This window comes from Coregonus clupeaformis, chromosome 15 (genome assembly GCF_020615455.1).
Source record: "Coregonus clupeaformis isolate EN_2021a chromosome 15, ASM2061545v1, whole genome shotgun sequence".
NCBI lineage: Eukaryota > Metazoa > Chordata > Actinopteri > Salmoniformes > Salmonidae > Coregonus > Coregonus clupeaformis.
This window is the reverse complement of record NC_059206.1, coordinates 2,613,530-2,685,618: the sequence shown is the minus strand read 5'-3', so window position 1 is coordinate 2,685,618 and position 72,089 is coordinate 2,613,530. Positions and strand designations below refer to the sequence as shown.

The 72,089-nt window shown below is 42.8% G+C and overlaps 2 protein-coding genes across 7 annotated transcripts in view; one reads left to right on the top strand and one right to left on the bottom strand.

The window, feature by feature from the left end:
• The window catches only part of LOC121582142 (urea transporter 2), a 12,711-nt gene extending 11,402 nt beyond the window's left edge, over positions 1–1,309 (bottom strand). The window contains exons 1-2 of one of the 3 annotated variants that reach the window (XM_045224949.1): positions 706–1,309; positions 500–624 (exon numbers count right to left, since the gene is read on the bottom strand). Coding sequence is in view for 1 of the 3 variants with exons in the window: in XM_045224948.1 (XP_045080883.1) it covers positions 405–417 (13 nt within the window). In the remaining 2 variants the exon portion in view is untranslated. Of the gene's footprint in view, positions 1–404; positions 418–499; positions 625–705 lie in introns of all 3 variants that reach the window. The other 2 variants (XM_045224950.1, XM_045224948.1) reach the window with 2 other exon arrangements.
• A 37,313-nt stretch (positions 1,310–38,622) lies between these two features.
• Positions 38,623–62,478, top strand: LOC121582143 (KN motif and ankyrin repeat domain-containing protein 1). 4 transcript variants are annotated; one of them, XM_045224947.1, is made up of 14 exons: positions 38,623–38,893; positions 39,026–39,101; positions 52,635–52,761; positions 53,882–54,723; positions 55,022–56,960; positions 57,131–57,292; positions 57,879–57,987; positions 58,208–58,357; positions 58,551–58,638; positions 60,339–60,558; positions 60,762–60,904; positions 61,211–61,411; positions 61,545–61,643; positions 61,760–62,478. In XM_045224947.1, the coding sequence occupies exons 3-14, from the start codon at positions 52,725–52,727 to the stop codon at positions 61,820–61,822; spliced, it is 4,053 nt and encodes a 1,350-aa protein (XP_045080882.1). In that variant the 5' UTR covers positions 38,623–38,893; positions 39,026–39,101; positions 52,635–52,724; the 3' UTR covers positions 61,823–62,478. The 4 variants fall into 4 exon arrangements, with proteins under 4 accessions (XP_045080882.1, XP_041753684.2, XP_041753687.2 ...); XM_041897750.2 differs by having other exon boundaries at positions 58,187–58,357; XM_041897753.2 differs by lacking the exon at positions 39,026–39,101 and having other exon boundaries at positions 38,623–38,777; positions 58,187–58,357.
• The last annotated feature ends 9,611 nt before the right edge of the window (positions 62,479–72,089 follow it).

The following is a 72,089-nucleotide window of genomic DNA, read 5'->3' as shown; positions in this document are numbered from 1 at the left end:
TATTTTTAGGTCCTCACTCAAAGGTTAGATCAGAGGTTTGACCCCGTTCCCACTCCGTCTGGTGCCATTGCAGGTCATGCCCATAACTGATAGTGCCCAATTTACTATAAATTGCATTCTCAAATGCTTAGCACATAAAATAAATATGTACAGTGAAAAACACTTCACCAGCAATATCTCCTTGTGTGGCAAAGCTTTAAAAGGGGGGCATGACTTAGCAAGTATTACTGAACCAAACCCAAATTGAGCGAATCATTATATTAAACCCTGCTCAAGGAAACCAACCCCTCCAGTTACAGTATTTAAGGTACAGTAAGGTTATTCAGCACATAAACAGGCAGTTTAACAAAGTTATTAATTCATTGCACAACAATAGGACATGGAAATAGTTCTCCCCAACTCACCCTGTAAGATCATCTAAAGGTAAAACACATAAAAACAGCCCAATTATTATGTCATTATGTAAACGGTTCATACAGTAACATGCATTCTCACCTACCTGTCTGAGTTAGTTAAGGATCCGACAAAAACGAGTCAAGATCATCTTTAAAGCCAATCCCTCAGTGAAAACAGAAAACCTAGAAATCCAGCAATTTGGTTGGATTTGTTTTTATTTGCGAAACCCTGCACATAGGAAAATAACATGTAATGTAATTATTCTCACAATCCACAATGAGACTCTTTGAACAAAATAAATCCAGTTACCCTAAGTATTCAACGCCTCAAGAAAGATCCATCAACTCAGTATCCCGCTACTCTTCTGAGTGTCCTGTTTAAATCAGCAGCTCAGGGACTAGTAGCCTATGCTCCCGTTCAGATCCTCTTGGAATTTTCTCTCTCTCTCTCTCCCTCTCTCTCTCTCTCTCTCTCTCTCTCAGCCTCTCAGCATTTGGGTGACTTTCCTTCCAAGCAGCTAATCAGAATCCAGAGTTGTTCTAAATCACCTCCGGTTTATTACTACCCCAGTGTGGTGGGCTTTCCTTCTTAACACTTTCAATAGCCGATTCCCAAACATTTTAACGTAATTACAGTATAGAGATTAAGTATATACCACCATCTTTGGTTAAGGCCAGTGAGACAGGTTATTTTTTTTCCTGACCATGTGACCTGACCAAGGACAACTCTGGACTAAATAGAGTGGTGAATTGAATTCTTTAGGTAGTGATCATTTATTATTTACTTATTAAACAATACAAATTTGACTGACTCATTGACATGACTTACTACGAAATTCCTAATACTATGATGTTTTTACTCATTAAAGGCCAAGTGCAGTCAAAAGTGATTTTCCTGTGTTTTATATATATTTCCACACTGAGGTTGGAATAATACTGTGAAATTGTGAAAATGATGATAATGCCCTTTTAGTGTAGGAGCTGTTTGAAAAGACCACCTGGAATTTCAGCCTGTTTTGGTGGGATGGAGTTTTGGCCTGCCTTGTGACGTCTATCAAATCAAATCACATTTTATTTGTCACACGCGCCGAATACAACAGGTGTAGGTAGGCCTTACCGTGAAATGCTTACTTACACGCCCTTAACCAATAATGCAGTTCAAGAAATAGAGTTAAGAAAATATTTACTAAATAAACAAAATAAAAAATGTATACAAAAGTAACACAATACATTTACATAACAATAACGAGGCTATATACAGGGGGTACCGGTACTGAGTCAATGTGCAGGGGTACAGGTTAGTTAATAGACCAATACGAAATAGAGTTCCAAACCTCTCTGCCAATAACATCCTAGTTTTTCCCCTCCCCACTCACACAACTCCCAGACAGTCCTAGCAAAATTCTTGCTGGAGAAATCGCTCTTTGCTAAGAAGCGACTTTTGTTTCTTTTTGACCATTTTAATGTATAAACACCTACTGTATGTCTAAGACTGAAACTAGGCAGAGGAGTAGAGTTTATTTGGGAATAATTTCAGAAGTCACGCATCTCCATTGGCTTCCAGAGGGTTGTGTAATATCTAGGAGTCCAGCCTAGGCCTCAGGTGAGGCTTGAGTTCCTGGGCCAAGAATGGTAGACTGGCAGATGCGACTCACGTGGTACACAGTGAGGGAGAGTTGTGAGACACTGGTCTGGCCAGGAGTCAGTTTGTTGGTGCAATATTCCCGCAACAATTGGCTTGAGCTTTGATTGGTTCGCTCAGAAATCAGTGCACTATTACAGTGTACACAATGTACTTTTTCGCTTCAGTTTTCATGTACCGAATAAAAATATGAAGTCCAATGTTATTCCATCGCATTTAAAACCCTATGGATAGTTTTGTTACAAAAACTATTGCGTTAAATAGCAAATGTGCCTACTCTGGTCTCGTCACGTGCGCTCTAGCCAACAGCTGGCAGATACAGTGCGGGTAGGCTAACCTACATGATGAGATTATTATGGAGAAGAGCGAGACTATTTTTATTTGTCAAACGGCAGTCAAGCATCATGTCACCATGACCCTCAATATTTATTGGAAAGCAGCATCAAGCTCATCACTGTGCACTTTCAACACCCTGTGAAGTTCATCATAATTTATTTCATCTGTAGCCTAATAAACTGCATGGTTTCCCGAGTCGTAGTGGGAGGACCACACACCAACACCATATCATCGCAAGACTCCAAGTTTACTTCGATATGATGGTTATTATATCAATATAATTTGCACATAAATGCGTTTCCACAGTCTTTTCTCGCATAATACATTTTACAGACACAAAAAGATCCCAACATGTCGAACGAACAAATGATCTGTCTGCATTTATAAAATTGTACGAAAACGTCCTGTTTCAATCACCACTGTCATGTTTTTTTTGTTTTTTTTCTCCGGTAGGACTTTACTCGCATAAAAACTGGAAGGAAACGTGTTTACTGTTACATGCATTCATCTCAAACTGTATGGTAGCACCTGGCCAGTGTTGCCAACTCCTCAGTAAGGAAAGTAGCTATTCCCATGGGCTAAGAAACTCAAAAGGGGTGATGATATTAATTATCAGTAATTTCGATCCGAATGTGCAATTGTCCAAAAAGATATGCAAGGTAGATGGATTATTTTAAATATGTTATTGGACCATAAACAAATATGGCTCATTAACCTTTACGGACCAAATAATGATGATCCACACTTCTTTGAAAATATATATAATAAATTATCGACCTTGCAAGCAATTCAAGACTCTATTATTATGGTGGGGGATTATAATACTGTTTTAAATAGCTCAATGGACCGTAAAGGAAATCACACTACAAACTACCACCCTCATGCTCTTAAGGAAATCGTGAATGTCATGGATACATTAGAACTAGTAGATATATAAAGGCTTAAATATCCTGATCTAGTGAGATATACAGTGGGGAGAACAAGTACTTGATACACTGCCGATTTTGCAGGTTTTCCTACTTACAAAGCATGTAGAGGTCTGTAATTTTTATCATAGGTACACTTCAACTGTGCGAGACGGAATCTAAAACAAAAATCCAGAAAATCACATTGTATGATTTTTAAGTAATGTTAGAAATTGCGTCAATTCAAATCTGGTATTAGGAACAAAAGAGGCCAACACGACTTCTAAGATATACTAGTTATTTTAATTAATGCAAAAACCTTCAATGGTAAATATGATGTTTCGTATATACGGGCTCTCTGAGATGTCTCGCAGAACACCCCAGACAACTAACACATTGTTTCAGAAACAATACCCAAATACTCTGACAGAGGAAGTTTCCCACTTCTCTGCTGGCCAATTAGAGTAAAGACTTGAGCATGGTTTAAACTTTCTCAGCCAATCCGTTGGTTCAGGGGTTGGTCTCATCTCTTCGGCGCCATTTGTTACACACTTCAGCCAGGCACAAGATTATCATAACAACCTATCATAGTGAGAAGAGCCAGCTCCCTTAGACATCATTCCTATGTCCAAGGAAGACTCATAGATCACAAAGAACCATTATAGTCTAGCATTTGAAGACAGAATCCTTATCTTATTTTATCCCCTAAAACAGCTCTTCACATCAATCACAGCCTTGCCAGGTGTCACAACCTACATTAGCCCAGTCAAGAATGCATTCTTTCTAAGTTAGTCATCCCATCAATTTAGGAGAATAATAAATCCCCAATAGTAATTAATTTGCATTTTATTGCATGACATAAGTATTTGATCACCTACCAACCAGTAAGAATTCCAGCTCTCACAGACCTGTTAGTTTTTCTTTAAGAAGCCCTCCTGTTCTCCACTCATTACCTGTATTAACTGCACCTGTTTGAACTTGTTACCTGTATAAAAAACACCTGTCCACAAACTCAATCAAACAGACTCCAACCTCTCCACAATGGCCAAGACCAGAGAGCTGTGTAAGGACATCAGGGATAAAATTGTAGACCTGCACAAGGCTGGGATGGGCTACAGGACAATAGGCAAGCAGCTTGGTGAGAAGGCAACAACTGTTGGCACAATTATTAGAAAATGGAAGAAGTTCAAGATGACGGTCAATCACCCTCGGTCTGTGGCTCCATGCAAGATCTCACCTCGTGGGGCATCAATGATCATGAGGAAGGTGAGGGATCAGCCCAGAACTACACGGCAGGACCTGGTCAATGACCTGAAGAGAGCTGGGACCACAGTTTCAAAGAAAACCATTAGTAACACACTATGCCGTCATGGATTAAAATCCTGCAGCGCACGCAAGGTCCCCCTGCTCAAGCCAGCGCATGTCCAGGCCCGTCTGAAGTTTGCCAATGACCATCTGGATGATCCAGAGGAGGAATGGGAGAAGGTCATGTGGTCTGATGAGACAAAAATAGAGCTTTTTGGTCTAAACTCCACTTGCCGTGTTTGGAGGAAGAAGAAGGATGAGTACAACCCCAAGAACACCATCCCAACCGTGAAGCATGGAGGTGGAAAAATCATTCTTTGGGGATGCTTTTCTGCAAAGGGGACAGGACGACTGCACCGTATTGAGGAGAGGATGGAATGGGCCATGTATCGCGAGATCTTGGCCAACAACCTCCTTCCCTCAGTAAGAGCATTGAAGATGGGTCGTGGCTGGGTCTTCCAGCATGACAACGACCCGAAACACACAGCCAGGGCAACTAAGGAGTGGCTCCGTAAGAAGCATCTCAAGGTCCTGGAGTGGCCTAGCCAGTCTCAGACCTGAACCCAATAGAAAATCTTTGGAGGGGAGCGGAAAGTCTGTATTGCCCAGCGACAGCCCCGAAACCTGGAAGGATCTGGAGAAGGTCTGTATGGAGGAGTGGGCCAAAATACCTGCTGCAGTGTGTGCAAACCTGGTCAAGACCTACAGGAAACGTATGATCTCTGTAATTGCAAACAAATATTTCTGTACCAAATATTAAGTTGTGCTTTTCTGATGTATCAAATACTTATGTCATGCAATAAAATGCAAATATATTACTTAAAAATCATACAATGTGATTTTCTGGATTTTTGTTTTAGATTCCGTCTCTCGCAGTTGAAGTGTACCTATGATAAAAATGACAGACCTCTACATGCTTTGTAAGTAGGAAAACCTGCAAAATCGGCAGTGTATCAAATACTTGTTCTCCCCACTGTACATAGCGGAGACTCAATATAATAATAATAAATTATAAATCAATCAAGCTAGTCCTCTTGACTTCTTTCTTATGTCATTCTCGTTGGCACCAAAAGTTTTAAAAGTGTTGATAGGGGACAGAATGCGGTCGGACTATCATATAATTGGCATTTACATTACTATTACTGAATTTCCACGTGGGCGAGGATATTGGAAATTTAATCAAAGCCTATTGGATGATAACTTGTTTTTAACTAGGACAGAGGAATTTATAACAGATTTTTTCCGACATAACATAGGTACAGCAAATCCCCTTATTGTATGGGACACCTTTAAATGTGCCTTTAGAGGCCATGCAATTCAGTACTCATCTCGAAAACAAAAGCAATTTAGGTCAAAAGAGTCCACACTAACAAAGGAAATAGAAGGTCTAACAGAACAGATATATAGCAATAAAAACTGTAACAGAGGCTCAGAATAAATTAGAGGAAAAACAAAAAGAAATGGAGAAACTTATTCAAGAAAGATCAAGTGTAATATATTATACAAATAAAGCAAACTGGATGGAATATGGGGGAAAATGCACCAAATTATTTTTTAATCTTCAACATAGGAATGTTACCAAAAATAATTTATTGAAACTGGTTACAAATGACGGAGTCACGCATGATTCACCAAATGATATTTTGAAGGAGGAAACAAAGTACTTTAAGCATTTGTTTTCATTTCAGTCGCCTCCATCTCCTCTAACTGAAGCAAATTGTAGAGATTTTTTTCTATTGATAATGTAAAATTAACAGCCATACAGAAAGACTCATGTGAAGGTGAAATTACAGAGGAGGAACTTCTGGATGCAATTAAAGACTTTAAGTCCGGGAAAACTCCAGGGTTGGATGGCATACCAGTCGAGGTATACCAAACCTTTTTTTATATACTCAGAGGACCGTTATTAGCATGTTTTAACCACTCCTATGTAAATGGTAGATTATCAGATACTCAAGAAGAAGGTCTGATTTCATTATTACTGAAACAGGATACAAGTGGAAAATATAAAGATCCAGTCCATTTAAATAATTGGAGGCCCCTTACACTTCAGTGTTGTGATGCAAAAATTCTAGCAAAATGTATAGCGCATAGAATTAAAAAGGTATTGTCGGATATTATTCATTCTAATCAGACAGGTTTTTTACATGGAAGATACATTGGAGATAATAATAATAATATGCCATTTAGCAGACGCTTTTATCCAAAGCGACTTACAGACAGGCCCCTTACACTTCAGTGTTGTGATGCAAAATGTATAGCGCATAGAATAAAAAAGGTATTGTCTGACATTATTCATTCTAATCAGACAGGTTTTTTACATGGGCGATACATTGGAGAGGCATTTGATAAAGTTCAACTGGGGTTTATTTTTAAATGCCTGGAGCATTTCCATTTTGGACAATCTCTTTATAAATTGGGTTAAAATCATGTATAGTAACCCTAGGTGTAAAATAGTAAATAATGGCTATTTCTCAGAAGGTTTTAAACTGTCAAGAGGAGTGAAACAAGGTTGTCCACTATCGGCATATCTATTTATTATTGCCATCGAGATGTTAGCTATTAAAATCAGATCCAACAATAATAAAGGGATAAGAAATCCAAGGCTTAAAAACTTGAATCCCTCCACATCCTCAGAGGATCTAGATACATTTTCTAACCTCTCTGGATTACAACCAAATTATGATAAATGTACAATATTACGTATTAGATCACTCAAAAAAACAATTTTTACATTACCATGTAGTTTACCAATTAAATGGTCTGATGGTGATGTGGATATACTCGGAATACATATCCCAAATGAAATAAATGATCTCACTCCGAAAAATGTAATAGAAAGTTAGCAAAAATAGATAAGATCTTGCTACCATGGAAAGGTAAATACCTGTCAATTTGTGGAAAAATCACCCTGATTAACTCTTTAGTATTATCCCAGTTTACAGTGAGGGGAAAAAAGTATTTGATCCCCTGCTGATTTTGTACGTTTGCCCACTGACAAAGACATGATCAGTCTATAATTTTAATGGTAGGTTTATTTGAACAGTGAGAGACAGAACAACAACAAAAAAATACAGAAAAATGCATGTCAAAAATGTTATAAATTCATTTGCATTTTAATGAGGGAAATAAGTATTTGACCCCTCTGCAAAACATGACTTAGTACTTGGTGGCAAAACCCTTGTTGGCAATCACAGAGGTCAGACGTTTCTTGTAGTTTGCCACCAGGTTTGCACACATCTCAGGAGGGATTTTGTCCCACTCCCCTTTGCAGATCTTCTCCAAGTCATTAAGATTTCGAGGCTGACGTTTGGCAACTCGAACCTTCAGCTCCCTCCACAGATTTTCTATGGGATTAAGGTCTGGAGACTGGCTAGGCCACTCCAGGACCTTAATGTGCTTCTTCTTGAGCCACTCCTTTGTTGCCTTGGCCATGTGTTTTGGGTCAGTGTCATGATGGAATACCCATCCACGACCCATTTTCAATGCCCTGGCTGAGGGAAGGAGGTTCTCACCCAAGATTTGGACGGTACATGGCCCCGTCCCATCGTCCCTTGATGCGGTGAAGTTGTCCTGTCCCCTTAGCAGAAAAACACCCCCAAAGCATAATGTTTCCACCTCCATGTTTGACGGTGGGGATGGTGTTCTTGGGGTCATAGGCAGCATTCCTCCTCCTCCAAACACGGCGAGTTGAGTTGATGCCAAAGAGCTCAATTTTGGTCTCATCTGACCACAACACTTTCACCCAGTTCTCCTCTGAATCATTCAGATGTTCATTGGCAAACTTCAGACGGGCCTGTATATGTGCTTTCTTGAGCAGGGGGGACCTGCGGCGCTGCAGGATTTCAGTCCTTCACAGCGTAGTGTGTTACCAATTGTTCTTGGTGACTATGGTCCCAGCTGCCTTGAGATCATTGACAAGATCCTCCCGTGTAGTTCTGGGCTGATTCCTCACCGTTCTCATGATCATTGCAACTCCACGAGGTGGGATCTTGCATGGAGCCCCAGGCCGAGGGAGATTGACTGTTATTTTGTGTTTCTTCCATTTGCGAATAATCGCACCAACTGTTGTCACCTTCTCACCAAGCTGCTTGGCGATGGTCTTCTAGCCCATTCCAGCCTTGTGTAGGTCTACAATCTTGTCCCTGACATCCTTGGAGAGCTCTTTGGTCTTGGCCATGGTGGAGAGTTTGGAATCTGATTGATTGATTGATTGCTTCTGTGGACAGGTGTCTTTTATAGGTAAGCTGAGATTAGGAGCACTCCCTTTAAGAGTGTGCTCTAATCTCAGCTCGTTACCTGTATAAAAGACACCTGGGAGCCAGAAATCTTTCTGATTGAGAGGGGGTCAAATACTTATTTCCCTCATTAAAATGCAAATCAATTTATAACATTTTTGACATGCGTTTTTCTGGATTTTGTTGTTGTTATTCTGTCTCTCACTGTTCAAATAAACCGACCATTAAAATTATAGACTGATAATTTCTTTGTCAGTGGGCAAACGTACAAAATCAGCAGGGGATCAAATACTTTTTTCCCTCACTGTACCTATTTGCTTATGGTCTTGCCTACGCCTAGTGAACAGTTTTTTTTAAATTATATGAGAAAAAAATATTCAATTTTATTTGGAACGGCAAGCCAGACAAAATTAAACGGGCCTATTTATATAATGAATATGAATTAGGAGGACAGAAATTATTAAATATTAAAGCATTAGACCTATCACTAAAAGCTTCAGCCATACAAAAGTTATACTTAAATCCAAACTGGTTCTCTAGCAAACTAGTAAGATTGTCTCACCCAATGTTCAAGAAGGGACTTTTCCCCTTTATTCAGATTACAACCCCTCACTTTCAGGTATTTGAAAAGGAAATAGTCTCCCAAATATCACTATTTCTAAAACAAGCCATAGAAAGTTGGTTGCAATTTCAATTTAATCCTCCAGAAATGATAGAACAAATATTGCAACAAATATTGTGGTTAAACTCAAATGTACTAATTGATAAAAAAAACTGTTCTTTTTTGAGAAAATGTTTAAAAAAGGTATAATCTTCATAAAATATATTATCGGTAGGAATGGTGGAGTTATGTCGCACATGCAGCTAACAAAAACATATGGAAATGTCTGCTCTAAAGAACATAATTGGTTAAAGAAAATTGTGATAAATAAAGAAGTTTACCAGTTTCATTTAAGGACCAAAAGATTGACAGCCGTCCCATATAGATTGCAAAATAGTTGGGAAGAGATTTTTGACATACCGATTCCATGGCATAGTGTTTATGAACTGATACGCAAAACAACGCCGGATTCAAAACTTAGAATTTTTCAATTTAAATTATTATATAAAATAATTTTGCTTGCTACCAATAGAATGATATTTGTATGGGGGATACAATCTTCCCAGCTCTGCAGATTTGCCTGTGAAGAGACAGAATCATTAGATCATTTGTTTTGGTACTGTCCACTTGTAGCTTGTTTCTGGACACAGATCCAGGAATGGCTGAAGGATTGCAATATTTGCATGGAGCTGACCCTGCAGATAGCACTACTGGGTGATCTGAAAAGTCATAGTCAATCGATCAATAATATTATAGTACTTTTAGCAAAGATGTTTATTTTCAATTCACAAACTGTAGAAACTATGAGAATAGAAAGGTTCAGAACTTTTGTAAAACATCACAGTACAGTTGAAAAATATATGGCAAATAGAAATCCAATATGGATGGTGTTAAGTGATAGATGGGAGGTGTTGAATGGAGCTGAAGGATGGGAGTAATAACAACAACATAACTAGTGTAAGACATCCTATGTCCATAATAAGTATATAGGTTATATATTGTGAGCTTTTGTGAAAGAGCACAGTTAGAAAGATAAGGCATATAGAAGCATACGAGATGGACATCATGAAAATGATCGGAGGAAGTTCAGGAGTAAAAACAAACAAAATATAATTATTGACTGTGTCCATAAAATGTATATAGTATGTTTAAGTAGGGGTCTAAGCATTGTTGTTCACTAGGTGGGGTTGGAAAGTAATAAAGGGAAATATATTTTTTAAGGATATGTACAGTGAGGGAAAAAAGTATTTGATCCCCTGCTGATTTTGTACGTTTGCCCACTGACAAAGAAATTATCAGTCTATAATTTTAATGGTAGGTTTATTTGAACAGTGAGAGACAGAATAACAACAAAAAAATCCAGAAAAACGCATGTCAAAAAATTTTATAAATTGATTTGCATTTTAATGAGGGAAATAAGTATTTGACCCCCTCTCAATCAGAAAGATTTCTGGCTCCCAGGTGACTTTATACAGGTAACGAGCTGAGATTAGGAGCACACTCTTAAAGGAGTGCTCCTAATCTCAGCTTGTTACCTGTATAAAAGACACCTGTCCACAGAAGCAATCAATCAATCAGATTCCAAACTCTCCACCATGGCCAAGACCAAAGAGCTCTCCAAGGATGTCAGGGACAAGATTGTAGACCTACACAAGGCTGGAATGGGCTAGAAGACCATCGCCAAAAAGCTTGGTGAGAAGGTGACAACAGTTGGTGCGATTATTTGCAAATGGAAGAAAGACAAAATAACAGTCAATCTCCCTCGGCCTGGGGCTCCATGCAAGATCCCACCTCGTGGAGTTGCAATGATCATGAGAACGGTGAGGAATCAGTCCAGAACTACACGGGAGGATCTTGTCAATGATCTCAAGGCAGCTGGGACCATAGTCACAAAGAAAACAATTGGTAACACACTACGCCGTGAAGGACTGAAATTATGCAGCGCCCGCAAGGTCCCCCTGCTCAAGAAAGCACATATACAGGGCCGTCTGAAGTTTGCCAATTAATATCTGAATGATTCAGAGGAGAACTGGGTGAAAGTGTTGTGGTCAGATGAGACCAAAATTGAGCTCTTTGGTATCAACTCAACTCGCTGTGTTTGGAGGAGGAGGAATGCTGCCTATGACCCCAAGAACACCATCCCCACCGTCAGACATGGAGGTGGAAACATTATGCTTTGGGGGTGTTTTTCTGCTAAGGGGACAGGACAACTTCACCGCATCAAAGGGACGATGGACGGGGCCATGTACCGTCAAATCTTGGGTGAGAACCTCCTTCCCTCAGCCAGGGCATTGAAAATGGGTCGTGGATGGGCATTCCAGCATCACAATGACCCAAAACACACGGCCAAGGCAACAAAGGAGTGGCTCAAGAAGAAGCACATTAAGGTCCTGGAGTGGCCTAGCCAGTCTCCAGACCTTAATCCCATAGAACATCTGTGGAGGGAGCTGAAGGTTCGAGTTTCCAAACGTCAGCCTCAACCTTAATGACTTGGAGAAGATCTGCAAAGAGGAGTGGAACAAAATCCCTCCTGACATGTGTGCAAACCTGGTGGCCAACTACAAGAAACTTCTGACCTCTGATTGCCAACAAGGGTTTTGCCACCAAGTACTAAGTCATGTTTTGCAGAGGGGTCAAATACTTATTTCCCTCATTAAAATGCAAATCAATTTATAAAATTTTTGATATGCGTTTTTTAGGATTTTTTTGTTGTTATTCTGTCTCTCACTGCTCAAATAAACCTACCATTAAAATTATTGACTGATCATGTCTTTGTTAGTGGGCAAACGTACAAAATCAGCAGGGGATCAAATACTTTTTCCATATATATATATATATATATAGAAAAAAAACAAAAACATATGGGGGATTGGATGTGATGCAGACAATTACATTGATGGAAGTTACAATCTATCTATCTACAATATTAAAGCTGATCTACCCCCTATGAAAAAAAAAAAAAAGATTGCATTCACGGTAAATGACGTCATCACCTAATTTGCATAATTGGCCATGTGCATGTAATTGTGATGGACGCTGTAGGAGAAAGGAATAACGTTGTGGGAGAGACAAAAAGTGAGTAAAAACACCCTACATTTACATCCCGCCCTGAATGTAAGCCAGGGCGGGATCAGCCAGCGGCTGCTTCCCGCATGTGCGATTCATTTGCAGTCTGGACACGGAGGGGTGAACATCTCCTGCTTTGACTGCAGCTGAGAGGGACTGCTGCGTGAGGACTGGGCCGCCTGTGAGTGCTTTGGGACGGGGGTGGGGCCCACGGCAGCACCCGCTGCTCGTTGAGAAGAGTAAGAACGATACGTGCTTTCACGTCAGAGTCTCCAAAAGTCTCCAATAACACCAGAAAAAGTCGCTAGTATTGGGGATTTATTATTCTCCTAAATTGATGGGATGACTAACTTAGAAAGAATGCAGTCTTGACTGGGCTAATGTAGGCTGTGACACCTGGCAAGGCTGTGATTGATGTGAAGAGCTGTTTTAGGGGTTAAAATAAGATAAGGATTGTGTCTTCAAATGCTAGACTATAATAGTTATTTGTGATCTGTGAGCCTTCCTTTGACTAGGAATGATGTCTAAGGGAGCTGGCCTTCTCACTATGATAGGTTGTTATGATAATCTTGTGCCTGGCTGGAAGTGTGTAACAAATGGCGCCGAGGAGATGAGAGCAACCCCTGAATCAACGGATTGGCTGAGAAAGTTTAAACCACGCTCAAGTCTTTACTCTAATTGGCCAGCAGAGAAGTGGGAAACTCCCTCTGTCAGAGTATTTGGGTATTGTTTCTGGAACAATGTGTTAGTTGTCTGGGGTGTTCTACGAGACATCTCAGAGAGCCCGATATACTCGAAACATCATATTTACCATTGAAGGTTTTTGCATTAGTTAAAATAACTAGTATACCTTAGAAGTCGTGTTGACCTCTTTTTGTTCCTAATACCAGATTTGAATTGACGCGACTTTGACAATTGGTGACTTCCGACGCGGTCTGGTAGAAGGGACTTCGCTGGATACTGTCCGCCCATTTGGTCAACTCTTTAATTGAACCGTGTGTTTCACAAACTGCCCGGCTTCAAAAGGTAAGCAGATACCTGTTGTTAAATAACCAAAGATCTGCACATTGGCTTTATCCAAATTAATTTTGTGAAACACCTGTCTGATGTAAGTGAACTAAATTATGAAATTATTATGAGTAGATAACACAATATTGGGACATGCAAACCTTTGCTAAATGTGATGTTTAAAACCATGGTACCAGAGTGTTGATTCTACCGGCAAGGTCCGCTTAAGAGACGGCTAGGTTCAGGAGACAATGCTGACATCTACCGGCAAGGTCCGTAATTGCGACATACGGCTGAGGTTCGGAAGATATAGGGAATAATTGGTTTAAGTAATTGCTATCGGCAAGGTTCGTAACTACGACAGTACGACTAGGTTCGAAGAATTACACCGGCAAGGTCCGTAACTACGAGGATACGAAGCTAAGGTTCGGGAAATTTTAGATATAGGGAATAATTGGTTTAAGTAATTGCTATCGGCAAGGTTCGTAACTACGACAGTACGACTAGGTTCGAAGAATTACACCGGCAAGGTCCGTAACTACGAGGATACGGCTAAGGTTCGGGAAATTTTAGATAAATACCAGCGACTGGCAAGGTCCATAACTTCGAGGATATGGCTAGGTTCAGCTGAGTATTTTTTAAAGATAGTAGAAGAGGCTGTGTGCCCAAATAAATTGTGTGTGGAACATGGGTGTCATTTATGACTGTGTGACATATTTGACTGTATGATAGGATTATGACTGTGTATTGTGAGTGAGGGCGATAACTGTGTACTATTTTTGCTGTGTGATAACTGTATACTACGCTTAACTGTGTACCATTTTTGGCTGTGAATACAAAGAATATTTTAAAACAGTAAATAATGAGAATTACAAATAGGAAATAAGGTTTAAATTGTGCAAACGTTAACAAAAGACACCCATAGGAGGTACTATAAAAAGTTAAACAGTTGCGAGTGTTGTCGTATGCATGAAAGTGTGAATGATAAACCTGTATACCTTGATAGAAAACAAATTGGGAATCATAAGACGTCTGTGGCTGTCCAAACTGTATAATTTGGGAATAACTGTTGGATTTGTGGTTGCTTAAACCATATAACCCGTTAAAAACAATTGGGAACATAAAGCTAAAGTGATGAATTGTGTGACTGAACTAAAACGTTTGAACTGATACATTTGAAATATAACGTTTGGTGTTTGAAATAGCATAATACTGCTTTTGAATAGTTGTGTTTCGAAACAATTCGGTTTAGTATTGGATTTGAGGTTTGATGTTTGACATAGAATAATACTGGTTTTAGGTGCTTGGTTTGGCTATTTGGTTTATTATTTGATTTAACGTTTGATGTTTGACCGTGCAAAATACTGGTTAAACAATTAGACCGAAATAATTTGGTTTATAAACGTGCACCAACTTTAACAAATTAGGTGGGAATTATTTGATTTCAATAAATGGACTGGAGTACTTTGAGTAACGGCGGAATATTGGAGGCGCGCTGGGACGAGAAGCAGCTCCTCACAGCTCCTCAAAAAGGTAGAGTTGCGAGGGAGGGGCTGGAGAGAGCGAAAGTGTGGCTTTGGAGCCAGAAAAAGACTGGCAGTTGGCTGGGAACGCATGTGGGTATCTGACGAGAGAATGTTCTAAACTTGCTCACCGAGCGTAGACGTGCGTTGGGTGAGAAAGTAGAGAATGTTTACATTTGCATTTTTGGTAATTTGGCAGGCGCTCTTGTCTAGAGCGATTTATGGGAGCAATTGGGGTTGAGTGCCTTGCTCGAGGGCACATCGGCAGATTTTTCGCCTGGTCGGCTCGGGATTGTAACCGGTGATCTCTCGGTTGTTGGCGGCGCTATTGGTCACTAAACTGTCGGCCGCCCCATATGAGTTTAAGATTGTGGCGTTGTTGGATAATAAGTGATGGCGGAATAAACTGACCATAAGTAATGTTGTTTTAGACGTAATGTATAATATAGTACAAAACAAATAGAGGGTTAAATTGAACTAATTATCATGGTAGAGCTAACGTAGTACAGTGAGGGAACTTCATTTTGTGTCAGAGGGTAAGATGAGATCATTAATGGTACTATTAGTGGAAATCTATTTATCATTTCAAGGCATGGAATAACAATCTGCATTTATGAGTGTAAATTCCACGGCTGATGTGTTGATTGAATGGGTACGATGGAGTATTTGGTTTGGTAATGTTGAATGGACTATTTGTAGCGTGTTTATGGGTTAAATAGAAAAACTAAATTATACAATAGGGAATCAAAAGGAGAGAGAGTTTTTTGCTGAGGTGAAAGCTACTGCGATTTTCATTTGGTGACGTCACTTGCTCTATGAGCTGGGAGTAGTTACTTTGAGAGCATCGCAGATGGTGTGAAGTGACTGGCGATGTCCCTGGTTCGAACACAGGTAGGGACAGTAGACAAAGCTTTCGCAGTGGGGCTATATACATAAATTACTATGTGGATTGAGAAATGTGAAAGATTGAATTAGATAGCTTAAATAGAAGTATTCTAGAAAAGTCTATGAAAATATGTTATAAGGTTACCATGCGCTCTCCCGAAGGAGCAAGGGGAGGGTGAGAGACAGTATAGTTCAGATGATAAGAATGTCATTGCGTATGCTGACCAACGATAGCAAGTATTTGTTTTATTAATTAGGGCATAATCAGAGAGAACAGTTAAATACATTGAATAGCGAACTGAAATGGGTTAGCGGGGAAAATACAGAATAATTGGACGATTTTAAAACGATAATTTATTTTGGTTAGGATGAAAGTATGCATTGGCTGTTGTGCTGGGGAATAGCGCCAGCCTGTAGTGGGTTATGGATTTGTTACATAAACTTATATTTTAAATTAAAGTGATGGAATAGGCTACAATTATAACATTATCAGAAAAAGACACAATTTAATGTGAAATAGTTATTACAAGTATTATTGATAGTTATTACAGTTATTATCATTGATCCAGTAATGATATAAGGATAGTAGAGGGAAGGCAGGGGATTTAATCTCATTTAGGGAAGTTATATTAGGAAGAAAATACCATTAAATGAGGGAACATTTGATGTAACCGTGATTGTATTGGCTAAAAACTCAAATATGACATTTACAGGGAGGACAGGAACAATAGAAGGGAAGACAGGTTTTCCTAGGGGGTTGAATAAATAATTGATAAATGGATCATTTGAGATGAGATCACATGTAGCAGAGTTAGGGTAATCAATTAAATAATCATTGTATACTCGAGGAATTTTGAGTGGTTTAATGGATTAGTTAGGAGGAATTAGAATGATACAAACAATTATTGATGGGTTAAGACTGGGAATATCTATCATGTTTTGTGTGTACTACCATCTTTAGATTATAACTAGGAGAAAGAGATTAGCTCATCTCAGTTAGGCAGTATTTAGGTCATAAAAGTGAGCTATCAAATTGAGTGAGGCCTGGCTATTTGTGATTGTTGTTTTTTCAAATTGGGTTAAAATGGGTTCACAGAGCCAGAGGCTGTACAGAGAAAGGTGGAGCCCCCATGTTGCCCCTAGTGAAAGAACATTCAGAGGAATGGTTAACACTAGGTAAATGGATAAAACAGGGGAAAAACATTACTGACTGGCAGAATACACCAAATGGGGATCAGTATGGCCACTCCACTGGGAGATATAGAAGAAAGTTAAATTGGAGAGCAAAAACCCAGCCCAGTGTCCATCTGGAGGTAAGTTTTAACGGATGACAGGAAGAGATTTTCTTAACTCAGGAACAGGAGGGCTGAGTTAGAAGCAATTCCGTTCAAATTATGGTCACAAGGATAACAGATGTAGGACTAATTAAGGGGGTAGCTCCAGTACAAGTGATTCCTCGATTCGATAATAGACCATACCAAAAGCAATATACTATGAAACCAGAAGCAATAAAAGGGATAACACCTACATTTGAGCATTTACTTAAGGGAGGGGTGATAATTCCTGGAGATGAGGTACAATGAAACTCTCCAATATTTCCTGTTAGAAAGGAGGCACTAGCGCCGACTGGAGGATGGTCATGGACTTGCAGGGGGTTAATAGAAATATCATTGCTGAAATACATTGCTGAACCAATTGAAACCAGAGAACTCCTATTTTAAGTGATAGATTTAGCTAATGCTTTCTTTAGTATCCAAGTTCGTCCGGATAGTCAGGGGTGGTTTGGCTTTACATTTCAGGAAAGGAAATGGACTTAGGCTAGGATGCCTCAAGGCTACTCGGAAAGTCTTACAATCTTAGCCCAGGCTATAAAAAAATTTGGGAAAGTTTGAACCTAGGGAAGGAAGCAAATGTTAGTTTATGTAGATGATATTCTATTGGCTAATCCCACTCAGGAGGGATGTAAGAGGGATACAATCCAATTGTTAACCTTCCTGGCAGAACAGGGACACAAAGTGAGCAAAAAAAACTTCAACTTTGGTAGAGCGAGGTCATTTACCTAGGACACACTATAACACAGGAGGGGCGAATGTTAAACTCATCCAGGAAAACTGCTATATTTGGAGCGCCAAAACCGTTAAAACAAAAAACAAATGATGAGCTTATTGGTAATGATAAAGTGCTGTAAAGTTTGCATACTCCATTATGTACTGCATACGGGTAAATTAAGTGATCATATATATGGGAAGGCAATGGTAGCCCATGGTAAAGTAATTTGGAACTCTAAGGAGGCATACATACATCAGGGATGTTATCCAAATGGTAGAGAGTAACGAGGGATATGACATTGGTAGTGATTTAAAGATGAAGTTTTTTGGTGGGCTATTAGATATAACTGGGTTAATCATGAACATAAAGATTTTTATTCTTTGTTATAATAATAATAATAATATGCCATTTAGCAGACGCTTTTATCCAAAGCGACTTACAGTCATGCGTGCATACATTTTTTTTTTTGTGTATGGGTGGTCCCGGGGATCGAACCCACTACCTTGGCGTTATAAGCGCCGTGCTCTACCAGCTGAGCTACAGAGGACCACGCTAGACAGAAGACTTAGGTGACTTAAAAAATAGACTTGTCATGTCCAACAATTAGTCTTCAGGTCAAGCCCGGGAGAGCCTGGGTAGAACAGAGTTTGAACTAAACATGAGTGTTTTTACAAAATAAGAGATTGAATGATTGGATTACTAATTGATTCTGAACTGGATGAAAGTTGAATTTAGCTGCCATAAAAGACAAAGGAAGTGGGAGGAGTAATAAAGAAGCAAAAGATAATCTAAAAAATGAAAGGCATGGCAATTGGATGATAAATTGCATAAAGAAGGGTTTAGAAAGGTGGTAATATTGACACATGGGCAAATCATGTGTCAAAAAAGGGGGAGTGATAGGATTAAATAATAGTGATAGGATTAAATAATAATGATAGGATTAAATAAAAATAAAAAAACAATAATAGAAATTGAGAGCTCAACATGTATGTGTGAAGATAGTTTATTAACCACACCCGTATGTCAGAGGTTTTGTGCCCCACAGGTGAACTAAAGGAGAAGGTGACCCACTCTATCTCACCAGGAGACTGGGTGTGGATCCAGTCCCTAAAAGAAGAAAAACTGGAAGCAGGCCTGTTGGAAAGGGCCCTATCAAGTCCTATTAGATCCATCTGGGTGCATGTCACACACTGCAAAAAGGTAAACCCAGTTACACCTGATGAACAAACACAGAGTTAGGAGAAAGATCCGATCACCATTAGGGCTCGGGGGTTGGCTCCTTAACGAAGATTCCCTTACCCTGTCTGATCATCCCTGTGTGAGTTTGGTAGAAGGTGAAGTAATGGGTTGGCGTCTGACATGTTCTCAGGGCAAGGGTGGGGATTCACAGGTCTCCTGACGGTAGGTAGCTGTCTGATTGTGGGGGCCATATTCCTAACACACTCAAACCCTTCTGATCAGCCAAAAAGTAGTAGTTAACCTAAAACAAGATGATAAAATAATACCTGAGCACAGTCTATGAAGGCATAGGAGACAGCTAGACGTAGGGAAAGGGGAAGATTAGGGATTTTAGGGGAGGACATCACTGTATGTGTGTCGCCGTACATCCTGGGACTATGTAGTTGCTTATGTCGAGAGCGTGGGGGGATGTTTAGGTCTCCGTGCACAGTTTAGGGACAGGTGAAGTATTGTGAAAATAGGGAATTACCAGAAATGGCAGTGCGACCCATAGAAGGGTAGGTACTGTCCCCTGAAAGTCTGAAGTACGCAAAAACAGGTTACAGACCTGACAAGTGAGATATCCTCTTCAACTGGGGCACCCTATAGAGTAAACCTCTCTGAGGGAGGTAGTGAGACAGTGCAACCTATAGACCTGAAGAAAGTAGGACAGGTGGAGACGGGGTGTAGGAATCTTGACCGGTGGTTGGAATGGATTTAGTATACGGCAAGAACTATGTCTAAAGAGGATCTGTTATGCCTGTGGGACAGCCAAACCAAGGTTAACAACTACTCCGTTCCCCTTGACAGGCTTTGACTCTCTGTCAGGTTTATCCTCCATACAAGCCACCTGGGAATGTGGTGAAAAGAGTCTTGTAGTAACTTGAACTATCTAGTATCCCCCGATAACAAAGTCATTCCGACCTAGGTTGCTCTACGTTTGAAGTCTCAGGGATTCTAATTGTTATTCTAGGACTAGTAAGATAGGATACAGAGTAGGGCATCTTAGCTCTGCTCCTACACAGAGAATATCACAACTGAAAGAGACCATGACTAATCTCTCCTCTTTGTTGCAGCCAGAGGATTGTAGGAACTAAAACCAGGCCCGTACTGACATCTGATGGTTGTGTGGTGATAACTGATTGTGAAACTCACCTACATACGCAAACAATCAAACGGTCAGAGACTGGTGAGTTGTCACGCAGAAAGTAGGACCTTCCTCCCGGATCCTTTGATGAAAGGATCCTTTGATGGGGTAGGGAGTACCTCGAGAGGTTCCAGAACAATTCAAAGCTAGAATCAGATCGTAGTTGAGTTTGAATCAAGTATTTTTTGGTGGTCAACAATTAATAAAAACGTAGATTGGATAAATTATATTTACTATAACCAGCAAAGATTTATAAACCACACTTGTGATGCAATAAAGGGATTAGATGAGCAGACAGCGGCAACTATCTTAATGACAAGGCAGAATAGAATAGCTTTAGATATGCTTTGGCTGAGAGGGGGGAGTTTGTGTTCTGTTTGGATCCTATGTGCTGTATTTTCATCCTCAAACAATATAGCACCGGACGGGTCAGTGACAAAAGAGCTTCATGGGAGTAACTACACTGACGAACAAACTGGCTGAGAGATCGTGATATTGATAGCTCCATAAACGGTTGGTTTGATAACATATTTGATAAATGGAAAAACTATTGTTGTAACTATTCTGGGTGAAGTTATAGCCTCTATGGGTATACTTGTTCTTTGTGGATGTTGTCTTATTTCCTGTGTCTGAGGTTTGGTGAGAAAGGAGATGGAGAAGGTGATTTCCCACAGATGGTGAGATAAGGCCCAATCCTGGACTCCAACCTAGGAATGGAGGATATGACCTACCAGGCTTGGTGGAGTGACACTAGAGGGTGTCTAAAGGGGGCCAAAATATACTTCTCTGTTTGTGTTTTATGTTTTAATAGTCTTATGTTTTGTGTTCTATTAATCCTGTGTTTTATGCTTTATTAATCAAGTTAACCATGTGAATGTTTGTCTTTTCTTATGTGATGGTTTGAAGTTCCTTGGTGACTGGTAACAATTTGCAAGTGGGGTGTAGATGGACTGAGGGTTTGAATTTTTTTAGTATCATTATGGCCTATTAATAAAAGTGTGATTTTTTGTTTGTATTGTATTATAATGAATGACAATCTGTGTTTTCTTATTTTTTGAATCACACCTTATGAGGTGTGAAAAGGGGGACTATTGGGGATTTATTATTCTCCTAAATTGATGGGATGACTAACTTAGAAAGAATGCAGTCTTGACTGGGCTAATGTAGGCTGTGACACCTGGCAAGGCTGTGATTGATGTGAAGAGCTGTTTTAGGGGTTAAAATAAAATAAGGATTGTGTCTTCAAATGCTAGACTATAATAGTTATTTGTGATCTGTGAGCCTTCCTTTGACTAGGAATGATGTCTAAGGGAGCTGGCTCTTCTCACTATGATAGGTTGTTATGATAATCTTGTGCCTGGCTGAAGTGTGTAACAAATGGCGCGAGGAGATGAGAGCAACCCCTGAATCAACGGATTGGCTGAGAAAGTTTAAACCACGCTCAAGTCTTTACTCTAATTGGCCAGCAGAGAAGTGGGAAACTCCCTCTGTCAGAGTATTTGGGTATTGTTTCTGGAACAATGTGTTAGTTGTCTGGGGTGTTCTGCGAGACATCTCAGAGAGCCCGTATATACGAAACATCATATTTACCATTGAAGGTTTTTGCATTAATTAAAATAACTAGTATACCTTAGAAGTCGTGTTGACCTCTTTTGTTCCTAATACCAGATTTGAATTGACGCGACATTGACAATAGTCGCTTTTTCGAAAATGTGTCGCTAGAGGGGTCTGAAAACTCGCTAAATATAGCGACAAAGTCGCTAAGTTGGCAACACTGCACCTGGCCACATGAGGCTCGTGAGGGGGAGACTGCTCATAGTAATGGCTGGAATGGTATCAGACACATGGACACCAGGAGACAAAATATGCAGTGTTTACCGTGAATGCAATCTTCACGAACACGGTGTGGGGATCTATTCTCTTACAACTAGATGTGATGCCTAGCTTAGAAAGAATACATTAATGATTAAACATAATAGGTTTGTGCTGTACTGATATAGATTGTATAACATAACAAGCTGTGATTAATGTGAGGAACCGTTAGGGGGTAGGCTGAGACAGACTTGTGACTCACACACACAATGCCTCTTTGTTAAACTGCTCAAGGACATGTGTACTGCTACAATGAAGAAGAACAAACTATGTCTGAGGTTGCTGACTCGAGACAAGTTGTAAAGATAACAACTAATGCCCGGCAACAGTGAAGCGCCAAGGGGCTGGGACCAGCCTGAGCGCCAACGATAGGTTGGGTAAGTTTAAACCACACCCAGCCTCTATTCTGACAGGCCCAGCAGGGAGCAGGAACTATCTCTGTCAGAGTATTTAAAGAATAACTTATAACAATAGCTCAGTTCTCTGTTTGCCCTGCGTGGTGTTTCAGTGAGCCCGTATATACGAACATCATATTTACCATTCAAGTGTTTTCATTAATTAAAATACTAGTCTATTTTAGAAGACGTGTATTGACCTCTTTTTGTTCCTTATACCAGATTCGAATTGACGCAACTTAACAATTGGTGACCAACGACGTGATCTGGTAGAGGGACTTCGCTGGGTATTGTCCGGCCGATTGGACATCGCTGTCGTTGGACGGTGTGTTTCACAAAGAGTCCGGACAACTAAAAGCAGGTAAGCAGACACCTATTGTTATATAACTAAAGTTCTGCACATTGGCTTTATCCAAATTAATTTTGTGAAACACCTGTTTGATATAAGTGAACTAAATTATGAATTATTATACGAATTATTATGAGTAGATAAGCACCATATTGTGACATGCAAACCTGTGGTGAATGTGATGTTAAACCATGGTACCATAGAGTATTGTTCTACCGGCAAGGTCCGTAACTACGAGGGTATGGCTAGGTTCGAGGATATAGGGAATAATTGAATTAGTAATTGGTATCGGCAAGGTCCGTAACTACGAGGGTACGGCTAGGTTCGAGGAATTACACCGGCAAGGTCCGTAACTACGAGGGTATGGCTAGGTTCGGGAAATTTTTGATAAATACTGGCGACCGCAAGGTCCCGTGAACTACGAGGGTACGGCTAGGTTCGGCGAAGTATTTTGTAGGTAAGAAGGGCGATAGGAGGCGAGGTTGGAAGGAGTAATAGTAAATTGGGAATATAAAGGTAAAAATAATGAATAACGAGTATGACTAAACTGAAACGTTTGAACTGATATAATTTAACTAACGTTTGATGTTTGCCATAGCATAATACTGGTTTTAAATAATTAAGTTGAAGCAATTTGGTTTATTATTTAATTTAACGTTTGATGTTTGACCCTGCAAAATACTGGTTAAATAATTAGACTGAAATAATTAGGTTTATCATTGAAATATAAATATACACCGACTTTAACTAATTAGGTGGGAATAATTTGATTTAAATAAATAGATAGACGTACTTTAAATAATTAAATAACGGACGAATATTACAAATTAAAACGAAAAACATGACTACCAGTGGAGAAGCGGAAAGAATATCGAAGGTTCTAAAATCCACACTTGAAACTAATGGAGGAAAGGACGGGAAGGAATGGAGCAGGCGAGGAGAGAAACTCTATAAGGAATGGATAGAAGATGGTTGTATACTATCCCCCGATGGAGTGCCTGAAGGAGGCGAACCAGGGAGAATACTGGAAACGTTGAAGCGGAAAACCCAGAAAACAGAGGGGGAATGGAAGAAAGAAGGAGAACCCAGAAGGGGTAAAATCAAGGAAGCAATGGAAAAAGCAAGGCTGAAGGAAAGAATAGGACTGGCAATGTTGGGGGAAACTTACAGAAAATATGGGAAGAAAACAGAACAATAAGGAGAAGCAGGACAAGAAGGAAGGATCCAGGTTTCCTATGGAACCGCCACCAAGATTATACCCCAGAACTGCCTACGTCTCCACCCCCCATACGAGGCACCAAAGCTAATGGCTCCAACACTGGATATTGTGGGGAAAGTCGAATATCATGTTTACCAGAAGAGGAAGAAGGAGAAAAATGGGTGAGGGCTTGCGATCTGGGCGATCGGAGACAGGAGGTAGGGGCACTGCTAGAAGCAGCAAGAGCTATACGAGACGGTGTTGAGAACATGTCCAGATTACAGGAAGAAGAAAGTCGTATGAGCCTGACGGGTGACGGCGACAGGGGAAGCCTGATGCTTGATGGGGGTTTGACCCAAACAGAACTGAAGAATCAGGAAAGAGAGGACAGAGAGAGAGAAGAAATAAAAAAGTAAGTTAAAAGAATGGAAGAGGAAGTGAGAAGAGGCGCAAAACAGCTGAAAGAAATGGAGAAAACCATGCGAGATCTGAGTGAGGAAAGGAAACAAGGAAGTAGAGCAACCTCTCCACCAATGATGCACAGACCGGTTTCACCTCCCGGAGGGCACTATATAGACATGGGAGAAGAGCATGAAGAAGCAGTGAGAGAGAGAGAGTAGGAGGGGGCCAGTACCCACTGATAGCCTTACCTAATCTATTGGCGGGTAATGAAAGAGGCCCCAGCAACCTTAGAATGAGGTGAGAGCTAGTGCGGTTTTCATTTGGTGACGTCACTTGCTCTATGAACTGGAAGTATTTACTTTGAAAGGATCGCGGAATGTGTGGGGTGACTGGCAATGTATGTAGAGGGTCCCTGGTTCGAACCCAGGTAGGGACAGTGGGTAAAGCTTTCGCATTGGGGCTATAGACCTAGATTACTACGTGGATTGAGAAATGTGAAAGGTTGAATTAGATTGCTTAAGTAGAAGTATTCTAGAAAGGTCTATGAAAATATGTTACAAGGTCCCCGCGCCTCCCCCGTTGTGTAGGAAGGAGCAAGGGGAGGGGTGAGAGATAGTTCAAATGATAGGAATATCATTAAATGTATGCTTATCAACGATAGCAAGTATTTGTTTTATTAATTAGGGCCTAATCAGAGAGAACAGTTGTGGGGATCTATTTTCTCATAATTGGATCTGGATGTGATGAATAGCTTAGAAGGAATGCATTGGTGATTAAACGTAGAAGGTTTGTACTGTACTGATATAAATTGTTTCACATAACAAGCTGTGATTCATGTGAGGAACGTTAGGGGGTAGGATGAGATAAGAACTTGTGTCTCAAAATACTAGACTACACTGCTTCTTTGTGATCTGTGAACCGTCCAAGGACGTGTACTGCAAAAGTGCTGACTTTCTGGATAAGTTACAAAACAACTAGACACCTGGCAACAGTGGAGCGCCAAGGGGCTGGGACCAGCCTGTGCGCCAACGGATTGGCTGAGTAAGTCTAAACCACGCTCAGTCTCTACTCTGATTGGCCAGCAGGGAGCTGAGACAGTCCAGTGAGTTAGATTGAGCTGTAAGATTTCAAGTAGAGGTCTAAATACTTGACTGGAAGGCAGTGCTTTGATAAATTCTAATTGTTATTACTTTATTCGATAGGTTGCGTAACACCAGTGGTGTATGCAAATAGTTGGTGAATTCTAGAACGATAATTTATTTTTGTTACGGGGACCAGGGGATGCAAGTAGCTTTAGCTATTATGCTGAGGGAATAGCACCAACCTATAGTGGGTTCTAGATTTGTTAAATAAACAAACGTATATTTTAAACTAAAGTAATGCAATAGGCTACAATCATAACATTATCAGAAAAAGGCACAATTTAATGTGAAATAGTTATTACAATTATTATTAATAGTTATTACAGTTATTATCATTGATCCAGTAATGATAGAAGGATAGTAGAGGAAAGGCAAGGGATTAAATCTCATTTAGGGAAAGAGGCAGAGTATGAAGATATATTAGGGAGAAAATACCATTAACTGAGGGATATAAAACGTTTAGCTGAAAAAGACAACAGGAATAATTTACCTTGCACCCTAATATAGACATTAGACCACACCAGAAGTACAGATGGCAGGATCACCAGTAGCAATCATGAAGAGAAGGTTCCCAGAAAATAGTGAAGATATTGGTAATATCTCTAACAAATGAGAAAAAGGACCAGAAAGATAGTAACTAAATGGCCAAAGGAGGGAACATTTGATGTAAACCGGTGATTGTATTGGCTAGGAAATGAAATATGACATTTACAGGGGGACAGGAACAATAGAAGGGGAGACAGATTTTCCTAGGGGTTGATCAAACAATTGATAATGGATCATTTGAGATGAGATCACAAGTAGCAGATTTAGGGTAATCAATTAAATAATCATTGTATACTCGAGGAATTTTGAGTGGTTTTATGGATTAGTTATGAGGAATTAGATTGATACAAACAAACTATTGATGGGTTAGGACTGGGGATATCTGTATCATGTTTTGTGTGTACTACCATCTTTAGATTACTGATGGTAATTGAAGGTTAACAAAATGTATAACCAGGAGAAAGAGATTAGCTTATCTCATTGGAATGTTGCCCAGGGCTAGGGGGAGCAGTAGTGAAGTTAGGCAGTATTTAGGTCATAAAAAGTGAGTTACCAAATTAAGTGGGGCCTGGCTATTTGTGGTTGTTGTTTTTCAAATTGGGTTTTTCAAATAAAAAAACACACCTAGTATGATGGTTATAAAGGGTTGTTATGTTAAATTTAGGGGGTTTGTGTTAGGTTTGAAAGATTTAAGTATGGACCTGTCATGTCCAACCATCAGTCTTCAGGTCAAGCCCGGGAGAGCCGGGGTAGAACAGAGTTTGAACTAAACATGAGTGTTTTTACAAGATAAGGGATTGATTGATTGGATTACTATTGATTCTGAACTGAATGAAAGTCGAATTTAGCCGCCATAAAAGACAAAGGAAGTGGGAGGAGCAATAAAGAAGCAAGGGACAGTCTAAAGAAAATAAAAAAATAAGGGATGGCAATTGGATGATAAATTACCAATATTACCTAAGTGATTGTTTAGGTAGGTGGTAATATTGACACATGGGCAACACATGTGTCAAAAGGGGGATGATAGTAGATGGTAGGATTAAATAATAAATATATACGAAGGAGAGGACAAAATACTTTTTATATATATATATATATATATATATATATATATTTAGATACAGTCTAGAAAGAGAATGCAGTCAGAAATAGAAATTGAGAGCTGAACACGTGTGAAGATAGTTTATTAACCACACCCGTATGTCAGAGGTTTTGTGCCCCACAGGTGAACTAAAGGAGAAGGTGACCCACTCTATCTAACCAGGTGACTGGTGAGTATCCAATCCCTAAAGAAGAAAAACTGGAAGCAGGCCTGTTGGGAAGGGCCCTATCAGGTTATATTGGTCACTGCCTTTGCCATTAGAATAGCAGAAAGAGCAACCTGGGTCCACGTTACCCACTGCAAAAAGGTAAGAACACATGCAAGCACCACTGAACCCTTGCAGAGTTAGAGAGAAGAACTGGACCAATAGGGTCTGGGGATCACCTCTGTTAACGAAGATCTCCTACCACGACCTATCATCACTGTAGTGTGTTCTCAGGGTGTGAGTATGGGGTAGTACCAAGCAGAAAGACTGAGGACAGGAGAGGGTTGGCGGTTTTTGGGTATATGGATAACTTGAGTTGCATCATAGTCTCGACAATGGTCTTGATATGTCAAGATCCACCACCAGTTGCGCTATGCCCTTACCATTGTTAAGAAGTAAAAGAGAAGAGAAGCGACCCGACATACTGACCGTCAAGGACGAGTGGCCTACAAAATGGGAGTCAGAGAAGGGCAGACTGTCAGATTCAGAATAAGGGTTAGGGACGTAGCCAATGGGTGGGGTACATGTCAATAAGCAACTTGGGATTATAAAATCCCATAATATTCGTGTTCGGACCCCACGGTGGATTGTTCATAGACTCAAGTGTTTAAACACACTTGGGGATGGGGATATGAGACCGAGGGGGACTGAACATCCAGATGGGGGGTAAAGAGAAACAAAGACATCACCAATTATCAATTGGAGATAGTAGTAATGTGACAGACTTAGTTCGAAGCACAGGAGAGAATTCTAAACCTTACAGCCCCTGTAACCGATGTGTGGTGGGCGTGTGCCAGTAAAGGCAGTATAAGGCAGAGAATTCCAAAAGGGTGGCTAGATACATGCGCCCTGGTTCTACTGGTTCAGCTAGTTAGAATTAGTCACCAGGGGCCTCATGTATCAATCTTGCGTACGCACGAAAACACGGCGTACGCCAGCTTTCACGTTCACGGTCAGATGTACTAACAGTGAAATTAACGTAAGAATGTGCGTTCTTCCACGTAAACTTCAGGCCTGGCGTACGTACATTTTTGTGATGTTTGTCCGTTGTCGACTCATAGAGGCAATAAAGTGAAGTGGCAAACATTACACTACGAACTGTTCTATCGCACCTGCCAGATATTGCTTATAATTTGTAATTGATAAATGATTTGCCATATTATTGTCACACGAGTCTTATTAGAATATTCTATTAATTATGCAATTAAGTAAGAACATATATAAAGGATGTGAAAATTGATACAACCCGCTCTAGCAATGGCAGCTTTGGCTTTATTAGAAGACATTTTCAATGGACAACCGGAGAGAACAAGTTTTTAGGGACCACGGTGATTTTCTGGCCCACGACGATGACTGGCTCATCAGCCGTTTCAGATTTCCAAGGGCTATACTCTTGGAGCTCTGCGCTGAGTTGGGTCCGAATTTGGAAAAGAGAGACAGTGAGGAGCCACGCATTACCCGTTCCTTTACAGGTGCTTACTACACTTGGTTTCCTAGCAACCGGTTCTTTCCAAAGAGAACTGGCAGACCGCTCAGGAATAAGCCAGTCGTGTTTGAGCCGTGCAATGCCACCTGTATGGGACGGCATCATCCGCTTGTCTACCAGGTATATAACGCTCCCATACGATGCAGGTGACCAGCCAAACATCAAAGCCAATTTGCAGCGGATAGCGGTTTTCCTAATGTAATCGGAGCGATCGACTGCACACATATTGCTATAAAGGCGCCATCTGAAGACGAATTTGCATATGTGAATCGGAAACATTTCCATTCAATAAATGTGCAGATTATATGTGATGCACAAATGCGCCTAACAAATATTGTGGCAAGGTGGCCTGGGTCAACCCATGATTCATATATCCTTACAAACAGCATGGTTGGGATGAGACTCCCAAGCTGGCAGGGTGCGCGATGGGTGGCTACTTGGTAAGTTATGCATTTAAATGTATGGTTCTATCTAAAAGTAAAATGTTTGTGTCTGTAATTATTATTACTGCCCATCAGGAGACAGTGGTTATCCACTAAAGACGTGGCTGTTAACCCCTCACCAACCCACAAACTGACCGAGAGCGCAGATACAATGATGCCCATTCCCGCACTCGGTCAGTTGTGGAGCGGGCGATTGGGCAGCTGAAATGTCGGTGGCGCTGCCTTGACAGGACCGGGGATGCTGTTATACCGCCCTGACAAGGTTTGCCGCATCATACTGGCCTGTGGAGTGCTGCACAATGTCGCGCACAGGCATGGCATACCCCTTGGTGAGGTGGGGGGCACCGCCAGATGACCCTGACCCAGGACCAGTATATGTGCAGCACAATCAACAAGCCATTCAGGCCCGTCAACGTGTAATTGCGACAATATAAATGGTACTCAGACACAAAGTTCATTTTTTGACCAATTCTTTTAATGAATGGCTTATTTCTGTGAGTGCGTCAGTGACATTTTTAAGGTGACTGTTCATTTCTTCAATGGCCCCTAACAATTTGTTGTTGTGACTCCAGAACAGCATGCGTCAAGACACGGCCAGATGGACGGGCTTCAGCACTGGGGGAACATTAGAGACACGGGAGACGCTGGACTGAATGGGCTCTGGCTGCTCAGGTGGTGCGGACTCTGAGTGCGTGCCAGTGGACGTTCCTGCGGTCCTAAGTCCAATTAAACACAGGCACATCTTAACAGTAATTTGAGTCTGTTCCTTATTAATGGGTACACACATTTGCAATAAAAAGCAGTGGATACGTGAAATCTCTGGTGCACCTTTTGCTATATTGCATGCATTTTAAAATTAAACGGTGGTGGCTATGTATATCAAAGTTAAGGAAATAAATCTGGAGTCACCTTGCTGGCAGTCCTGTAGTATATCCGAGTCTCCTACATCAGCGGATACGATTCCAGTGATTAACGTGTCTCCTACAATAGAGGCAACTCTCTGATCAAAGGGTGCAAGTTCATCGGTCCCTGTACCACCGCCTGTTCTGCCCACACTTTGTCGGTGCGCAGCAGTTCTCCGCTTAACTTCCACCTTTACGTCTGACCATTTCTTCTTCAGTTCATTTACGGTGCGACTCTCAGATCCCACCGCGCTGACGGCATCAGACAAACTCGCCCACTCTTTTTTCTTTCTTTTGTTATTAATTCCAGAGGACAGATTTCCAAATAAAATATTTTTTCTTGTTTCTACCTCTGATAGTAGCACCTCTAATTCGTTTCAGTGAAATTTCGTTTGCTTGCTTTAGCCATGTTCTTGCAGGTTTCTTTGCCAAATTGGACTAATTACCATATTTAAATTGATTTAATTGAGGGAGGAGACAGGGTGTGGTGTGGTGCTCGTGCATGTGCGCTCAATTTCGCGTTGATTGGGATGTGAACAAAGAGAATGTATGTGGAATGCTGCGTAGCAGAGATTCATACATCAGATTTTTTGTGCGGCACGCACATTTATGGCTTTGTCCGTACGCAATGTTTTAGTATGAATTCAACGCAAGTCTTTGTACATGAGGCCCCAGGAACCAAGGATTAAACAGATGTAGGAGGAGTTTTAACAAGAAGGAGAATAGCCCCATTTAGATGGATGCGATTAGGATACCAAGGGGGGTATCGGATGGATGAAACAATTAGAAGGGTTTACTACCACGTTCTTTTGGTGGGTGACAAACAAAATTGTGGATTGGATTAATTATATCTGTTACGACCAACAACGATTTATTGGCTAGACTAGGGATGCAACAAAAGGGATCTTTGAACAATTATCCGCCATCTCACTCTTATGACTTAGTAAAAAGAGGTTGGCTCTAGATCCGGCAGAAAGGGGTGGTGTCTATAGAATGGTAAGCCATTGTTGTACGTTTATCCCTAACAATACCAGTCCTGACGGGAGTATCTCTAAAGCCCTAGTTGGTTTAGATAAACTATCAGCTGAAATGAAGAGCATGGCTGGAATGGAGGGAAACAGACTGTTCTCCTGGTTGGGGGAGTGGTTTGGTAAGTATGCTGCACTGGTGGTTACTGGATTTCTGACCCTAGCAGTTGTGTTTCTAATATTAATGTGCTGTGCTGCCTGTGTAATTCCTTGTCTGAGAAAGTCTGTTACAGATGTCGTGCATGCTGCTGGTATGATGCCTTTGCTGGAGGCTCAAGAAGGAGATGCAGACACTGAGTCTAACTTTCGGAGGAAACTGGGGTTGACAAAGGATGACCCTTGGTTTGCTATTGGTGAGGTGGTGGAGTGACACCCTAGTGGGTGTCTAAAGGGGGAATCAAAATTCCCTGTTTGTGTTTTTATGTTTTATAAATCCATTTTAACTATTGTGAATGTTTGTCTTTCCTTATGTGAAGGTTTGAAGTTCCTGGGTGGCTGGTTAGGTGTAGATGGAAGGACTGAAGGCTTTTTTATTATCATTATTGCCTATTAATAAAAGTGTGATTATTTTTGTTTGTATTGTATTTTAATGAGTGACACCCTAGTGGGTGTCAAAAGGGGGAATCCTAAATTTCCCTGAAATTTCTTATTTTGGGTTCACACCCAGCGGGTGTGAAAAGGGGGATTGTGGGGATCTATTCTCTTACAACTAGATGTGATGCCTAGCTTAGAAAGAATACATTAATGATTAAACATAATAGGTTTGTGCTGTACTGATATAGATTGTTTAACATAACAAGCTGTGATTAATGTGAGGAACTGTTAGGGGGTAGGCTGAGACAGACTTGTGACTCACACACACTGCCTCTTTGTTAAACTGCTCAAGGACATGTGTACTGCTACAATGAAGAAGAACAAACTATGTCTGAGGTTGCTGACTCGAGACAAGTTGTAAAGATAACAACTAATGCCCGGCAACAGTGAAGCGCCAAGGGTCTGGGACCAGCCTGAGCGCCAACGATAGGTTGGGTAAGTTTAAACCACACCCAGCCTCTATTCTGACAGGCCCAGCAGGGAGCGGGAACTATCTCTGTCAGAGTATTTAAAGAAGAACTTATAACAATAGCTCAGTTCTCTGTCTGCCCTGCGTGGTGTTTCAGTGAGCCCGTATATACTGTGACGTCACGAGAGGCTACACAGCTTTCAGCGGGATTGCTCAAGTAGTGCAAGGAGACAAGGTTCAAACAAAACAAGGATTTTATTATAGGTCTTGGGAAATTAACGAAAATATAACAAAATTCTGTTCTCTTGTGGCTCTTTAAGGGTTAACAGTTCAGGGATGTCTCTTCCACATCCAAAATCATAATTCTCACTCGCTCAGATAACTTTTCCCCAGCCTTACTGTAGTCCACGTTGCAGCTAGTGGCCAACCCAGCAAAAAGTCCTTCCAAATGTCTCTCACGTATTTCCACAGGTGCATATATCCAAAGGTGAGTATTTCCCAAAGGTAAGTATCTCCAAATCCTTATATTCCTCATGGAAGTGGACGTGCAGCACTCTTGTCCTCCCGAGAGCCCAGGTTGGAGACTGTGTCTCTTCACCCCCCACACACTCCCCCTCAGTGTGTCTCTTCCCTTCCCAAACCTTCAGCTCATCAGCTCCTCATTTGTTTCAGCTGCGTGGGAAGATTGGCCATAGAGGGGTGGAGTTCCCGACCATACCAGCAGATGGAGCCATAGCTGTCTGGGTTTGCAGCCACCTCAGGGGGATGTAACGTCCCTCCAGGACACAGCCTCTCGTGACATCACACATCCCCTCCCTCGGGACCGACGCCCTCGTCGGGTAAAGGCAGCGAAGAAGGCATCACGCCGGGAGAGGGCGTCCGCATTGCCGTGGTGCTTGCCAGCCTGCTCTCTCTTCAACTCCTCCACCTCTAGGACCAGGGACTCAGCCTCCTGTTGTCTCTCCTTGAGTTTCTTACTGAACGCATCAGCCTTGGTTTTAGCAGAGTTTAGCTTCTGTTGAGCAGCTTTCAGTTCCTTCTCTCTCTTTGCCTCCGCATTCTTCATCTTGTTCTCCAACACCTTGTACTTCTCCTCTGCCTTCTTCTGGACCTCCTTACTACTGCGCAGGGTCTCCTCACACTCCTCGATGGTCCTGCGCAGCCTCTCCAGCTCCTCCTGTTGCTTATGGAAGGAGCTCTGTTGGAGTTTAGCCTGGAGGATATCTAACTCTTCTGTCTTCATGTCTAACTGTTGCTTTAACAAACGATACCCTCTCAGCGGTCCCCTTCCAGACCAGACAGTTCTTTGTCCAGATTCTGTAGCTCCGTCTCTGTGTCGGTCTGGGCACCTGCCATCCCTATCAGAGCCCGGGCGGGAGTGAGTAATTCGGAGGATTGCACCGGAGCCTTCCCAGGATGAGTCTTGCCTCTCCGTTTCCGAGGTACTCGGGTTATCCTCTCCTGAGACTCTCTCCAGAGTGGGTAAAAAGGCTGGGCAGTCTCGTCCAATTAGGACAGGGACGGGGAGGGAATCAACCACCCCCGCCCGTCGTGTGTATGGTTCCCCGTGTGCTGGTCATTGTAAGTTCAGTAATGGGGTATTCTCTGGTGTCCCCATGGACACAGGAAACTGGGAGGACTTTCCCCGGGGTCAGACACGTTGGGCCCCCAAATCCTTACGCACCAGGGTGGCCCGGCTACCAGAATCCAGTAAGGCCTCCACATCATGGTGATTCACAGTTACCGGGCAGGTGGGGGGTCGATCTGGGCCGCCATCTACGACTCCCAAGAGCGAGGCAAAACGGTGTGTGGGTGCTGAGCTGGAGGACTCCGCAGTGGGCATAGATTCATCGGCTGGTTTCCCACACTGCCAGGAGATATGTCCCATCTCCCCACACCCGGTAACACTGTCGAGTTTCCCCCTCCTGGTGTACTCTTCTTGGACCCGCCTGGTTTCTGGCTCCCCTGGAGCCGGGATAAGTCCTGACGTGGCTGGAGTTCGAGACCTTGGGGGTCCTTTGGACGGGTTCTTCCCATTTGTGGTGGGGGCCGCACTCCTGGGGTCTTTTGGGAAGCATTCAGCATCTCCGCTGTGGCCTGGTACTTTTCCACAGCTTCCACGGTCAGATCAGCCGTGGTCAAGGCCTGTTGACTGATGAACCGTTTTTGCCTCATAAAGGCAGGGCGCGTAGGTAACGATCCACCACAACGGCCTCCACCACCGCCGCTGCTGTATTCCTCTGCGGATCCAGCCATTTCCTTGCCGTTCGGACAAGTTCATGCATCTGCGCCCGAGGAGGTTGGTCTGGTTGGAAGGTCCAGCTGTGAAAGCGCTGGGCCATACCAAACTTTGTGAGTCCATATCTGCTGAGGATCTCAGACTTCAGGGCATCATAGTCAGTAACCTGGTCAGGGCCCAGGTCCCGGACAGCATTCAGCGATTCCCGGTTAGAAAGGGGGCTAACAGACCAACCCACTGTTGCTTGGGCCAGGCTTCCCTAGTGGCCGTGGCCTCAAATGCATGCAGGTATGCCTCAATGTCATCGGTAGCTCCCATCTTAGATATAAAGTCACTTGCCTTTATTGGGCGGGTATTTTGGACAACCCTCTGTCTCTGCAACTGCAATTCCTCTGCCTTCAGAAGGTTGGCTTTCTTTTGCTCCTCCAAGAGAGCCACGTTGCTTGCATCTGGGCTTGCTGGCCAGCAACAAGGGCTTTCAATATGTCCTCCATTTCAGTCGGCGGGGAGCCTACGGCCAACTTGGAAAACTGGGTGATCAAACCTTCGGTATCCTCCTCTGACATGCACTATTAACGCTTTGAGCGTGCCCGTATTCTCCACCATCTGTGACGTCACGAGAGGCTACACAGCTTTCAGCGGGATTGCTCAAGTAGTGCAAGGAGACAAGGTTCAAACAAAACAAGGATTTTATTATAGGTCTTGGGAAATTAACGAAAATATAACAAAATTCTGTTCTCTTGTGGCTCTTTAAGGGTTAACAGTTCAGGATGTCTCTTCCACATCCAAAATCATAATTCTCACTCGCTCAGATAACTTTTCCCCAGCCTTACTGTAGTCCACGTTGCAGCTAGTGGCCAACCCAGCAAAAAGTCCTTCCAAATGTCTCTCACGTATTTCCACAGGTGCATATATCCAAAGGTGAGTATTTCCCAAAGGTAAGTATCTCCAAATCCTTATATTCCTCGTGGAAGTGGACGTGCAGCACTCTTGTCCTCCCGAGAGCCCAGGTTGGAGACTGTGTCTCTTCACCCCCCACACACTCCCTCAGTGTGTCTCTTCCCTTCCCAAACCTTCAGCTCATCAGCTCCTCATTTGTTTCAGCTGCGTGGGAAGATTGGCCATAGAGGGGTGGAGTTCCCGACCATACCAGCAGATGGAGCCATAGCTGTCTGGGTTTGCAGCCACCTCAGGGGGATGTAACGTCCCTCCAGGACACAGCCTCTCGTGACATCACAATACGTACATCATATTTACCATTCAAGTGTTTGCATTAATTAATATACTAGTCTATTTTAGAAGACGTGTATTGACCTCTTTTTGTTCCTTATACCAGATTCGAATTCACGCAACTTAACAGCGGGAACATTGCCTTTAAATTTCAATAGCGCTATACCGTGGATGTTCTGGACTATTTTTGGTATTGTATGGCACTTTGGCACAGTGAGAAAAAAAGCAGATTGAAGGCAATCATATGCAAAGAATTAATTAAAATTAAATTGTTGTCCTAAAGTTAAATTGAATACTGAATGGGCGGAGCAGGTGAGTGTGATGAGTATGGCATTTAAGCTACTCATTCTCTTCCTGCCGGGCGCAGCAGCACACTGCCCTCCAAAGTCTGATTAAAAAATGTTGGACTGCCCCTTTCTTCGCTCGGCTCGGAGGATCGTCTGGGAAGACCAAGGAGCACGAAAGTCTCACAGAATGTACAAAAATTCCAAATGTAGATTTGAAACACAAACCAGTTGAAAGGCACCAATATATCCTGACAAAAGACATGGCAGTATTACTCAGAAGCCTCTGTGTCAACAGAGACAACGGGCACCACAACTACAGCAGCAGCCTCTGCATCCGGAGTGACGTCGGGGGGTAATGTCTGCGGTGACCTGCTGGGTAACCTCTGAGGTGACGTCCTGATACTTTAGGTGGGCGGAGACGGCGACCACAGCAACAGCCTCTGGAAAGACTAAGGAGAGGGACACAGTCTCACAGAAGGTAAACAAATGCAAAGCTCAGGTTCTAAACACAAATGCAAAGCTCAGGTTCTAAACACTGGCCAGTACAAGTCACCAAGATATGACAGATGAAGGCATCCCAACCGGTCAGTGGCCTCATACTCCCCACAGAGCATGTATCCCAACCGGTCAGTGGCCTCATACTCCCCACAGAGCATGTATCCCAACCGGTAGGGCTCACTCCCCACAGAGCATGTATCCCAACCGGTCAGTGGCCTCATACTCCCCACAGAGCATGTATCCCAACCGGTCAGTGGCCTCATACTCCCCACAGAGCATGTATCCCAACCAGTCAGTGGCCTCATACTCCCACACAGAGCATGTATCCCAACCGGTCAGTGGCCTCGTATGTGGGCGCAGACAAGATCTCCAGCTCTTGACCAAGATCTTGAGCTGGTCGGACAGCGAAGAAAGGGGCAGTCCAACGTTTTTTAAGCAGACTTTGGAGGGCAGTGTGCTGCTGCGCACGGCAGGAAGAGAGGTGGACTGGAACTGGATTTCTGCTGTGGTGACGGGATACATCCTCTCCACAAACCTGCACAGAATCCCTCTGAGACAATCAGGTACGGTAAGGTCGGTGGCTATTATTAAAGCCAGATTTACTAACAAATAAACCTTGATGAAGCCCATGTTCACCATACAACAGCTCCAACAACCAGTGACATAGGCTATTAACCAAAATTGACTAACAATTTTCACCAAATGTAAATACCAATGTAGCCAAGATACACAAGCGATAGCTTGACTTTTTCCAAATGTTGTTACGTTACAGCCTTAATCAAAATTGGATGAAATAAATACAAATCCTCAGCAATCTACACACAATACCCCGTAATGACAAAGTGAAAACAAGTTTGTATACATTTTTGCTAATTTTATTAAAATTAAAAAACAGAAATAAGTATTCAGACCCTTTGCTATGAGACTCGAAATTGAGCTCAGGTGCATCCTGTTTCCATTGATCATTCTTGAGATGTTTCTTCAACTTGATTGGAGTCCACCTGTGGTAAATTCAATTGATTGGACATGATTTGGAAAGGTACACACCTGTATCAAAAGTAAATGTAGTTGCTCAAATATACTTAAGTATCAAAGTAAAAGTATAAATCATTTAAATTCCTTATATTAAGCAAACCAGACGGCACAATTTACTTTTTAATTTACGGATAGCCAGGGGCACTCTCCAAAACTCAGACATAGTTTACAAACGAAACATTCGTGTTTAGTGAGTCCACCAGATCAGAGGCAGTAGGTTTGACTAGGGATGTTCTCTTGATAAGTGTGTGAATTGAACCATTTTCCTGTCCTGCTAAGCATTCAAAATGTAACGAGTCAGAATATTTATTGAGTAAAAAGTACATTATTTTCTTTAGGAATGTAGTGAAGTAAAAGTAGTCAAAAATATAAATAGTAAAGTACAAATACACCCCCCCCCCAAACTACTTAAGTAGTTCTTTAAAGTATTGTTACTTAAGTACTGTACACCACTGGACCTACCCCTCCCTCCTCTGTGCTCATATAGTGATGGTGGTCACATGGGAGCTTGGATTTCAAATAGCACAGAGAATGGATCATGAATGCTATCTGATTGGTATTATTATTAATCAATTAATTAATCAATATGAATCAATTAATTATTTACCTCTGTTTTGATACTCAGCATGGCATCACCCACCAACTCAAACAAAAAAGTTAAAAGTTGTCAAGTAGAATAGTTGTAACATCTAGAAAACAAGATAAGCCCAGTGTGTAAATGATTTGTTTGTGTGTGTCTATGGGCCGCGGCCCTACAATGACAGGCTGTTGTCCTAACTCACTCACAGTTCCACATTGTGCCACGCAGTTGTAAATAGACACCAAAAGGATGTAGGCTACTTAGCATTTCAGAACCATTCACCAGCGGTTTGAATAAGCTTCATCAATATTTCATCCATATGGAATCAACAATCTCTCTCACCTTCGACAGAAGCACCTGACGTCCACGAGCGTCGCTCAGCTCTCCGGTGTGCTTTGTTGACAACTTTCTGCGCATGGGCAGTGAAAGGGCCGGTGGATAGTGAAAACTTCGGTCGGACAGAATAAATGATTGGCGCACCAAACGGAAGGCCAAAGGATGTGAAATTGGATGAAAAGTAAGTTATGTAGCATGAATGTTGACGATAAGTTGTAAAACGAGTTGGATGCACGATGTTTTTAAACGCTTATTCAACAATGGCATGCTAAACGTTTGCACAACTCTCTGATCCAGGTGAGTCGAATTAATTAGCTAACAATTTTAACTTTCATGCATCATGGTTACTTTTGTTCTTAAATGTTTGTAATAACTTTTACCTCTTGTCTGCATACATAAACCTTTGTCTGCCATATAAACGTATTGTAGGCTAAGCATTTCGACGTAGGCCTATGCCAACATGCTGTGAACGTTTTATTGCACCCAACCAACCACCACACTAACGGTAACGTACCGCAATTTTTTACTTTCGATATTCTGAGTTCGCTCGTCAATAGCTCTCCGACAGAAGGTTCTAGGATGATGGGAGTAATATATCTAGTATCAGATCACTGTAGATGGCAAGGCAAACCCTTTGTATTCACCTATAGTAGAACTTCTACCTTAATAACTGAGCCGAAAAAGAGGCAATATGCTGTTTTAGGGACCGTCGTAAAAGTGCAATACCGGTAATTGCATGTAAGCAGCAACATATTTTTTTGCATTCCCATCTAGGAGGGTTAGCCCTATAGGAACATTACACACACTGCATAAGGCCTCCAGTTGCTGAATGGAGCAACATTTTTATTAGTTACCTCTAACTACTGTGCTATATTTGACCCATTATTATTTACAAGGATACTTTTCAAAAGCTTCCTATCCAGGTGAAATGGAGATGTAAAACCACATAATATGAAGTCGCTGACCCCCCCCCTCATCCATGCTACAGTATATTCACCACTTCCCTGATTTTATAGGCATATTTCTTCTGATAGGTAGGTCTGGTACTGTGGGTTCCTTGACCTCTCAAATCAAAAGTACACCTTTGATATTTTTCATAATTCCCCACCTTTGATTTTCTACACATATTTATCCTATTACAGCTGTGGTTATTAATTGACATACAGATCACATGTTCAATAGCTTCCAGTCCAAATTACATGTACATCTAAAACCACTTGATGTTAGGTCACTGACCTCCCTCCTCCATAGTACACTCATTAGAATTGATGTCTTTCATTGCACTAATTTTCTATGAATATTTCAAGTAATGAATCTTTTTTTTCTCAATAGTTTACTGTCCATATGAGCTACAGATCTACAGACAAGTGTGGTGGGTTCCTTTACCTCTCTTAAGAAAGGTACACCTTTTATTCTTTCAAAATTCCACGTACAGATCAAATTTTCAGTAGCTGTATATCCAGATGGTTTTGAAATCTAACACTAAATACTTTTCAATATTGTACATATTTAACATAGTGGATATTAATGATCAACCAAGATAAAACCCAGATAATGCACTTCAGGAAAAAGGTACAGTAAAAAGTATTCATGACTCCTCTTTTGGAGCGAACGCCCTAAAGTACACTTGCTCATATAAATACCTTGGTTTCCTTTTTACTGAATATATGACCTTTGAGGAGGGTACAAAGTCCCTATCTGACTCTGCAGGTAGTGTTGGGGTCTGTTCTTAGTAAATTGAAAATCTCTACAAGACCTAGGCTATTGTACATGTTCACAGATGCACCTTTCCTTTTCAATTATTATCTTTTTTTTTTCACCTCTACTCGCTTTGGTTTTTTGCGCCTTCCACTTCTTTCCTCATCTTAAAACTAACAATTCATAATCTAAGGTCACTATGACCACCACTCTGCAACATTGAATTCCTTCATCCCAAATGCTGACTAGCCTCTGCATGAAGTGAACTGGGTAGACTATACGGTTAGAAATGTGATATTACACAACAAATGGTCCTGGAAGTTGTGTATGGCAGGGATCATCAACTAGATTCAGCCGCGAGCGGATGCTCGGGGGAATGGAACAGAATTACAAATAATTTGTAGAGAGGAAATTGAGTGCAAGAAGCCCAAACAGATATGTTTGACTAAAACATAATAATTTCAAACCTTGCTTACATTTGTATATGATCAAGTGTCTCTCTATTATACGTGGGAATACTTGGGAACCGATTTCTTAAATTAAAATAACTTGGAGCTGATTTCCTGGTTTTTTTTCTCTGAGAACTTGGGGGGCCAAATTCGGCCCGCCTGTTGCGGAACCCTGGTTTATGGCCTAATCCCAAATTGACCCCTAGAACCTATGCCAAGTGTCAAACTCATTCCACGGAGGGCAGAGTGTCTGTGTTTTTTGTACTTGATTGATGAAATAAGGTCACTAATTAGTATGGAACTCCCCTCACCTGGTTGTCTGTGTCTTAATTGAAATGACCCCCCCCCCCCACCCCTGCCCTATGCACTTGTGGAGATCTCAGTGGATTTGACAGGCGTAAGCTCGAGTAGGTGTAACAATTTAGTTCAGTTACCTCTCCCCAGCCCCCTGGGGGTTGCACCCCACAATAATTCAACGGATAATAAGATTAATTCAAAAAGTATAGAGACAAGGTGGTACAAAGTGTGCATATGTTTTTCCAACAATTGTTTACAGACAGATTATTTAACTTATAATTCACTGTATCACAATTCCAGTGGGTCAGAAGTTTACATACACTAAGTTGACTGTGCCTTTAAACAGCTTGGAAAATTCCAGAAAATTATATAATGGCTTTAGAAGCTTCTGATAGGCTAATTGACATCATTTGAGTCAATTCGAGGTGTACCTGTGGATGTATTTCAAGGCCTACCTTCAAATTCAATGCCTCTTTGCTTGACATCATGGGAAAATCAAAAAAAATCAGCGAAGACCTCAGAAAAAAAAATGGTAGACCTCCACAAGTCTGGTTCATCCTTGGGAGCAATTTCCAAACGCCTCAAGGTACCAAGTTCATCTGTACAAACAATAGTACGCAAGCATAAACACCATGGGACCACACAGCCATCATACCGCTCAGGAAGGAGACTCATTCTGTCTCCTAGAGATGAACGTACTTTAGTGCGAAAAGTGCAAATCAATCCCAGAACAACAGCAAAGGACCCTGTGAAGATGCTGGAGGAAACGGGTACAAAAGTATCTGTATCCACAGTAAAACAAGTCCTATATTGACAACCTGAAAGGCCGCTCAGCAAGGAAGAAGCCACTGCTCTAAAACCACCATAAAAAAGCCAGACTACGGTTTACAACTGCACATGGGGACAAAGATCATACTTTTTGGAGAAATGTCCTCTGGTCTGATGAAACAAAAATAGAACTGTTTGGCCATAATGACCATCGTTATGTTTGGAGGATAAAGGGGGTTGCTTGCAAGCCGAAGAACACCATCCCAACCATGAAGCACGGGGGTGGCAGCATCATGCTGTGGGGGTGCTTTGCTGCAGGAGGGACTGGTGCACTTCACAAAATAGATGGCATCATGAGGAAGGAAAATTATGTGGATATATTGAAGCAACATCTCAAGACATCAGTCAGGAAGTTAAAGCTTGGTCGCAAATGGGTCTTCCAAATGGACAATGACCCCAAGCAAACTACCAAAGTTGTGGCAAAATAGCTTAAGGACAACAAAGTCAAGGTATTGGAGTGGCCATCACAAAGCCCTGACCTCAATCCTATAGAACATTTGTGGGCAGAACTGAAAAAGCATGTGCGAGCAAGGAGGCCTACAAACCTGACTCAGTTACACCAGCTCTGTCAGGAGGAATGGGCCAAAATTCACCCAACTTATTGTGGGAAGCTTGTGGAAGGCTACCCGAAACGTTTGACCCAAGTTAAACAATTTAAAGGCAATGCTACCAAATACTAATTGAGTGTATGTAAACTTCTGACCCACTGGGAATTATTTTTATTTTTTATTAAAGAAATAAAAGCTGAAATAAATCGTTCTCTCTCCTATTATTCTGATATTTCACATTCTTAAAATAAAGTGGTGATCCTAACTGACCTAAGACACGGAATTTAAATGTATTTGGCTAAGGTGTATGTCAACTTCCGACTTCAACTGTAACTACTTACATTTATTCTGTAAGATTCCTTTTGCTATACCTTTGAAACTTCCTCACTGTGTAATTGAAAAAGTATGTTGATGAGTCTCATTTTCTAGCTCTCAATAAACTTACAATGTATGGCTTTTTTGTTAGGAAAGTGTTGGGGAAGCTACTGAGAATATATGGTTAACCAAGCTACAAATTACTTCACACTGAAATAAGTTATACACTAAAGCTGCTCTTTACTTCGTAAAGTTCGTTTTAAAAAGTAGATCACTACATCCAAAATATTTTGTAATAAATTATATCTATACTGAACAAAAATATAAACGAAACATGTAAAGTGTTGGTCCCATTTGTCATGAGCTGAAATAAAAGATACCTGAAATGTTACATATGCACAAAAAGCTTATTTCTCTTAAAAGTTGTGCACACATGTGTTTACATCCCTGTTAGTGAGCATTTCTCCTTTACCAAGATAGTCCATCCACCTGACAGGTGTGGCATATCAAGAAGCTGATTAAACAGCATGATCATTACACAGGTGCAACTTGTGCTGGGAAAAAGAAAAGGAAAGCCGCACACTCTAGGAGCTCAGATGCAATAATTTAATATCCTAATAGCCAACGTTTCGACAGACAAGCTGTCTTCAGGGTATAATGACAAACATTGCGGGTCACTAGTTTGTATAGTGTCAAAGGACACATTCTGGTGTCTGTAATCATGGCCGGGTGTGGCCTAATACCATTGGTTAATTCACAGATAAACAGAACATACAAAAAACATGGATAGCATACGATCATAGATACAACTTGGCTACATAGGCCCACAAACATTTACAATGAATAGCATAATCACAAGAATGGCTTCAAATCAAAGTCTACATTGAGACCGAAGGGAGCAAGGGTCTTTAAATTAAAGATCCAGGCAGCCTCTCGTTTTAACAGTAAGTTGTCGAGGTCACCCCCTCTCCTAGGGAGGGTGACATGTTCGATGCCGATATAACGTAGGGACGAAATCGAGTGGTTCACTTCCAAAAAGTGGGCAGCGTCTGGGTATGTCGAGTTTTTGCACCTAATGGTGCTACGATGCTCCGAGATTCGTACTTTTAATTCGCACTTTGTTTTACCCACATAATGTTTACCACAAGGACAAAGTTCTAAGATAACTGCCTTAGTGGAGCACGTAATAACACCTTTGATTGGGATCTGTTTCCCTGTTTGGGGGTGTTTAAAGGATCTACATTTGTAAGTGCCATTGCATTGAGCGCAGCCGTAACACTTGTAGTTTCCATCCGTAGAGGCGCAAATAGACGTTGTGCAGGGATATTTAGGGGTGGTAAATCCGAGTTTACCAATTGATCTCTGAGGTTTCTGCCCCGCAACTTGTGCTGGGGACAATAAAAGGCCACTCTAAAATGTGCAGTTTTGTCACACAACACAATGCCACAGGAGCGTGCAATTGGCATGTTCACTGCAGGAATGTCCACCAGAGCTGTTGCCAGAGGCTGTACGTCCAACCGGTTTCACAATTGTAGACCAACTGTAACCACGCCAGCCCAGGACCTCCATTTCCGGCTTCTTCACCTGCGGGATTGTCTGAGACCAGCCACCCAGACAGCTGATGAAACTGAGAATTATTTCTGTCTGTAATAAAGCCCTTTTGTGGGGAAAAACTAATTCTGATTGGCTGGGCCTGGATCCTCAGTGGGTGGGCCTGGCTCCCAAACTGGGCAGTGGTGTAGCCACGGTTGGGCCTGGGAGGACATAGGCCCACCCACTTAGGGAGCCAGGCCCAACCGTGACTACACCACTGCCCAGTCCATGTGAAATCCATAGATTAGGGCCTAATTTATTTATTTCAATTGACTGATTTTCTTCTATGAACTGTAACTCAGTAAACTCTTTGAAATTTTTGCATTTTGTATTTTGGTTCAGTATAAATCTGAAATGTCATAGATTACACATTTCATATCATTTGGACAGGAAGCTATTGGAAATTAAATCTGTACGTGAATTAATAACTACAGCTGTAACGTGTGAAATATTTTTTGAAAATCAAAGGTGAGGAAAAATATATAAATTAAAGGTGTACCTTTTTGATTAGAGAGGTCAAGGAACCCACCACATTTGTCTGTTGACCTGTAGCTCATATGGACAGTGAGCAATTGAAAATTAGACCTATTACAGGACGTATTCATGTAAAATCAGTGAAATGAAAAATTTAATTTCCAAAGGGTGTACTACGGAGGAGGGAGGTCAGTGACCAATCATCGACTGGTTTTAGGGGTATATGTCATTTTGGACTGCACGCTATTGAAAATTAGATCTGTACTTCAATTAATAGCCACAGCTATAATTAATGGGTTGCACGTTTTGTCACAGTATTGTTTTGAACATTCATTTTGGACTGATTCCCAACTGAGCATTCTACTCAATGCATCGCCAATGAGCGCTGATGAAGATTTCATCAAAAGTGCATTACAGTGGCTTGGAAATACAATAACATTCCAAACTAGGCAAAACATTTGTAGGAAAACCTTTTGTCATCATTTTGATGTCACCAGATTGACTTTAGATGCAGAATAAAGTTAGCTAGCTATCTAAGATTGAGGGGAGGCCACCGGATTTTAGTTAGCTAACATTAGCATTGCTAGCTATTTTTGACGAACTTTGCTTGCTAATGACAACATTGCCATCTGTCTAAAGTAAATTTGACATGATAATGCTGGCAAAGTTGTTTCCTCCCAAATATTTCACTGCTTTAGCAATGTCATCATATTTCCAGGCACTATAGTGTAATTTAGACTAAACAGTGAAGAATACATTTAACGTTTCATACCGAAGTAAATTTGTTTTCAGTTTGGATATGACTGGGCGTATCACCACTTTAGGGCACCACTATGGTGCCGCCGATAGAGGGCGGCTTGAGAACGTTCATAACAATGGCATGACATGACGGAGGTGCAACCTATGAATTGGATAAATATTTGTAGAAAATCAAAGAAAAAAATTTTTGCTTTCATAATAGAGGTCAGGGAACACACCACAGTTGTCGGTAGATCTCTAGCACATGTGGATCGGAAGCCATTAAAAATATAATTATCAGTCACTTTGCTACAATTGATTTTAGCTATTTAGGTCATGCAAGTAGACTACAGTAGGTTACGTACAAGTGAGAAATATCATAGGCCTATTATGTTTTTGGAGCTCTGCATTTTTACATAAAATCCTTTACATTTTAAAATGTAATTGTTGTTGGAAAAAACATAATTGGTTTAAGATCTCTAGATTTAAAAAATAAATTGTGAGGAAAAATAAATGTTTCTGTAAACACCAGGTTCGGCTGAATTGCACTTTTTAAGACGGTCCCTTAGTTCATAATATTCCCCTATTGAAACCAACTAAAGTCACTTTTTGAAAACGGAATGGAACAGAGGGAGAAAAAGGCTGTACCTTGCTCTCTATTGTCATCTGATTCTAGATATATCACCCTAATCATCCTAGGACCTTCCGACGAAGAGGTATTGACTAGCAAACTCAGAATATCAAACCAATATCCAAACTGAAAAAACTGTTCTTCTGTCTGAAACTTTACAAAAGTATTATTTCCCAATTATGCTATTCTCCTATTTATGTTTTATTGGACCAATGAATCATGCCTCAATCTCCATCACTGCAAAACATGCACATTAATTTAGTGTTTGGACTGAGAGGCTGAAAACTATGGATGTGATGGGCTATTGTGGTCTAAAAAGGTTTGATCGATGGATGGGGAGAAGTACAAATTCTGTTAAAAATAGGCCTATTCTGTACCAGTCCCCCCCAAATCCAGGTAATCCATAGATCTGGCAACATTGTTCCTGGTTGTAATTTGTACCAAGTAGAGATAATCTCACACATCAAAGCATTCATGCACTGGTCTGGTTAAAGAGATTTCTGAGAAACCATAGGGTAGAAGTATTTTGTAGGACTTTGACTGGATATTTAGCCTTGATTAATTAATTTTTTTAAACAATGTGAAAACATTCCTCTTTGCATTCAGCAAGGTTTAAGTGGGTGCGGGATTACTTCCAGGGCTGGGACTTTGACATCCAGGCACCATATGCGTGGTTTATAGTTAACATGCTTTCTAACAACCAGGTCATGGCAAGCCTTGGTCTCCCTTACAGTGTCTCCCATTCGTGTCAGGAGCTGGTTCATTTGGGATCACAGTGAAATATTAGACGGTAGTCAGGAAGTTTCAACATTTGTTTCAGTCACAAGAAAATGAAAAACGACTTAGAGATGGGTCACAGCTCAGAAACATTCAGGTTCCACTGTCCTAGAGTGCTGTGTATAGTTCTAAATGCTTGGTGTGTGGTGTTGGTTGTTCAGCCTCCTCAGCTCAGCGTCTGTTATAAAGGCCCACTCAGAGAAAGGCCCTCTCAGGTTTCTGCCCTCACAGCAAAGACTGAGCCAGGGAGGGATCACCTTGGCAACGGGGTTTCCGTGTCGACCAGTGTGCTGAATGGGAACATCCTCGCAGAGGGAGAGCGAGAGAAAATAGGTGCTGGAGGTGTTTTCTCAGGACAATAACAGCATGATGCCTTGTCCTCGTTCTCTTCCATTTCCTCCCCCTCTTTCCTCTGTAATTTGTCCTTCTCTCCTTCAGTTTGTTGGTCCTTCTTTTCATCCCCTGTTCCCTGTAACTTCTTTTCAACTTTGTTTCGCCTCATACCTAGGAACAGCCCTTAGCCGTGCTATATTGGCAAATATACCACACCACCTCCGACCTTATTGCTTAAATATACCACGGCTAAGGGCTGTTCTTATGCACGACGAGAAGTGGAGTGGCTGGATACAGCCCTTAGCTGTGGTATATTGGCTATTATAAACTGGTTACCAACATAAATAGAACAGTAAACAAGTATTTATGCGTCATACCCGTGGTATATTGTCTGTATATTGTCAAGACTCAAATTTGAATTGATGTTCGACAACTCAGATTCGTGACGCATGTGGCAAGGACTACAGACTATCACGGACTACAAAGGCAAATCCAGCTGTGTGGTGCCCACCAAAGCCTCCCTCCCAGACGAGCTTAGCACATTCTATGCTTGCTTCAAGGCAGACAATAACGAGCAATCCAGGAAGACTCTTGCTGCTCCGTGCGACCAGATTATTTTGCTCTCCTAGTCTGACGTGAGAAACTCTTGAGTGAATATTCACAAAGCCACCGGCCCAGATGGCATCCCTGGCCGTGTCCTCAGTGTTCTGACCAGCTTGCAGGCATCTTCTTGGAGATCATCAACCTGTCCCTGTCCCAGGCTGTAGTCCCCACCTGCTTCCTTCAAGGAGACCAGGATTGTCCCAGAGCCCAAGAAAAACAAGGTGGCATGCCCAAATGACTCACCCCAGTCATCATGAAGTGCTTCGCGTGACTGGTCATGGCCCACATCAAGGCCATCATGCCAGGCACACTGGACAACTCCAATCTGCCTACCGCTCCAACAGATCCATGGAAAATGCCATTCTCATCATTATTCACACAGCCGTAACACATCTGGACAAGAGAAACACCTATGTGAGAATGCTGTTCATTGACTACAGTTCAGCATTCAACACTATTGTTCCCTCAAAGCTTGACACCAAGCTCAGATCCCTGGGTCTGGACACCACCCTCTAAAACAACTGGATCCTGGACTTCCTGATGGGCAGACCACAGGCTGTGAATATTGGCAATAACACCTCATCCACACTGACTCTTAACACAGGGGCCCCGCAGGGGTGTGTCCTCAGCCCTCTGCTGTGCTTCCTGTTCACCCACGACTGTGTGGCTTTGCACAACAACCAACTCAATCATTAAGTTTGCTGAAGACACCATGGTTGTAGGTCTGATAACCAACAACGACGAGTCAGCCTATAGGGAGGAGATAAGTGAACTGGCAGCATGGTGCCAGGACAACAACCTCTCCTTCAACGTCAGAAAAACAAAGAAGTTGATTGCTGACTTCAGGAAGCAGAGAAGGGAACATGCCGCGATCCACATCAACTGGACTGCAGTAGAGAGAGTCAGCAGGTTTAAGTTCCTCTGCGTCCACATCACTATGGACTTGACATGGACCAACAACAGCCCAACTATTGTCAAGAGGGCGCAACAGCGTCTACTTCCTAAGGCGGCTGAAGAAATTTGGCATGCCACCCCAGGTCCTCTCCACACCTAACCCCCCCCCCCCCGAGCAAGAGGACAAATACATTAGTGTCTAGCTTAATTAAATAGTACCCACAAAACACCAGTCTCAACGTCAACAGTGAAGAGGCGACTCCGGGATGCTGACCTTCTAGGCAGAGTTGCAAAGAAAAAGCCATATCTCAGACTGTTGCTACCAGACTTATGATTGCTAAATACTGCACTATTTAAACAGTTGCCCCACAATCCCCATTCCCCAATACAAGTATAAATATTGGACTATAAATTGTCTTCCTGTATTATGCTTATGCAAAACAAAAGTATTCTATTCTACTGGGCTGTTTTTTATTATTTCTTATTGTTGGTTGCATTGTCGAAGGAACCTACAAGTAAGCATTTCGTTGGACAGTATACCATGTGTATCCCGTACAGACGACTAATAAAACGCTCAGCGTTCAACACCATAGTGCCCTCAAAGCTCATCACTAAGCTAAGGACCCTGGGACTAAACACCTCCCTCTGCAACTGGATCCTGGACTTCCCGACAGGCCGCCCCCAGGTGGTAAGGGTAGGCAACAACACATCTGCCACGCTGATCCTCAACACTGGGGCCCCTCAGGGGTGCGTGCTTAGTCCCCTCCTGTACTCCCTGTTCACCCACGACTGCGTGGCCAAGCACGACTCCAACACCATCATTTAGTTTGCCGACGATACAACAGTGGTAGGCCTGATCACTGACAACGATGAGACAGTCTATAGGGATGAGGTCAGAGATCTGGCAGTGTGGTGCCAGGACAACAACCTCTCCCTCAATGTGAGCAAGACAAAGGAGCTGATCGTGGACTACAGGAAAAGGAGGGCTGAACAGGCCCCCATTAACATCGACGGGGCTGTAGTGGAGCGGGTCGAGAGTTTCAAGTTCCTTTGTGTCCACATCACCAATTTACTATCATGGTCCAAACACACCAAGACAGTCGTGAAGAGGGCAGGACAACACCTTTTCCCCCTCAGGAGACTGAAAAGATTTGGCATGGGTCCCCAGATCCTCAAAGTTCTACAGCTGCACCATTGAGTGCATCCTGACCGGTTGCATCACCGCCTGGTATGGCAACAGCTCACCATCCGACCGTAAGGCGCTACAGAGGGTAGTGCGTACGGCCCAGTACATCACTGGGGCCAAGCTTCCTGCCATCCAGGACCTATATACTAGGCGGTGTCAGAGGAAGGCCCAAAAAATTGTCAAAGACTCCAGTCACCCAAGTCATAGACTGTTCTCTCTGCTACCGCATGGCAAGTGGTACCGGAGCGCCAAGTCTAGGTCCAAAAGGCTCTTTAACGTCTTCTACCCCCAAGCCGTAAGACTGCTGAACAATTAATCCAAAAGCCACCCAGACTATTTACATTTGATTTGATTTTGATTTGACACACGGCTGAAATGCTGTTTCAGCATATCAGCATCCAGGACCTGAACTACCCAGTTCATAAGAGGTATAGAACACTACGTTTGTTCCGTCTTCTCTCTGAAGTTACACAGCCAGCTTCCTTGTCACACGAGAAGACAAATCCATAATTTTACCTCTGGCATGCTTGTGAATTTTTCTGTATTGTTTTATCTTCTCTGAGTACTCTGTCCCAAACTCCCAAGCGTCTGCCCGGAAAATCTAGAGGATGTCTTTAAGTCATTGACCCAGTACAAACAACCATGTATCCAAATTCTGTCTCCTCACCCAACAATGGCAGGACCTGTGAACCTCTAAATATATTATAAGCTGTTGATGAGTGTGTTCTTCAGGCCACCTGGCCCGGATGCGGGTGACTTGGACTTGGTCAGTAAGGGTTTTCTTGGCTCAGCATGGCAAGGCTCTGACTGCCTCTGTCCTGGATGTTCCCAGTTTGGCCCTGCAGCCTCATCATGGACTCATTTCCATATCTGTTTACTCTGTGTGACAAAATAGTCTGATTTGGGCTTGAATTTCTTTTTTTTTCAAATGATTGGCAAAATTGAATGTTGCCAACTCTGCTCAGCTCTTACCAAACATCCTCTTCTTGAAGTCCTACAGATGGCAGTGCAGGGTTAGGTTGGGTCGAGGCAGGCTACTGCTCTGAGCTGGGGCCAACGGTGGCTTCTCACCACCACCTAACAGTCCTAACCAGAGTCCTCAAATAGAGGGGCTTTTTATGGTGCACAGTGGAGCTTTTCCAACCAAAATCAACCCTCCCTGCCAGCTTCACCCCATACATAAACCATGCAGTGATGTGAATGGGATCGTAATGACTTCGAACTGCCTGACAGAATTTCTGTCATACCTTTAATTTAGTTAAATAATTGTGAAGTTCACAAGTCCCATTGTCAAACACGTCCCTTCTTACCTGCTTCAGATTGGCAAGTGCTGGTTAAGTGCTAGGCTGCATGCATTACTCACAATCCTAAGCCATTGTGTGTATTCAGAGTCCACCCATAGAAATAGAATTGGAACACCACTCTGGTCAAAGTAGTGCACTGCATAGTGAATAGAGACTTGCTGTGAGGATCAGCCTTTTATAAGAGAACCCCTTCCTAGCAGAGAAGTTCCTTCAATTAAATTACATTACTCTCTAGGAAGAGAATGGTCTCTCCTGTCTTATTCAATCAGACTACGTTGGGTGCTACTTACTTACAGGAAAAGGGATACAGTATTATAATGCTGGTGACAAAAGCATACTGGTGCAGTAAGATACCTTTTTGATTCTAAGGATCAGTGTTGAGCTTTGTTAAGTCTCTGCAAAACTATCCCTCATACAGTGTCTCATTTGATATTTAGTTACATATGTGTAAGCACTAGTTTTTTAATTGTTTTATTTAACCAGGTAAGCCATTTGAGAACAAGTTCTCATTTACAACTGTGACCTGGCCAAGATAAAGCAAAGCAGTGCGATAACAACAACAACAACACAGAGTTACATATGGGGTAAACAAAACAAAGTCAAAAATACAACAAAATATATATACAGTGTGTGCGAATGTAGTAAATTATGGAGGTAAGGCAATAAATAGGCCATAGTGCAAAATAGTTACAATTTCGTATTAACACTGGAATGATAGATGTGCAAAAGATGATGTGCAAATAGAGATACTGGGGTGAAAATTAGCAAAATAAATAACAATATGGGGATGAGGTAGTTGGATGGGCTAATTACAGATGGGCTGTGTACAGGTGCAGTGATCGGTTAGCTGCTCTGACAACTGACGCTTAAAGTTAGTGAGGGAGGTAAGAGTCTCCAGCTTCAGAGATTTTTGCAGTTCGTTCCAGTCAATGGCAGCAGAGAACTGGAAGGAATGGTGGCCAAAGGAGGTGTTGGCTTTGGGGATGACCAGTGAGATATACCTGCTGGAGCGCAGACTACGGGTGGGTGTTGCTATGGTGAGCTAAGATAAGATGGGGATTTGCCTAGCAGTGATTTATAGATGACCTGGAGCCAGTGGGTTTGGCGACGAATATGTAGTGAGGGCCAGCCAACCAGAGCGTACAGGTCACAATGGTGGGAAGTATATGGGGCTTTGGTGACAAAACGGATGGCACTGTGATAGACTACATCCAATTTGCTGAGTAGAGTGTTGGAGGCTATTTTGTAAAACTAAGCACAGTGTAAGGTTATCTGTTATTGACAGCTTGTGTGTGTGTGAGAGAGAAAGGGAGAAGATATGTTTTACATTCTTCCAAGATGTTTATAAGATATTTCTGTTTATTCGACAGTCTTCAAGATGCACATTAGGCCTTGAGCTGGACTTCACACATGGATGAACCCAGAACCATTTATTTGTGCAATAAGGATCAACTGCACCAATGGCTGAAGATGCACACATTTACAGAAATGGCCAAGGTATTGTACAATTGTTGTTTCTGTCCTTACCTAAGTGGTGTCCTTGTCATTCACTGAGGTTGTGAAGGAGTTGTAACCCTGTGAACGACAGTGAACTACTGATAACCAGAATTCTGATATGCATAGTTAGTCAATATCCTTATGTAAGTCAGCAGCTGAAATATTTGTAAAAGGAGCGAGTGTATAGAATGAATGCCAAGAAAATGGTTGGGCAATATAATTACTTGCACAGTAATTATAGAGTTCAGTTGGTCCAGTCTAAGTAGAGAGGCTTACTGATTGGAGGGTTCTGTCGGCCAATAACATTCCATTCTGTGTTGGTGTAGTCTACTCTATTGGCCGATCTCATTTTACCTCCTCATTGGAGAGGATAGGGTATAGTCAGAAAAGTTAGGAGAGGCAACAATTTTAATACAGGGAGGAGAGAACATGGACAACATAATACCATGTAGGCCTACTGCATTGAGGATGACGTGTGACTTTTAGGTAAGGCTGATGCCACTCAGTACTGTTCAATTTGAAAAATGACTGTCATTTCTTGAACTTGTATCTTCCTTTTATTTGCCTTACAAACTATGTACAGACTTGCTGAAGTGAGAAACTGACGTATGAATATTCTTGGTTAGAGTTAGCCAAATATGTCTAAAGAATATATATGTCTATAATCTGTATTCTAAAGAAAAATATCTAAAGAATCTTGATGCAGACAATGAATGAATTAATTTAATAAATGTATTCAAATTGAATGCTTTTAGTTCTAGGTCATCGGATGACAAATCAAATACTGGTATGTCTAGGCCTATTGCATTCAATCTTTCTTGCAAACTAACAGTAGTTCTACATGATACAATTTAACATACCTTTGCCTTCTACATTTAATTGAATCATGATTTCTACCCTTTGTTTGATACCAGGGAGAGCTCTCAGGAATCTGATCATTTCCACATTCCTGCCTGCTGTCTTTCATTTCCTCATACCAACCAACCCAATGTTTTGTTTAATATGTCTTCATGAATTCATCAGCCATAACATAACTTCCTGCTTTCTTCTCCTCTGGTCCTGATGGTAGAACATGTACAACTGAACAATAAAGTAATTCTCTTTATCTATCTTCTACCAGCTAACAGAGGAAGGTCAGTCAGTGCTACTGAGGAGAGCGCTCCCTACTGTCTGGAGACACCTTACGGCTACCAGCTGGACCTAGACTTCCTCAAGTACGTGGACGACATCCAGAACGGCTCCACAATTAAGAGGCTGAGCCTGAGCAGGAAGCCCCCCAGGGCGACCAACCGTGAGGCAGAAGCGCAGAGTGGCACCACACCCAGTCAATCATGGACCTCCTCGGAATCCCTGTCCTCGGCGAGTAGTGATGACACGCGGGTGAGTCAGTCTGCCATGTCGACCGTGAACCGAGGGAGACCCCCTCTTCCTCCACCCCACGGGGCCTCTACCACCAGCAGCACCACCCCCTCTAGTCAGGAGGGGTCCTCCGTCCCTCTGAAACCCCAAGAGGGGAAGCCTGCGCCGGCCGTCCGCTCCCTCTCCACCCCCAGGTTCAACCCTCTAGTGGAGAAGACCCTGTTGGAGACCCGTAGGCGCTTGGAGCAGGAGAAAACCTCCAGCACCACCCCAGCCCATCCCCACCCTGAGCCCCATCCCCGCCGGCGGCTAGCCAGCTTTGGGGGAGTGGGCTCCAGTGGCTCCCTGTCCGCCTTCACCAGCTGGGGCTCCTACAACCAGAACAACAGCGGAAATGTCAACAAGCCCCATGCTGAAGGTGAGCTTTTCCTGCCCCTATCCCTCCACCACGGCTCTTCCCTGGGCAGCGGAGGGTCCCTGAGACCCAGCCCCCAGAGCTCTGGCAGGGACACCCCAGTCACGGGCCTCAGCCCCCTGCACCTGCAGCATGTCAGGGACCAGATGGTGGTCGCTCTCCAGAGGCTGAAGGAGCTGGAGGAACAGGTGAACATTGAATTAAATAGAACACTAGAATGGAAATTGGCATCAGGTCTAAAATGTCAGCCATCTTGGTCAGAGAATCTTTCATTCTAGAAACTGACTTAATGTGGTAAAATAGAAGTATAAAAAGCTATTGTGTGTTTCAATCCCAGTATACATTTTTTATGTTAAATGAGAAATTGTTCACAAATATGTTCACAAATATGAGTATAATGATTTTGTAGATATACTTGCACACTATGTTAGTTAGTTAGCTAGTCAGTCAGTTTTAGTTGGCTGATTTTAATGTATCTCTATGCAGGTGAGGAGCATCCCTGTTCTACAGGTGAAGATCTCTGTCCTCCAGGAGGAGAAAAGACAGCTGGTCTCTCGGATGAAGAATCAGAACCAACAAGAGCTGAGTGACATGTTCCGGAAAAGAGCCCACAGCACGGGCAGCGCCGGTCGGTTCCGGGTTGGGGTTGGGAAGGGCTCTGAACTTCTAGGGAAACCTGAAGATGGGCTGGAGAACAAGGCAGAGCACAACAGTGCCTCCTCTGGCCTGAAGGAGTTCCAGCAGCTGACTGCTGAGATGGAGGCTTTGGAGAGGACCATCAAGGGCGGTCGCCTGCAAGCACGGCATGGCCTGAACCAGAACACATTACGCAGCAACAGCAGAGCTCACAAATCAGTAGCCATCGGCATTGATGAAGACTTGGACGCCATCTTAGACGCCAGGTCCTCAAAACAACACAGGGACGTCACCGTGGAGACCAAGCCCACAGACACACGATGCGTAGCAATGGGTGTAACTGAGGCCCACCTCGTTGTCACCGCGGATAAGGAGGTGGAGCTAGATGCCCAGCAGCGAATCATAGAAGCCCTGAAGGAGAGGGTGTGTCAGTTGGAGGCAGAGGTAAAGGAGTCCACCCTGCAGACGGAGATGGGCAGGCTGAAGCTGGAGCTACAGGCGGCTGGGGCTAGGAATAAGGCTGATAAAGGCTCCACCGCCAGGCCATCCACCCACAGCACCTCCACAGCCACGGAGGCCCCGGAGGCCAGGCCCAAGGCCCAGACCAGGAGCCTGGGGGTGGGCAACCACACAGAGGTCCAGGATGCCTCCGCTGGAGGTAGGCTGGAGGTGGAGGGGTGGGGCTGTAGTGTTGGAGTGTCCTGTAGGCCGGAGCTGAGGAGTGTGAGCTCAGGACCAGAGTTACCGATGACTTGGTGGGTGGTCAGAGAGCGAGTGGAGACCCGGGACCAATGTGTTGGGAGACGGGTGGTGATGGTCACCCAGGGTGTGGGGACAGGGGTGAGGGTGTGTGAGGCAGGAGTCAACACAGATCTGACCATGGAGAGTTTGGCTGCAGCGAGAGGATGGAAGATGGGGGAGTGTCAGATGGTGTCGGTGGGGAGCGGGGACTGTGCGGTCGATGACGTGATGACGACTGCTGTAAAGGAGGTCGGCATGGCAACCGACCCTCCAGTCAGAGGGGTGGATTCAGGTGTCATGGTGTCACCTCAGACGGTCTCCCAGCGCACCAACACATCACCAACACTCAGCTCGGTCTCCCGTTTCACAAACACCTGCCGCTCGTTCAACACCAACTCCAGCACCAACACCGTGCTCAACACCCAGGAGAAACACACCAACACCGCGCAAACCGTCACCCGGAACATCGCTGTCGGCAACGGCAGGGTCCTAGAGTTAATCCAGGCCGTCACTAAGACCCGCTCGGTCGGCGTCGGCACGACCACGCCATGGGGAGGAAACGCAGAACAACAACCAACCCAAACCACCACGGCGGTGGCCGTCGCCAAGGCAATGACCAGAGACGCTGGGGTCGGGATGACTAACGTGAATGACAACTTCCTGGTTGGACTGAAGGCCCGGAACATCGCATGTGGTCCTTCCTGTCTCCCCGACCCCACCAAGACCAGGAGTATTGGGATCGGGGTGGGCGAGGGGCGCATACGGGACCTTGCAGGACCACCATCTCTGACACAGACCTCCACACAGACATCCCACTCTCCCCAGGCCCAGGGTCAGTCCCAGTTAGAGCCTGGTCTGGACCACTACATAGAGAAGATGCAGTGTCTGCTGAGGGAGCAGCAGGGCCTGCTGACTGAGAGCTACAGTGAACTGGGAGATGTGTTCATCCAGCCGGGGTCAGACACCACCACCCTCAGCACGTCACCCATCAACTCTGCCATGACACAGGGAGGCACGGAGGGCAGGCCGCTACCCTCACAATCCACAGGTATGGATATAGTCTGTCTAGTCTTTACACTCACAGTTCGCATCTGCGGTGGGTATTTTACTATGGATAATTGTTTTGTATTTATTATTTTGTATCATGGACACAATAATCCAGGGAGTGATTTCTTCCTATCTCCCTGTCTCTCCCTTCTCTCCGTCTCCCTTATACAGATTGTGTACAGTCCCAGTCCATCGCAGGGCCCGGCCTGCTCACTGACACCTCACCTCAGAGAAACACAGAAAGGTCAGGGGTCAGCCAGCATGTCACTAAGGAGTCAGAGGTCAAGCAAAATATAATACGAGTAGAACACCAAACTTCCTCTGCATTGCATGGTAAGTGTGTTTGTTTTTTGGGTATGTATGCATGTGTGAGTTTGTTTGTGTGCATGTAAGGGGTTGAATGCAGTTGTATCCCTGCTGTGCCTCTAAATAGTTCCATAATGTTGATGGGGTGAGAGCGGGAGAAATACAGAGAAAAACAGAAACTAAAGGAGTATTCTGCTGTCAGACCGCTCACTAGAAGAATCCTGGCCTCTTTGAACCAGTAGAACCATGGAGGAGGAAATAGCTCTTTCTCTGGTTTGGCCTTGGATCTGGAAGACCTACTATTGAAATATTTGGGCTGATGCTGGGTTTGGGAAAGCACACATCTCTCACTACACAGCGGTCTGTGGCTGACAGGCTGGGGCTGAAATTGTATGTCTATGTATGAGTGTTTGTATATGTGAGAGTGTACTTTCTTTAGAAAGTACTAGGTGAAGTAGACATTCAATAAGTTATCTAACTTCTCAGAACTTCACAACAATCAAATTATAATTAATTGGGAAACATTAGCTAGGAGAGGCAGGACAAGGCCGCTGTCAATCTACAGAAATACTGAGAGAGGAACAAATACATCCGCTTTATATTAACCCTCCAGGTCAGCCCACTAACGCCAACATGCTGAGGTCCATCATGAAGAAACAAGATGGTGACCGAGGCTACACTGGAACCAGGAAGAGCCTGAAGTTTGTGGGCTTGACCACAGGGTGAGGGTCTGATATGTACTCTTATTTTACTCTGATCAGACTTTGATATATCATGTTTCACTGGTTATAATCAGCTCATTATTTCTGAGTTCTCAGTGTCTGTGTGTTGGCTGCAGGTTTGAGTCCACATATCATGGGTTTAACATATTTAGTTTGTGTTAGCTATGGCCTAGTAGAGGAAAGCTTGTAATGGCTGCAGGTGTGAGTCCATGTCCACTAGTGAACCATCCAGCTCTGAAGAAGAGGAGAAGAGCGGGAGGTGGATGGAGGTCTCAGGCCTCCAGGATCGGAGCCGAATGGACCAGGGCCGGAACAGAGGGGTGGCCAACAGGGAATGTAGTGGCCATGGGAGGACGGAGATACAGGAGAGGTGAATACGGTAGTTCTGTTTTGAATTCAAACCATGGTTTTAGGGAATATACTTAACTTAAGCCCATCTCTCCTCAGAGACCATAAGCCATCAATAACTTTGCATCGTACTCTGGGAATTATTCTCCAGCTTGTTCAGGGTATATAGTTATTGTGCAATTAGTACATTAAATAACTAGGTCCTCTCCCTACAGGTTTCAGTTGAGTGAGAAGATGTTGTCAGCTTGCCATGCACTGAAGACCCATCTGAGTGACGACCAGGTTTTATCCAGCAGAGAACTGGTGAGTACTGCTAAACAGAGAGGTCAGTGGCACAAGTAGAGTGAATGGAACCGTGTATGTATGAATGTGTCTTTGTTTGTTTCTGTTAACAAGAATGTATGGGAATGGTCATAAACAATACTGTATGTCTCTAGTCTTTATAAGTGTAATGTTTAATGACTACAATTGTGACTTTTGGAGCTATCTAATTGCCTGTGTCCCTTTTGATTCATCATACATGAATTTATGAAACCATATAAATGTTGGCACGTTGTCAACTCGATGTCTCGGAATGTAAACTAGAGGAAGAAATACTTTATAACTGAGGAATGTGCCGACTCCTGTAATTTTCAGCCCTCTGGTAGTGTTTCTGGGCAGGGACTTCAAGGCCTGGTTGTGTATGAGTTACAGAGACGCCCTCTCTCTCTGTGTTCCACCCAGACGACAACATCTGGCTCTGTCTGGATTCGCCTTTTGAATCCTAACTAACTTTGACGCCACCATATGTTTTCCACATCATCTGCTTTTTATCTTGTCATTGTGACTGGTTGAGTGATAGAAAACAGGAGGAGAAAGAAGAGCAGGGGTGTAATCATTAGTCCAAAGAGTTCCAAAACGGAACGTTTTGCAACTAAAATTAGAGTTTCTACTGGACAAATTCAGGTAGGTCCCTCCCCCATTTCGTTCCATTTGCTTCCGTTTTAAGAAACGTTTTGCAACAGAGTTGGTATAATAAATACACCCCAGGGGAGAAAGAAGAGCATGGATGGGGAGACTGAGAGTTTAAGGACGAGTGAGTGACAGATTAAAAGGAAGATCTAGACTGAAGCAGTCAGAGAGAATCAGAGAAGGAAGTAGAGAGAGAGTAGATCTTATCCACACAGTGTTCTGATATGCTAGCATAGGGCTGTTCAATTCTGGTCCTGAAGAGCCGAAACACTTCTGGTTTTCGTTTCTTCCTGGTAGTTAATTGCACTCACCTGATGTCCAAGGTCTAAGTTAGTCCCTTTTTACAAGGAGAGGATGAAAACAATAAGTATTTCGGCCCTCCAGGACCGACATTGAACCGCCCTGTGCTAGACCAACCATGTGATCCCCTTGTCCACTTCTCCTAGTCCTAACCATACCTAGTGTTTTGAACACCACTCGAAATGCCCAGGGCACTAGTCCCTGAAATAGTTATTTTTGTGGTGAGAGGGAAGTTGTGGATGATCTGAAACTGCCATCAGCAGTCAGTCACAGTCCTCTCCCTACGGAAGAGGGTTTGGTGAGGTCAAAGGAACTGAAGTATTGGCTGATTTGGGTTCTGTTTATTTTCATTCAGTAATGACCCTATAATTACAACATGTCTCTGGTTATTCACAGTTCAAATTGCTGTGCACACACTGCATAATGGAGGGTTGCTAAATTACAGTACTGTGTGTTTGTCCTGACTTTGACAATAACGCCTGTTTTTGCTTTTTCCAAATTAAAAATACTAATGCTTGACAGTGTGGCTTTGTGTTTGGGTGCATTAGTTTTAGCTCACCCTGGTGTGCAGGGTTTGGACATTTACACCATTCCATTGGTTCTTAAGTGGAATCTCTGCCTGTCTGGGCTAAACGAATTCACCCAATGTAGATCTCTACTAGGAGTGTGTGTATGTCATAAATGTTTGTGCGCCCATACATGTGTTGGTTGACGTCCTGCTTAGTATGTATTATCCTGTGTCCCACCCTCAGCGGTCCTGCCTGAACATGCTGCAGCACGAATGGTTCCGTGTGTCCAGTCAGAAGTCAGCTGCTCCGGCTGTGGTGGGGGACTATTTAACGGCGTTCCGGTCGGTCTCTCCAGCCGTGCTGAGACACGTAGCCAACATGGCGGACGGTAACGGTAACACAGCACTCCACTACAGCGTGTCCCACTCCAACTTCACCGTGGTAAAAAGGATGCTGCTGGCAGGTACTGATTCTGACTCAGACCTGAACCTGACTACCATTTTAACCTCTCACTCATATGATGTTCTGTTGAGTACATTAATCTAAAATGTGTTCTTTCAGAGTATCCCGCAACCTGGTCACATGGTTTTGACTGAGCTACCCATAGTGTTATTTTTAATTCCGTGCCATTGTTTTGTCACCTTTCCTCTTTGGCCTCCATTCCAGATGTGTGTAATGTGAACCAGCAGAACAAGGCAGGATACACCCCCATCATGCTGGCTGCCTTGGCTGCTGTGGAGGCCCCAGAGGACATGGAGGTGGTGGAGGAGCTCTTCACTAAAGGAGATGTCAATGCCAAGGCCAGCCAGGTATGTGGAGGGCCAGAGGTCTGGGGGAAAATGGGTCGGTCTCGTAATGGTTTTGGACCCTGGGGTTTGTAGTGGGAATTACCTTGTTCTCCAACCCCCAGGCATGCATCTAGCCCTCTGAATTATGTAATATCTTTAGAGACTCTTATCATTTTTGTTGGGATCGATTCCAGACGTTGACAAGTTAAGTCAAAGCTTGTCTGGTCACTGGCTGAGTGTGTCGTCTTCAAGTCCCCGAGTGGCCATCTCTTTGAGTCCATCTGTTTGTTGACCTCTTACTGCGGACCTCTACCCCTTGACCTCCAGGCTGGTCAGACGGCACTGATGCTGGCAGTGAGCCACGGCAGGATGGACATGGTGCGGGCCCTGCTGGCCAAGGGGGCAGAGGTCAACCTTCAGGATGATGAGGGCTCTACGGCTCTAATGTGTGCCAGCGAACACGGCCACGCTGAGATAGTCAGGCTGCTGCTGGCCAAGCCGGGCTGTAACGCCACCCTGAGTGACAGTGTGAGTTACTGTGTGTGTGTTCATGTCTGTGTGTTTGTCACTCACCGTAGCAGACTATCACTGTGTTAGTGTCTCTGTTTGTCTGATTCACTGTTTGTGCCCTGTTTGTTTGTTTGTCTGTCTGTATATGCAGGATGAGAGCACAGCCCTGTCCATAGCTCTGGAGGCTGGACATAAAGACATAGCAGTGCTGCTCTATGCCCATGTCAACTTCTCCAAGGGCCAGGCCGGGGTGGGTAACACGCAATATCTATAGATTGGGTCCCTCAGTTCGTTTTTATACACCTATTCCATACCAACTAATCGTGTGCATGTGGTGTGTGTGTGTCTCCACCCTCTTTTTCATAGGGAACCCCTCGTCTCGGTAGAAATATACCCCCCAGTTCCGTTGGAAGAGGCGTCTTTGAATGAAACTACTCGCAAGCCCCTCAAACCTCCACACTCGCTGCTACACATAGACGTATGCTTAGTGTATGGAATAATTTGTGAAGGTTCTATGTAGCCGTTATAAAGGGTTTATGAAGGCTTCATGAAGCCTGTAAAGTTGTTCGTTTTAAATCGGGATCAAGATGATTCACTCGTATCCAAGCACTCAACAAGAGATCTGAGATCACAAGTGAAAATCTTAGCCTAGTGAAACGAGCAAATTATGTAGCCTATATGGACCACCTTTTCTCTTGTCCAGGTTGACAGCCTGAAACTTATTAGAGGTTACTAGGCAAATCACTCTCCTACAGTAAGTATATCCCCACGACCAGTGGCCTTTCTGTGTAGGAGTTTAATTTAGGAGAATTAAAGGGTTCTGGTATCCTATATCTTTTACATTTTAGTCTCTAGATTGAATACATTGCATATACATGCACATCATTTCATTCTATGCCCTCAAACATGAATATATATGGAAGATATTTTTTGTGATTGTCATTGTATATATCGTATATTTAAGTCCATTGGAAGTACAGTTATGCATTTACAATTAGTATATTAGTGTTAACTATTTCATTGTTTATATAATGCTCTGTGCCTTATGCTTTTAAATAATACAATAAACTGAAGTACCTCAATATATTACATGTGATTTGTACCCTTTCTAAATGAACAAGATGGACAGACAGTTGATATTTGTACCTGGTGCCACCTGCTGGGACTTTCTGGTTGAACAGCTTCAGAACAGCACTGTGTGAGAAACAGAACTCTGTAATGTTTCTTCTTGGTGGTGCTATGGTGAATGATTATCATGAGATAACGCAACAGGAAAACATTTCTACATTGTTAAAACCAACACATGCCGCTGATGCCGGGGAGTATCAGGTGAATGCTACATGCCGGAAAGGTTTAGTTTTAGCAATACAGAAGCCGCCTCAATTTCGCTTCCTTTGTCCTAGAGAGGCTGAATGTTTTATTATCTTCTGTTTGCTCTTCTGTTCACCTTGGTCCGAGGTCGAGGAAGTAGTGCTAGCAACAGGATTCATTTGTGAATGCCATCACAGTATTTCTCTGACTCACTCAGTAGGGCCTCACATACGTTTTCTAATTGTTATAGCAGTATTGTCTGCAACAAACCATTCATCTGGGGCCCTCATCTCTAAATGGTTGTTGTCTGGTTCGTTTTCTCTCCTTCAGAAGCTAACAGAGAGTGAGGGCAACTCCGACTGTGGAAATGTTGCTTGAGGTAAGAGGATGCAAGTATTTTGTGAAAACCTTATATCCCTCCCTCCCACCTCCAGAATTGACAGCCTGCCCCCATTAGAACTTATACAGAGCCCATCCCTTCCACTGTTCTCCAAAACGCTGAGAAATGTGTCACCTTAACAGTGAAATGTGTCTGAACATTTGGAAGTGAGTGAAGGTGATTAACAATTTCCCCTCATTAAAACTGAGGGATTAAATTAGATGAAGCAGATACTTCCTCGTTCATCTCCATCCTTGGCTGTGTCCCATATGGCATCCTATTCCCTTTTATAGTAGTTGTAGGAATATAGTAGGAAACTATATAGCCCATAGCTTTCTGGTCAAAACAAGTGCACTACATTGGTTGCGGTGTGTGTGTGAGAGAGAGAGAGAGCGAGAGAGACGTCTTTGTGTGTGAGAGAGAGAAAGAGAGCGGTCTTGTTTGTGTGTGTGTGTTTGAGAGAGAGCGCTTGAGCGTGTCCCTCAATTCCATCTTCTCAGATCCCAAATGTGGGTAATAATTGCACCGGTATCTGTGCATGTCTGTGTGTCTAATATCATGTACGTGTGTCTTCGGGCCTCCGTGTGTGTATCTGTGTGTGTGATTCCATCTTTTGAACAAAATTACCATTAAATCCATTTTAATCCCACTTTGTAACACAACAAAATGTGGAAAAAGTAAAGGGGTGTGAATACTTACTGAAGGCAGTGTATACACACTATCAGGACTCTCCAACCCTGTTCCTGGAGAGCTACCCTCATGTAGGTTTTCCCTCCAACCCCAGTTGTAACGTTACCTGAGTCAGTTTATCAACCAGCTAATTATTAGAATCAGGTGTGCTAGATTAGGGTTGGAATGAACCTACAGGTTGGTAGCACTCCAAGAAGAGAGTTGGAGACCCCTGGACTATTTGGTATTGTATTAGGATCCCCATTAGCTGTTGCGAAAGCAGCAGCTACTCTTCCTGGGGTCCACACAAAACATGAAACATGACATAATACAGACCATTAATAGACAAGAACAGAACACTATGTACACTATACACACTCACACACAAAACCCACACACATTCACATACACTACATATGCACACATGCATACCGACACTCACAAACACATGTACACTCATCATATGCTGCTGCTACTCTATTCTTTATTTGACCACTATTATTATATCCTGATGCCTAGTCACTTTACCCTGCCTTCATGTACTTACAGTGCTTTCAGTGAGTATTCACACCCCTTGACTTTTGCCACATTTTGTTGTTACAAAGTGGGATTAAAATGCATTTAATTTAAAAAAATTGTCATCAATCTACACAAAATACTCTGTCAAAGAAAAATGTGAACATTAAAAATTAATGAAAAATAAAACACTATCTTGATTAGATATGTATTCAACCCCATGAGTCAATGCATGTTAGAAACAGCTTTGAGTCTTTTTGGGTAAGTCTCTAAGAGCTTTGCACACCTGGGTTGTACAATATTATATATATTATTATTTTCTAAATTCTTCAAATTCTGTCAAGTTGGTTGTTGACCATTCCTAGACAGCCATTTTCAAGTCTTGCCATAGATTTTAAAGCCGATTTTAAGTTAAAACTAGGCCGCTTGGGAACATTCAATGTCGTCTTGGTTAGCAACTAGTGTATATTTGGTCTGGTGATTTAGGTTATTGTCCTGCTGAAAGTTGAATTAGTTTCCCAGGATTTTAACTGCGCTTAGCTGCATTCCATTAATTTGTATCCTAAAAAAACTCCCTAGGCCTTGCTGATGACAAGCATACCCATAACATGAAGCAGCCACCACCATGCTTGAAAATATGAAGCGTGGTACTCAGTGACGTGTTGGATTTGCCCCAAACATAACGGTTTCTATTCAGGATAAAAAGTTAATTGCTTTGCCACATTTTTTGCGTTATTACTTTAGTGCCTTGTTGCAAACAGGATGCCTGTTTTGGAATAAAAGAAAATCTGTACATGCTTCTTTCTTTTCACTGTCATTTGGGTTAGTATTGTGGACCAACTACAATTTTGTTGATCCATCCTCAGTTTTCTCATATCACAACCATTAAACTCTGTAACTCTTTTTTTAAATCACCATTGGCCTCATGGTGAAATACCTGAGTTGATTCCTTCTTCTCCGGCAACTGCATTAGGAAAGCCACCTGTACAGTTCCTTGCAAAAGTATTCATCCCCCTTGGCGTCTTTCCTATTTTGTTGCATTACAAACTGTAATTTAAATTGATTTCATGTAATGGACATACACAAAATAGTCCAAATTGGTGAAGTGAAATTCAAAAAATAACTTGTTTCAAATAAATAAATAACGGAAAAGTGGTGCGTGCATATGTATTCACCCCCTTTGCTATGAAGCTCCTAAATAAGATATGGTGCAACCAATTACCTTCAGAAGTCACATAATTAGTTAAATTCCACCTGTGTGCAATCTAAGTGTCACATGATCTGCCACATGATCTCAGTGTATATACACCTGTTCTGAAAGGCCCCAGAGTCTGCAACACCACTAAGCAAGGGGCACCACCAAGCAAGTGGCACCATGAAGACCAAAGAGCTCTCCAAACATGTCAGGGACAAAGTTGTGGAGATGTACAGATCAGGGTTGGGTTATAAAAAAATATCAAACTTTGAACATCCCACGGAGCACCATTTTAAATCCATTATTAAAAAAGTGAAAGAATATGGCACCACAACAAACCTGTCAAGAGAGGGCCTCCCACCAAAACTCACGGACCAGGCAAGGAGGGCATTAATCAGAGAGGCAACAAAGAGACCAAAGATATCCCTGAAGGAGCTGCAAAGTTCCACAGCGGAGATTGGAGTATCTGTCCATAGGACCACTTTAAGCCGTACACTCCACAGAGCTGGGCTTTACAGAAGAGTAGCCAGAAAAAAGCCATTGCTTAAAGAAAAAAATAAGCAAACATGTTTGGTGTTCACCAAAAGGCATGTGGGAGACTCCCCAAACATATGGAAGAAGGTACTCTGGTGAGATGAGACAAAAATTGAGCTTTTTGGCCATCAAAGAAAACGCTATGTCTGGCGCAAACCCAACACCTCTCATCACCCCGAGAACACCATCCCAGGGACTGGGAAACTGGTCAGAATTGAAGGAATGATGGATGGCGCTAAATACAGGGAAATCTTTGAGGGGAAACCTGTTTCAGTCTTCCAGAGATTTGAAACTGGGACGGAGGTTCACCTTCCAGCAGGACAATGACCCTAAGCATACTGATAAAGCAACACTTGAGTGGTTTAAGGGGAAACATTTAAATGTCTTGGAATGGCCTAGTCTAAGCCCAGACCTCAATCCAATTGAGAATCTGTGGTATGACTTAAAGATTGCTGTACACTAGCGGAACCCATCCAATTTGAAGGAGCTGGAGCAGTTTTGCCTTGAAGAATGGGCAAAAATCCCAGTGGCTAGATGTGCCAAGCTTATAGAGACATACCCCAAGAGACTTGCAGCTGTAATTGCTGCAAAGGTGGCTCTACAAAGTATTGACTTTGGGGGGGGGGGGGTGAATAGTTGTGCGCGGTCAAGTTTTCAGTTTTTTTGTCTTATTTCTTGTTTGTTTCACCAAAAAAAATATTTTGCATCTTCAAAGTGGTAGGCATGTTGTGTAAATCAAATGATACAAATCCATTTAAATTCCCAGGTTGTAAGGTAACAAAATAGGAAAAATGCCAAGGGGGGTGAATACTTTCGCATGCCACTGTATCTTTGTACAGTCGTGGTCAAAAGTTTTGAGAATGACACAAGTATTGGTCTTCACAAAGTTCGCTGCTTCAGTGTTATGAGATATTTTTGTCAGATGTTACTATGGTATACTGAAGTATAATTACAAGCATTCCATAAGTGTCAAAGGTTTTTATTGACAATTACATTAAGTTTATGCAAAGAGTCAATATTTGCAGTGTTGACCCTTCTTTTTCAAGACCTCTGCAATCCGCCCTGGCATGCTGTCAATTAACTTCTGGGCCACATCCTGACTGATGGCAGCCCATTCTTGCATAATCAATGCTTGGAGTTTGTCCGAATTTGTGGGGTTTTGTTTGTCCACCCGCCTCTTGAGGATCAACCACAAGTTCTCAATGGGATTAAGGTTTGGGGAGTTTCCTGGCCACTTAGTTATCACTTTCGCCTTATGGCAAGGTGCTCCATCATGCTGGAAAAGGCATTGGTCGTCACCAAACTGTTCTTGGATGGTTGGGAGAAGTTGCTCTCGGAGGATGTGTTGGTACCATTCTTTATTCATGGCTGTGTTCTTAGGTAAAATTGTGAGTGATCCCACTCCATTGGCTGAGAAGCAACCCCACACATGAATGGTCTCAGGATGCTTTACTGTTGGCATGACACAGGACTGATGGTAGCGCTCACCTTGTCTTCTCCGGACAAGGTGTTTTCCGGATGCCCCAAACAATCGGAAAGGGGATTCATCAGAGAAAATGACTTTACCCCAGTCCTCAGCAGTCCAATCCCTGTCCCTGATGTTTTTCCTGGAGAGAAGTGGCTTCTTTGCTGCCCTTCTTGGCACCAGGCCATCCTCCAAAAGTCTTCGTCTCACTGTGCATGCAGATGCACTCAAACGTGCCTGCTGCCATTCCTGAGCAAGCTCTGCACTGGTGGTTTCTCAAACTAGACACACTAATGTATTTGTCCTCTTGCTCAGTTGTGCACCGGGGCCTCCCACTCCTCTTTCTATTCTGGTTAGAGCCAGTTTGCACTGTTCTGTTAAGGGAGTAGTACACAGCGTTGTATGAGATCTTCAGTTTCTTGGCAATTTCTCACGCGTGTATGTGTATGTGTGTGTGTGTGTGTGTGTATATATATATATATATTACACACACACACACACAGTGAGGGAAAAAAGTATTTGATCCCCTGCTGATTTTGTAAGTTTGCCCACTGACAAAGAAATGATCAGTCTATCATTTTAATGGTTAGTTTATTTGAACAGTGAGAGACAGAATAACAACAAACAAATCCAGAAAACGCATGTCAAAAATGTTATGAATTGATTTGCATTTTAATGAGGGAAATAGGTATTTGACCCCCTTAATCAGAAAGATTTCTGGCTCCCAGGTGTCTTTTATACAGGTAACGAGCTGAGATTAGGAGCACACTCTTAAAGGGAGTGCTCCTAATCTCAGTTTGTTACCTGTATAAAAGACACCTGTCCACAGAAGCAATCCAAACTCTCCACCATGGCCAAGACCAAAGAGCTCTCCAAGGATGTCAGCGACAAGATTGTAGACCTACACAAGGCTGGAATGGGCTACAAGACCATCGCCAAGCAGCTTGGTGAGAAGGTGAAAACAGTTGGTACGATTATTCGCAAATGGAAGAAACACAAAAGAACTGTCAATCTCCCTTGGCCTGGGGCTCCATGCATGATCTCACCTCGTGGAGTTGCAATGATCATGAGAACGGTGAGGAATCAGCCCAGAACTACACAGGAGGATCTTGTCAATGATCTCAAGGCAGCTGCTCAATAAAGCACATATACAGGCCTGTCTGAAGTTTGCCAATGAACATCTGAATGATTCAGAGGAGAACTGGGTGAAAGTGTTGTGGTCAGATGAGGCCAAAATGGAGCTCTTTGGCATCAACTCAACTCGCTGTGTTTGGAGGAGGAGGAATGCTGCCTATGACCCCAAGAACACCATCCCCACCGTCAAACATGGAGGTGGAAACATTTATGCTTTGGGGGTGTTTTTCTGCTAAGGGGACAGGACAACTTCACCACATCAAAGGGACGATGGACGGGGCCATGTACCGTCAAATCTTGGCTGAGAACCTCCTTCCCTCAGCCAGGGCATTGAAAATGGGTTGTGGATGGGTATTCCAGCATGACAATGACCCAAAACACACGGCCAAGGCAACAAAGGAGTGGCTCAAGAAGAAACACATGAAGGTCCTGGAGTGGCCTAGCCAGTCTCCAGACCTTAATCCCATAGAAAATCTGTGGAGGGAGCTGAAGGTTCGAGTTGCCAAACGTCAGCCTCAAAACCTTAATGACTTGGAGAAGATCTGCAAAGAGGAGTGGGACAAAACTACAAGAAACGTCTGACCTCTGTGATTGCCAACAAAGGTTTTGCCACCAAGTACTAAGTCATGTTTTGCAGAGGGGTCAAAATCGTATTTCCCTCATTAAAATGCAAATCAATTCATAACATTTTTGACATGCGTTTTTCTGGATTTTTGTTGCTGTTATTCTGTCTCTCACTGTTCAAATAAACCTACCATTAAAATTATAGACTGATCATTTCTTTGTCAGTGGGCAAACGTACAAAATCAGCAGGGGATCAAATACTTTTTTCCCTCACTGTGTGTGTATATATATATATATATACAGTGGGGGAAAAAAGTATTTAGTCAGCCACCAATTGTGCAAGTTCTCCCACTTTAAAAAGATGAGAGAGGCCTGTAATTTTCATCATAGGTACACGTCAACTATGACAGACAAATGAGAAAAAAAATCCAGAAAATCACATTGTAGGATTTTTATGAATTTATTTGCAAATTATGGTGGAAAATAAGTATTTGGTCAATAACAAAAGTTTCTCAATACTTTGTTATATACCCTTTGTTGGCAATGACACAGGTCAAACGTTTTCTGTAAGTCTTCACAAGGTTTTCACACACTGTTGCTGGTATTTTGGCCCATTCCTCCATGCAGATCTCCTCTAGAGCAGTGATGTTTTGGGGCTGTCGCTGGGCAACACGGACTATCAACTCCCTCCAAAGATTTTCTATGGGGTTGAGATCTGGAGACTGGCTAGGCCACTCCAGGACCTTGAAATGCTTCTTACGAAGCCACTCCTTCATTGCCCGGGCGGTGTGTTTGGGATCATTGTCATGCTGAAAGACCCAGCCACGTTTCATCTTCAATGCCCTTGCGGATGGAAGGAGGTTTTCACTCAAAATCTCACGATACATGGCCCCATTCATTCTTTCCTTTACATGGATCAGTCATCCTGGTCCCTTTGCAGAAAAACAGCCCCAAAGCATGATGTTTCCACCCCCATGCTTCACAGTAGGTATGGTGTTCTTTGGATGCAACTCAGCATTCTTTGTCCTCCAAACACGACGTAGTTGAGTTTTGACCAAAAAGTTCTATTTTGGTTTCATCTGACCATATGACATTCTCCCCAATCCTCTTCTGGATCATCCAAATGCACTCTAGTAAACTTCAGACGGGCCTGGACATGTACTGGCTTAAGCAGGGGGACACGTCTGGCACTGCAGGATTTGATTCCCTGGCGGCGTAGTGTGTTACTGATGGTAGGCTTTGTTACTTTGGTCCCAGCTCTCTGCAGGTCATTCACTAGGTCCCCCCGTGTGGTTCTGGGATTTTTGCTCACCGTTCTTGTGATCATTTTGACCCCACGGGGTGAGATCTTGCGTGGAGCCCCAGATCAAGGGAGATTATCAGTGGTCTTGTATGTCTTCCATTTCCTAATAATTGCTCCCACAGTTGATTTCTTCAAACCAAGCTGCTTACCTATTGCAGATTCAGTCTTCCTAGCCTGGTGCAGGTCTACAATTTTATCCCTGATGTCCTTACACAGCTCTCTGGTCTTGGCCATTGTGGAGAGGTTGGAGTCTGTTTGATTGAGTGTGTGGACAGGTGTCTTTTATACAGGTAACGAGTTCAAACAGGTGCAGTTAATACAGGTAATGAGTGGAGAACAGGAGGGCTTCTTAAAGAAAAACTAACAGGTCTGTGAGAGCCGTAATTCTTACTGGTTGGTAGGTGATCAAATACTTATGTCATGCAATAAAATGCAAATTAATTACTTAAAAATCATACAATGTGATTTTCTGGATTTTTGTTTTAGATTCCGTCTCTCACAGTCGAAGTGTACCAATGATAAAAATTACAGACCTCTACATGCTTTGTAAGTAGGAAAACCTGCAAAATCGGCAGTGTATCAAATACTTGTTCTCCCCACTGTATATATATACACACACAGTTGAAGTCGGTAGTTTACATACACTTTAGCCAAATACATTTAAACTCAGTTTTTCACAATTTCTGACATTTAATCCTAGTAAGAATGCCTGTTGTAGGTCAGTTAGGATCACCACTTTATTTTAAGATTGTGAGATGTCAGAATAATAGTAGAGAGACTGATTTATTTAATAATAAATAAATAATAAATAATATGCCATTTAGCAGACGCTTTTATCCAAAGCGACTTACAGTCATGCGTGCATACATTTTTGTGTATGGGTGGTCCCGGGGATCAAACCCACTACCTTGGCGTTACAAGCGCCGTGCTCTACCAGCTGAGCTACAGAGGACCATATTTGGTAGCATTGCCTTTTAGACTATTTAACTTGGGTCAAACGTTTCGGGTAGCCTTCCACAAGCTTCCCACAATACGTTGGGTGAATTTTGGCCCATTCCTCCTGACAGAGCTGGTGTAACTGAGTCAGGTTTGTAGGCCTCCTTGCTCGCACACACTTTTTCAGTTCTGCCCACACATTTTCTATAGGATTGAGGTCAGGGTTTTGTGATGGCCACTCCAATACTTTGACTTTGTTGTCCTTAAGCCATTTTGCCACCACTTTGGAAGTTTGCTTGGGGTCATTGTCCATTTGGAAGACCCATTTGCGACCAAGCTTTAACTTCCTGACTGATGTCTTGAGATGTTGCTTCAATATATCCACATAATTTTCCTTCCTCATGATGCCATCTATTTTGTGAAGTGCACCAGTCCCTCCTGCAGCAAAGCACCCCCACAGCATAATGCTGCCACCCCCGTGCTTCACGGTTGGGATGGTGTTCTTCGGCTTGCAAGTGACCCCCTTTTTCCTCCAAACATAACAATGGTCATTGTGGGCAAACAGTTCTATTTTTGTTTCATCAGACCAGAGGACATTTCTCCAAAAAGTACGATCTTTGTCCTTTGGCTTTTTTATTGCGGTTTTGGAGCAGTGGCTTCTTCCTTGCTGAGCGGCCTTTCAGGTTATGT

Coding starts and splice junctions, on each gene's coding strand:
- LOC121582143 (XM_041897753.2), top strand. CDS start 52,725: ATGGCTGAAGATGCACACATTTACAGAAATGGCCAAG. Junction 54,724..55,021: donor TGAAGGAGCTGGAGGAACAG/GTGAACATTGAA, acceptor ATCTCTATGCAG/GTGAGGAGCATCCCTGTTCT. Junction 57,293..57,878: donor AACTTCCTCTGCATTGCATG/GTAAGTGTGTTT, acceptor TTAACCCTCCAG/GTCAGCCCACTAACGCCAAC.